The 60,948-nt window shown below is 42.3% G+C and overlaps 4 protein-coding genes across 9 annotated transcripts in view; 1 reads left to right on the top strand and 3 right to left on the bottom strand.

Annotated features, from left to right (window-relative positions):
* Positions 1 to 3,502: 3,502 nt before the first annotated feature.
* Positions 3,503 to 25,965, bottom strand: zbtb7a (zinc finger and BTB domain containing 7a). 5 transcript variants are annotated; one of them, XM_076879938.1, is made up of 5 exons: positions 24,591 to 24,641; positions 24,080 to 24,207; positions 11,247 to 11,810; positions 9,526 to 10,409; positions 3,503 to 7,469 (listed from the first exon to the last, which is right to left on the bottom strand). In XM_076879938.1, the coding sequence occupies exons 3-5, from the start codon at positions 11,730 to 11,732 to the stop codon at positions 7,034 to 7,036; spliced, it is 1,806 nt and encodes a 601-aa protein (XP_076736053.1). In that variant the 5' UTR covers positions 11,733 to 11,810; positions 24,080 to 24,207; positions 24,591 to 24,641; the 3' UTR covers positions 3,503 to 7,033. The 5 variants fall into 5 exon arrangements, with proteins under 5 accessions (XP_076736053.1, XP_076736052.1, XP_076736051.1 ...); XM_076879937.1 differs by lacking the exons at positions 24,080 to 24,207; positions 24,591 to 24,641 and adding an exon at positions 25,880 to 25,965; XM_076879936.1 differs by lacking the exons at positions 24,080 to 24,207; positions 24,591 to 24,641 and adding an exon at positions 21,998 to 22,130.
* Positions 25,966 to 27,314: 1,349 nt separating this feature from the next.
* Positions 27,315 to 39,131, bottom strand: map2k2a (mitogen-activated protein kinase kinase 2a). Of its 2 annotated transcripts, XM_004552743.3 has the most exons (11): positions 38,364 to 39,131; positions 37,962 to 38,172; positions 36,098 to 36,244; positions 35,863 to 35,940; positions 34,823 to 34,874; positions 32,032 to 32,156; positions 31,236 to 31,449; positions 29,907 to 29,971; positions 29,752 to 29,813; positions 29,154 to 29,199; positions 27,315 to 29,038 (listed from the first exon to the last, which is right to left on the bottom strand). In XM_004552743.3, exons 1-11 carry the CDS (start codon positions 38,450 to 38,452, stop codon positions 28,928 to 28,930), a joined length of 1,200 nt encoding a protein of 399 aa, XP_004552800.1. In that variant the 5' UTR covers positions 38,453 to 39,131; the 3' UTR covers positions 27,315 to 28,927. The 2 variants fall into 2 exon arrangements, with proteins under 2 accessions (XP_004552800.1, XP_076736513.1); XM_076880398.1 differs by lacking the exons at positions 37,962 to 38,172; positions 38,364 to 39,131 and adding an exon at positions 37,804 to 37,938.
* Positions 39,132 to 42,117: 2,986 nt separating this feature from the next.
* pias4a (protein inhibitor of activated STAT, 4a) lies at positions 42,118 to 54,995 on the bottom strand. The gene is made up of 11 exons (XM_004552742.3): positions 54,911 to 54,995; positions 52,672 to 53,053; positions 52,468 to 52,552; positions 52,318 to 52,359; positions 52,043 to 52,133; positions 50,137 to 50,265; positions 48,739 to 48,844; positions 48,153 to 48,226; positions 46,897 to 47,057; positions 45,982 to 46,133; positions 42,118 to 45,843 (listed from the first exon to the last, which is right to left on the bottom strand). The coding sequence occupies exons 1-11, from the start codon at positions 54,935 to 54,937 to the stop codon at positions 45,569 to 45,571; spliced, it is 1,524 nt and encodes a 507-aa protein (XP_004552799.1). The 5' UTR covers positions 54,938 to 54,995; the 3' UTR covers positions 42,118 to 45,568.
* A 3,793-nt stretch (positions 54,996 to 58,788) lies between these two features.
* The window catches only part of foxq2 (forkhead box Q2), a 2,176-nt gene continuing 16 nt past the window's right edge, over positions 58,789 to 60,948 (top strand). The window contains exons 1-2 of the mRNA XM_004552958.3: positions 58,789 to 59,700; positions 60,323 to 60,948. The exon at positions 60,323 to 60,948 is cut by the window's right edge and continues 16 nt beyond it. Coding sequence (XP_004553015.3) covers positions 59,191 to 59,700; positions 60,323 to 60,697 — 885 coding nt within the window. The 5' untranslated portion in view covers positions 58,789 to 59,190 and the 3' untranslated portion in view covers positions 60,698 to 60,948. The remainder of the gene's footprint in view (positions 59,701 to 60,322) is intronic.

Below are 60,948 nucleotides of genomic sequence, written 5' to 3'. Positions count from 1 at the left end.
AGATTTTCACTGAAATGTCCAGATTTGAGAACTGGGTCACTTTAAAATGTACATCAGAAAAAACCCAAAAAAACCCCCAACTCTATAAAGAATTATAGTAATCACAGTTAAACTCAATCTATAAATAGTAGCCTATTTGTCTTCTCTCCCACGTTAAACCATTTACTGAACTATAAATTTAATGAATGCTTATTATGATCGATAGTATTCTTTCCGCTCTACTGCAGTAATCTTGATTCGTCGTAGATGTTAAGGCCAAAACGTACGTCTGTACGGATCTGAGAATGGAAATGACGGTTATTTGACCATTTCGTCCTGTTTTTCATAATCATTTACGCTTAATATGGATACCAGATCCAACCTTTACCAACAGACAAAGAGATTCTGCAGTAGATACGACAATGCATGTTTAACATTCAGCACAGCGAGCCTTCTCAGAAAGCTTTGCAACTGTTATACAGGTTTCTGTTTCAATAAAGAGTCTCCAGAAATTAAATCAAATCACCTTTCTCCCCAAAAGATCCCAGACAGCGAACAGAGAGCAGGTGGGGGGGAGGTTTGTCCCGTACCCCCGCCACCATCACCAATGCGTGACTATGCAACAAGCTGCAAAACAGGTACATATAACAGAGATGTGTTTGTTTGTGATGAGGCGACAGCCATCTTCATTGTAGATACCAAATATTCAAGTTTTTCTTGTTTTTTTTTTTCTTATATAGTTTTTGCATTTAAATAATCAGTTGCATTGAGAAAACAAAAAGACAGGGACAAAATAACCAAAACAATATTGATAAGGACGAAATAAAAGCACACAATTTCAGGATGGCCTTTCGCAAAGTGCTTTTGTTACAATCGCAGAAGCTGATAAAAGGCAGCTTGATAGTGCTACACCGGGGCCTTTTAAACTATCTGTCTACATGTCTGTCTGTCACATAGTAGTGGGATAAAGAGGCTAGACAGACGGACAGAAACAGCCATCCGCAGAATGTCTAACACTTCCTTGTCCCTCCTCAGACGCACGACCTTGCTAAAAAGTGGGAATCACAGTATGAAGTTATGGAATGTATCCCAAACTGGTTTACGTTACCAACAAGTGAAAATGTCTCCTCTTCCATACCTCATCCACACCTCCCTCCCTTGCCAATCCCCCTGCTGAGGGTGTGTGATCTTTGATCAAAAGCCAGTCGGCAGCAAAGATGTTGACTACGAGTCCACAGAGAGGGAGAGCGATGGGAGAAGAAAGTGAGAGAACACGCAAACCCCCCTCCCCTGTGCTTTTCCAACCCCATGTCTTTTCAAGCACGCTACAGTCCGACTAATAAGACTGAATCCCAAGTGGCTTCCTTCCCTCCAACTAACAATTCACTGGATCAATATTAGATGGAGAAACAGGTTGGTCGCATCCACTTTACAAAGAGGGAACTGTTCATGCCAGTACCTTTCTGGGAATTATTACGGTAAATATTTGTATGACGAAGAAAGAAAAGACAGAACAAGAACACAGAGTTTGATTAGACATACGATCAACTGAGCAGACACTGAAACCCAATGCATAGCAGTGAATTTTCCACCTGAGTAGTACTTACATAGAGACAAAAGAGATATGCAACATTCTGATGGTTGCAGCTCCCCAATGTGAACTCTGCGGTGACCTCTTTTGTGTTACGTTTCTTAGGCCACGTATTTCCCATCAGCGTAGAGGACCAACACTGAACAGTTACCTGGGCTTCCTGCTCTCATCCCTGAAAACAACATTCAGCCCTCTCCTACCACCTGGATTTGCTCCTCCCTGTATGCCAACCTTTGTATCTCCAGAGACAGAGAAAGACTCCAAGTGCAAACTGTCCCCGCTTGGCTGAGAGCAGCCAACAGACAGCAGCCTGCCTCTCTGAAGGACCCAGGGCTGTCTGTGTAAGTGCCAGAGCCACGCTGTGCATACTGCCATACTGCATATGCTGCGCTCAGCTTGCCCTGCTTCGACAGCCTGATGGAAAACGTGCAAAAAAATAAATCAGGTGTGCAGCAAAATGACGAAGCAAAGCAAACAGCCCCCTTTCTGCTGCCACGAGTCGCCATATCACCATATTAACAGTCACCCCATTCTGCTTTGTTTGATTTTTGCAGTTATCGTGCTTGTTATTGTCTTTGTTTTATGGCCTTCTCAGATAGATTTACAAAAAGTCTTTGATAATAGCACAGAAAAAAAATAACATTTCAAGGTCCATTTGAAAGAAAAGGAAAAAACAAAACAAAACACAGTTGCAATGAACTGTCTTGGTGCAGCCTGTGTCAGAGTAACCTTGGCCTGGGGCTGAGGCTGGGGACACACCAGCTGTGGAGCCACGGAGGCAGAGAGAGACACTAATATATCAGTTCATTCAGTACTAACTATCGTTTTAGTACGAGCCAATCAGCTTTAACAATTTGGTTTCAATGTTACAAGAAAAGTGTTTAAATGGTAAAAAAAATAAAAATAAAAAAAATAGAGTTTTTTAATATTTTTTATTCCTGTCCACATAAGGCACACTGTGGCCCTTGTGTCTGCACAATCCACCTGGTGGGAGTGAGCCTCAGCCCCACGCCGCATGACATTACCGTCTGAAAACACACACACACCACCATGAGCTCAGCACTGCCCAGTCAAGGCCACAAAGTCACCGTCTGTCTCAACCAGAGAACATTTAAACTCAGCTCAAACAGCAGAAGGTAAATGGAAATCATCCAATTCAGCAGTAACAAAAGTATTTAAAAAACACATCAGATTTTAGGATCGATAATCCGTCAGTGGACTCAACATAAGACAAAAATCTCAGAATGACAAAGAACTGGAATGAGTATCTGTGGCATCGTCAAACATTGCATCTGAGCCATCATCAGGAACGAGTAGTTTTTTTTGTTTTTTCAGAGAAGATTTGCTGCTTGCCTAAATTTTCTATATTTAGATTTTCATGTATAAAGAGCATGTATGATTGACTTCTATCAAAAAGACAAAAAAAAAAAAAAATCCCAAATCTCTTTTTAAGAGCCTTCAGATTAAACAGTAAAAGTAATAATCAAACATTACATTGGTAGCTTAAAATGCCCAGTGACTTAAATGAAAGCAGTTTTTTTCTCCTTTGGTGTTTATTGTTGCTGGACGTCTGTATATTTTGAATATACTATACATGATTATTTCTACGGAGGGGTTGGATGGACTCTTAATGAGACCACTGAGTATTAACCACACTGCTCTGTGCTCATGGAAACTCGCAGGCCTTTCTGAGGTCCCCTGTCCTTTTCCCATAAGCAGGACAAGGACATTTAACATTAGTGCAAACTTTTGCTCTTTCAGCTAAAGCACCACTTCCAGTGCTATCAGGCTTTTATCCATAACCCCACCCAAGCACCCATTAGCCCCACCTTCCTGGCACAACATCCCAAAACCATGACCACACACACAACACACGCACGCGCACACTCACACTCACACTCACACCCACGTATAATTATTAGAAAAAAAAAATAGCTGTAGCACAACACGTTATTTTAAGAAAAACGAGTGTAGACAGAAACAAAAGGCTATACATCCTTACACCTCAAATTCTATTTTCCACAAGGATACAAAGAGTGAGAGAAAGCAAACTCAAGTAAGTAGACACACATTTCTGCATATGTATTCCAGAGAAGGGCATCTGTGTGTGGCTTAGTCAGGGAGGCCCAGCCTGGAAAAATTATAGACATACTTTCAATATCTCTTGTTTACAGTAGACTAAGATGGAGGGCAAAAAACTTTGGTTAATCAACAAACAACATAAGACATTTGGGGAAACATTAAGGTCCAATGAAACATTGTGTTTAAGATGACCCACGGGTCTTGACAGGTAAAACTTCTGCCACGTCAAGATAAGTGGGTTTAGGCAGTCCAAGCCAAGTACCACGATACATGAAGATCACAAGACATTAGACTGCCCCGCTTACATCGGTTTGCCTGCAGGAGTCAAACTGTGCAATAATTAACCCCATCTTTATCATAACGAAACAACAAAAATAGAAACTAACTCTCAAGACCTGGCCAAACCCTGACAATGGCCAACAAGGGTAAACAAAGAGTTATGCAAATCTGCAACAAGAGAGCCGTGAAGTAAACAAGCAACTGTCCAATGTGTTGTTCTACAATATGGTATTTTCGCTCCTGTGGTACCGCGGACCTATTATCACTGCAGTTCCTCCGAGAACACATGTAGATTTTAGAGTAGCTGGTGAACAGATGGGGTAGACACCAAGTTTGTTTATCCAGCGTTGTCCTGAGACCCTTCAGCCTGCCAGCCAGCAATGCATGCTTGTGCACATGCATGCAAAAAAAAATAAAACAATAAAAATGCATGTATGCACGCACACAGTGCTCTTTCCACTTGTCTACCTCCTCCTTCTATCCCCTTACTTTACATTAAGACGAAAAAAAAACAAAAGAAAAACAAACAAAAAAACCAATCACTAGATTTTTTACAACTAAATTCAAGTGCATTCAGTTACATGGATTGATTTACTCTTTTTTGTGTGTGTGGACCTGCCTGGCTTCTCTTGTAGAGATCGACACTCGTCTCCTCTTTTCTTTTTTGGCAGCTTGTTGTCAAAACCTGAACGAAACCAGCGAAGGAGCTCGACTTCACCATCACGCACTGAAGGAAAAGGCTGATCTCATTTGCAACTGGTTTGTTTCAAAGTACCCGTTTCGTTGACCAAAGTGCCCTCCTCAGTAACAAAGTGCAATCATGACCTGCCTCTTCCCATCCAACGTGCAAAAGGACTGATAGTTGAAAAAAAAAGCACTACTGCAGAAATTACAGGGTGGGCTGGGGGAGGGGAGGCACTCTACATCACATGCATGTTCTCTTAACGCAAAAGGCTCAATGTGCTCGTATGGAAACTAAAGTTGGATTCTGGAGTTTATTATTGTCTAAGACGAACAAATCCAAACGTATGGAGTCGCTGACAATATTCAAACACATATGTCAGCTCTGGTGTTTTCCCCTTCTCTACAGGATACCTGGACCCAGTGAGCATGTGTGTGTGTTAGCGAGACAAAGTGTATTGGGGCTGGCAGCTCAGGGTGCATGTTTGAACAGGCTGTGGCTGACTCACACACGCTGATGATGTGGCCAGAGGGACCCTGGCTGCCACGCACACACACACACGCACGCAAACACAGTCGCACACTAAACTGCCAGCACCAGGCGTCCTCCCCACAGTAACACCAGGCTCTAATATAATAATATCCCCTCCAGGCTGGTTCGGGGGCATTAGAGGACTACAGAGGGAGAGGGAGCGAGAGAAAAGGCCTGATTTGATCCCCTCCTGCCTGGAAACGTGGCTGAGCTGGGGGAGATTATTTTTTGGAATGCAACAGACATTGCGAGATCCCCCTCCCCTTCCCTCGATCCCCTCCCCCATCAACCAGCTGCAGCTGCGCTCCTATTTGGCCTCCCAACTTGGACAGGTATTTATTGCTCTCTTCATCATACAGGTTGCCTTACGGTTGTGTGGTCCCCAGGGCAAAAAGATTGGAATAAGCATAAACCTCCTCGCACATCAGCCCGCTTCCTTTAAATATTACCTCTCCCTCAGTTGGATATCTTTAGTAAAGCTGTGCAAACATAGAAAAAAAAAAGGTGCTCGTCTATCTCTTCGTACTCTTTGTCACTCTCTCACTCAGGCTCCTTTAACCTGCGGTTGGTTAAGTGCTACCCGCGCCTTGTCACACAAGGACAGAATCCGAAAAACTGCAAAAAGTTAAGCACATTCATTCAATCGACCCCCTCGTCCTTTGGGCAGGAACTTTACATATCAAGTGTTAAGTTTAGGACAAATGGGTGAATCAATGCTTTTTTTTTTTTTTTTCCTCTCTCATCGAACATTCATACAGTTTGTTTTGTTCACCCACAAGCTTCACTCTCTGAGAAATATGACATCAAGCCTACGAGGAAAAAAAAATGTGATTGGTAACTACAACTCAGCATTAAGAGGGGCCAATGTCATATCACCACCTGCTGTATATACATGTATACAATAAAGTGTCAAGTACCCAAAGCAGTCAAAAAAATAAAATGTTGAGAAACAAAAATTAAGACAAAATCAAAAGGGCGAACAAACATATTGACACTGCAGGGCTGTGAGGGATAAGAGGCCACGTAGTAAAGCCAACATGTACATTGACAATGGTAGTGCTTCAGAAACACAAACCCTCTACCCCTCGTATTCCCGAGTCCTGCAATTGGCGAGCCCCCATTAAAGTGGATTTGACTCAAAGTGAATTTGCTTTTCAGTAAGACAAGCCATAGATTCTTAAAATGCATTTTAGAGAGTAAGTAACACTTCAATCAAACCCCTGCCTCATTCTTTCTGGAACATTTAGAGAAGAAAAACTGTTGCATCAAAACTGTGGCGAGTTTTCCTTGCATATGCCATATTGTGGCAATGGTGTTTCTATGGTAACTGTACATTTCAGACCTGCAAAGAATAGAAAAAGAGTTGTTTTCATTGGGAGGATTTGTCCTCGCTTCACCCGTACAGCAGCCAGAAGGTGCTTGACAGACACCTTTCTTAGAGCTTGAAGGCTGTGAGGACAAAACCAATAAAAATCTAAATCAACTGCATAGTTGCTCAGAGTTCCTTTGTATCTATCATACATTTGCCTAAGCACATATGCCACATATGTATAAAAACCCTATTATTACAAAGAAAGAAATGACCCAGAAAGTGGACGTAATGGGTGCATGATTTGAAGCGTTCTTTGCTCTTTAACAAATAAACCAACTTAAGTGCTTGCAATTCTACGCCGTGTCCTAAGTAATAGGAGAAAGAAATATAAAGATTAGATTTTTGTGACACCCTGATTTGGTTTATAGAGGAATAGTTAGTTGTTTGTTGTAGTTTTTTTTTTGTATTTTTTTTAAATTGCCTTTGCATCTTTTACTCCTCTCTGTTCATTGGCCTGTCTCACAGGCGGTGCAGAGTGACTATGGTGTCCAGCAGTGTCCTTGTCTTCCCTGCAGTCTCAGGGCCCTGCCTCCCCTGCTAGCTCCTGCAGCTGAGGACTGTGTGCATGTGCTCCAGCAGCAACCTCCACCTCCGCTGCCGAGGTCGACTCCGATCGCCGCCTTCCCCTGATGGTATGAGACCCGGGGCTGGTGTCGGATCCGGGGCTAAGCAGGCCCACGGGGGCCTCGAGGAGCCCTGGCTCTCTCACGCGAGGTTTCCGGCCTCGACGGGAGGGGATGCCGTTGCAGCCGTCCTTCTTGAGGTGGCGGTGCAGGTGATCCGAGCGCACAAAAGTCTTAAAGCAGCTCGAGCACTGATAGGGGCGCAGGCCGGTGTGTACACGCATGTGGTTCTTCAGGTCGTAGTTGTGAGCAAAGGCAGCTCCACATTGTGTACACAGGTAAGGCTTCTCTCCTGTATGCTTCCGCATATGAACCTTGAGCTTGTCCTGCCTGAGAGGGAGAAAAATAAACACGGTCGAGTAAGAATACAAAGGCAAAAACTCTGCTGCACTAGAAGATCGGTTCACACCCATTTGAATGCACTTAGTGCACACAGCCAACTTCAGGTTCTAATCACTCGTGCAATATCACGTACAAATACATAATTAACTCAAACTATATTATTAATTCTCACACATACAGTGGCCAGCCTAATATGCTTTGGATGGATTTATTTCCCATTTAAGAGCCATCTCCTGGATCTCCTCCAGTTCTGTGAAGGTACCCTGTCTAACTGACGAGAAGCCATAAACTTAACCTTTTAATTTGTGTAAATGCACGCAAGAGCACTATTGCTAAATGATAACAATATCAGTTTTATATCAGCGTTTTACGCCTTTTGTTAACATGTATTTGACGACAATACAACAACAATTGACAGATTGCAAAAATGTTTAATGGACACCTGAATTTCCTCTGCAGCGCAACGGTTGCAGGATAATTTGGAAAGAGCTGACATTTATTGTGAAGTAGTACTGTAGTACTGAGTGCAGCTCAAGTTTGCAGCTTATATTTATCCACAAGAGTCGTACTGGGACCGACTTCTGTAGGTGTCGCACATGAGCGAATAAAACAGCTCATGTGGAAAACTTGCTTTCCAAATTGTGAGGTCTACAACACTGCAGTCAAAACAGCATACAGCATGACTCTATATCAAAACGCATCTCATAACACAAAACTATTTGACTTTCCAATGACACCACCTACTAAACTTTATCAGACTTCTTTGGCCTTCATCTGACTCTTGTCCTTCCCTCCCCCCTTTAGCCCTTACTATCTCTCCAGCTCCGAGCTCTTAAATCGCCTAACCCTTCTGTACCGAGGGCAGAGGGCTTCTAAACAAACAAGCGTAGTTAAGACAACTGCATCTGAACACATACACACCCACCCACAGGTGTGTGTATGCAAGTGCCAGGTAAGTGGATTAGCTGTCATACAAGGAAACAAATAAACCCACTGCAACGCTCAGAGGTCTGTATACCTGTGCCCTAAATAGAAATGTTAACCACGAAACGCATGTGTGTGCACACATACACAAACACACGATGCAGACGCATAGTTAGGGTGAAGCATTGGAACAAAGTGGCACACTAACAGAGGTGAATTATTTAAAGGACAGGGGTGATTTATTGCTGTGCGATGCACACTCTTAACCTTGTTCAAACAGGATTAAGATTACAGTGCCCCCTTCCCACTGCCAATCTGAATTTACGTAAATTTAGATTGGTCTTCCCTACCTGCCAGCAGAGGTTTTGGCTATTTCTAGCCAACTGTATCTATTTCCAGCACAAGTCCACTGATTAATTAATTAAAGGAACGATTTCATGGAAAAGTTAAGAATTAAATAAGAGGAAAACATGTGCACTCGAGTACCCTTCTGTAGCCTAGTCACATTTATTTGAGCAGGACATGGCAGATTTCATTAGAGAGGTAAGGGAGTGACAGAAAGAGAGAGGAGGGGGTGGTGTAACTACTCTGCTGTGGGCAATAATCAACATAACCAGAGATCAAAAGTTCACATTACTGCATTGGAGCACATAGAGCACCATCCAGCGCCTGTAATCCCCCTCTGTATCAGAGCACAGCACTTTATAGCAGCCTTCCACTAGATAACACTACCATGGCACTGCCTTCTTTTATAGGACCCCTACGTTAAAATTCCAGGACTTTGCTATGAAGGCTGTCACAATAAAACAGACCTTTACAACCCTCCAGCCCCCTCTCTCTGACCTGAAAGATTCTACGTGGCATTGTTATTAACATTCAGCTTCAATGTTATGTCGGGAAAAATCCTGGTTAGGGCCTAATCACTCCATCTTCACGTAAATACACACGCACACACACAGCTTCACAAGCTGCACTGTCTACTTAATACAAAGCTAAGTTGGTTAGCGCTAATACTCCTGCTCTTGGCTTTGTGTTTCCCTGCTGCTGGCCATTTTGTCAACAGTGTCCAAGACTATTAGCACATGTGACTTGAGGAAGTCTCTTCATTAATTGGGCTTACCTGGTAAAGCGCACTTTGCAGATGGCACATTCGTAGGGTTTCTCTCCCGTGTGCGTTCTGATGTGACGCGGGAGCTTGCCTGCCCCTTGAATGACCTTGGAGCATATGGGGCACTTCTGGAAGGCCTTGGAGCGCATCTTCCGTTCTCCTCCACCCCCGCTGGCTCTCTCTCCGACCCCCCTCTCTGCTCCTACTCTGTCTTGGGCTGTACTGCCTCTTGATAACCAGAGTGATGGCACTCCCTGCGTTACAGCGGATGACGCTGTATCTTCGTGCTGTGTACTGCTAAAATAATTCAAGTAAAATTCCATGTCAGGGTCATCGCCATCTCCCTGGTCCTCACCGGTCGTAGCACGCTCCTTCTGCCTCTCGATGGAGTCCATCATCTGCTGCAGGAGGGCACTTGCTGAACCCCTCTCCGTTATCATCGCCTCCCTACAAGTGTCCTCCGTTTCGGGCTCCTGCCCCAGCCTAGAATTGTGAGGGAGGTAGAAGTGTCCGTTTTGGGACGGAGGGTAGTATGAGGACCCCAGGGTTCCTCCATTACCCTGCACCGCGTCCCCATCCTCATCTTCATCCTCATCGTCGTCTTCTTCCTCTGGTTCCTGTTTAGGGACCTGGGACAAGGCGAGGGCCAAGGGGGAGTAGTACTCGCTGGGGCCAACAGGGGCCCCGTTGCTGGGGGTGCCCCCATTACCGTGATTAAAGTGCAGGTGTGCGGTGGGCAGGTCCCTGAGCTCCGGCGTGCTGCAGCTGCTGCTCCAATGCGCCCCTCTCTGGAAGTACTCCAGATACTCCTGGGCCCGCACCCGGTTCCCCTGCTCCCTTCCTCCTTTGCCTTTCCCATCCTCATCTTCACCCTCACCTTTTTGCTCACTGCCCGCCTAAAAATAAGAACAAACGAAGTGTTACAAGCCTGTGAAAAAAAACACAAATAAAAACATAAAGAGAAGACGGACTAAAGGTAGAGGAGGAAATGCATGTTTAAAATAAAATGTTTTAAAATGTTTATCAGATACAAAAGGATGATGCGTGCAGACCTGTAGGGTCTGATGCTTTTCAGCACTGACTCGGTATCCTGGATGCAAACCGAGGCGCTCAGTACGCTCATGGGTATTAGTATGCGCAATGAGAAAATGAAAACTAATTGGCAAAGAACATTCATGCCCGGTGTATGTATAAAACGAACAATAACGCAGCACACGATCCTGTGTATGTCTTCGCTGCCGTACTCTGTAACTCTTAAAAACACCAGTCTTGAAAAAGGTTGTCAAGAGGCTTCAACTTTTGATAAAATGTAACAACAGATGCTAGAAAGCTTCCGATAATGATTTGACATCACATCATCTTATCTCATGATGTAAAGCATTATCCATGCAGTGCAGCATGTCACAGCTACACTTGATCACATTGAAATGTAGTTGCAATGTGCTGTGTCTGTACTCTGTTAAAGAGCATGCTGTCGCTCCATGAATGCTGTTGGCTCAGAATGAGTAAGCGCTGAACTAACCCCACGGCTGTGGGAGTGTGTTTGGCATAGTGAGAGAAACTGATAAAGGCCGTGATATAAGCTTCACTATGCTGAGCATTAATTGAAGTTGATGGCTTAATGACAGGGTGGCCCTTTGACCATGTGAATGAATCAGTTACTTGGATAAAGTACAGTTCATGCCTAAATTTGAATTGTGACACAAGTTACTTTAGCATTAAAAGTCTCATACCGGCGGGGAGAGCACTTTGGTGTCCAGCAGGTGTGTACAGACATCCTGGACAGGTGGGATTTCCAGGAGACGTGCAGCAGCAAGGATCTCAGCCACACTGCTGTGACTGACTGTCAGCGTGGCCGTGTAGGCAAAGTCCAGCAAAGCTCCCAGAGCCTCCGCTGTCACAAAGTCGATGTTGTAGATGTTCTGTTGGTCGGCGGCTACCCCTGACGTGAAGAGCTTATGGAAGTAGGTGCTGCAGGACGCCAGGACGGAGCGGTGAGCTGGGAACTCCCGATCTTGGGAAACCAGGAGCACGTCACACAGCAGCCCGCTGAGCCGCTGCTTGTTCAGGCTGCCCAGTATGTCTGCGCTGTGTTCAGGGAAAGGGATCCCCACAGGACCTTCCTCCGCCTCTCCCGCTCCACCTCTCCCTCCTCCACCCCCACTGCTTGCTATCCCCCTGAGCCGCCTTCCGCCCCTCCCGCCGGCTCCTAACGACATCTTCCACCAGCCTGCCGCCGAGCCGCCTAGCACAGCCCCCACCCGTGTATCCGTCCTGCCGTCTGTCCGTCTGCCTATCTGAAGGAGAGTAGAAACAGGTGGAAAAGAAAAAGAGGAAATTAGCAGACAGGTATTACATGGACGCAGAAAGAGAAACAAACATGTATTATCTGAATCAAAAGTTTGCGGAGGCCTTATTTGAAAATTATTTAAATATCAAGCACAAGAACGGAGAGCTCTCAGTTCACAGTACGCAGCTGGTAAAAATACACGCATAAAGATTTTTAAATATCTTTGGAAAAACTGCAAAAACATCTACGAACTTGGGCCATATCTGGTAGCCCAAAAATTGACAATATTGTCAAATATAAAACTGAATGTACAATTAGGGTGCCTCCATTTGAGCTTTGAAGCAACATGTGAATACAGTCAAAAGAATTTCATTTCTTAAAAATTGTCATAACCAGTCTGTAGCCTAATATGATACCATTTGAATACAGACTTTTTTCTAGGCTATGATCTTCAACCAAATAAACTGTACTGACTTTTCCAGCCGGTCAATAAAAATTTCTAATGACTCACTCATCTTTATTCATTAATTTCTTGGCAGTTCAAAAACTTCTCTGCTGCTTTTTCACACCAACATGTCGACAGTTTCTGTGAAAATACATCAAACCTTCCCAGAACCACATACATCAAAATCTTCATGACATGCTGCTCAAAATAAAAAGAGCCTGCTATAAACCTGACTGAAACCAAACTTCACCATGAGCATTTCACACTTGCCAAATTTGCTGAACGCTGTAAACAATTTACTTTGTTCAAGCAGATTGGTTACAAACTCTGTGCAAAACAGGTCTGTTACATATATTTGGTGCAAAGAATTAGATTCTAATGGTGCTGAATAAACAGTAGCCTGCAACAATTTACATTTGGGTCAACAATTGGGTGAAGATGTTTGGACTGCATCCATGCAGGTGGCTAGGAGCCCATTTCCTTGTATATACGCCCACATCTATGGGAGTGTGCATGCACTTGTGCAAGGAATCAAGTAAGAGGTCGTGGAGGACAGATAGGCAGAGGGCTGTGGGGATCAGAGTGCATGCTGGGAGCTGGGCTGTGCAGGCTATGCTCTCTGTGTCGGTGGAGAGCCAGAGAGGGAAGTGAGAGAGGTGGAGGAAAAGAGGTGGAGGGGAGGGGGGGGGGGGGAGGGGGGCTGCCAGAGCAGACCCTGTGGAAAAAACTCCACAGGAGGAGGAAGAGGACACGCGACAAGCTGCGAGGGAACGGTATTAAAAAGGGAGGTTGTCAATCCGGTCTGAGCTGGTTACCCCACCCTGTACTGTGTGCCAAGTTTCAGAAAAGGCCTGTCCCCTCGCTCACATGTGGGGGGAGATTAAAATGATCGACTGAAGCCTGCGCAGTGGGAGGGGGGTTTCGGCAGAACAAGCCATCCTTGATTTCTCTATGAACGCACGGGCACACAAAATACTGTAACATCAATAACATATCAAACACACACATACAGACTCCAACCCTTTCCCCCCTTCTCCATCTGCCAGGGAGACCCAGCAGGGGGCAGCGGGTGGTGGTGGGAAGCAGGGATGTGTTGCATGTGCTGCTCTCTACGAGAGCAAGGCATTGAAATGACATTCCTTCAGATCAGACCTTCTGGTGTGTTTGTACACTACACCCCACTAACAAACCTGCCAAACCTGGCTGCCTCTCCTCTTTTGTCCCAGTTCACCCATGCTAACCTCTCCTTCTCTCTCCTCTGGAAAAATCTGATGACACACCTGAGATTTGGCAACATGTCACCTTTGTACAAATAAGCAGATGCATGTTTAAGCTTATTATGAGCAACTAAATAGGTCAATGATTTTTTTTTTTTTTTTGCATTAATTACCCAAAAATCTAAAAGCTTCTACATCCAGAGATCACACACAAGACTGATTTACGTGTTTACATCGTTGTGCTGTGTTTGATTAGTGTTAAATATGTAATGGCTCCACCATTTTTTTTTTATTATTTGCTGTAATTCTCTCTTAACTCAATTCAGTTTTGATAGGCAGCTGACCAGAAAGCCTCTGCAAACCATCCGGCCATACAAACTCCGTCCCAAACTCCACCAACTGGGACTTAACTCCTCTCTGTGCAACTGGATTGTGGACTTCCTCACTAACCGTAGACAGAGTGTCAGAGTGGGTAAGAACACCTCTTCCACCCTTGTGGTCAACACCGGTGCCCCTCAGGGGTGTGTTCTGAGCCCTCTGCTATACACTCTCTTCACCCATGACTGTATTTCCTCCTGCGCGTCCAATCTCATTGTTAAGTTTGCAGATGACACTACAGTGCTCGGACTTATATCCAACAATGATGAGACAAACTATAGGACAGAGGTGCAACAACTAGAGTCATGGTGCCACGACAATAACTTGGTCTTAAACACCAAAAAGACCAAGGAGATCATTGTAGATTTCCGGAAGAGGGGTCATAACAACCATCTGCCTCTCTTCATTGGCAGTGAGGCGGTGGAGAGGGTGAGCAGTTTTAAATTCTTGGGGGTAACTGTGACCGAGGACCTGTCCTGGGGCAACCATATCACCTCAGTTGTACGGAAGGCCCAACAGCGCCTCTACTACCTGAGGAGACTGCGGAGCGCACACATTCCCAGATCTCTGATGTTGAACTTCTACAACTGTACCATCAGCAGCGTTCTGACGTATGGATTTCTAGTGTGGTTCCCCAGCTGCACCAAGGCCGATCAGCAAGCACTCCAGCGGGTGGTGAAAGAAGCTGGCAGAATTATTGGAACAAGTCTGCCAGAGATCAGTAATATCTTCCCCACTCGCTGTCTGAGGAGGGTGCACAGTATCCTGCGGGACCAACATCACCCTGCGCGCCACCTTTTCCATCTGCTGCCCTCAGGGAGAAAGTACAGGTCTATACAGGCCAGAACATCCAGACTGGCCAACAGCCTGTATCCACAGGCTGTGAGGCTCCTGAACTCTCTGCCCCCCTCTCACGGACAATAACCATATCCAACTTCTTAATAGCAATGAACTGGTCTGCATTGGTGCATCATATCTTTATTCTCTTCCCCCTCCTGCCCCCCCCCCCTCTTTCTTAAATAGATAACTATCATATCTGATATCATATCTCACAGTACAATAATATTGAATGGGTTGCATTGTTGTATTTTGTCATGTTTCTCAGGTCTTTGTCTGAATTTCTACGAACATTATTGCTAAGGATTGTCTTATTGCATTGGAGTCACACTGGGTTAAATATGTACACTTGGGTTTTAAGGGGTATTTATTATTTTCTTCTTTTTTTTTGGGTTGTATGGAAGCCCCAAACGCAATTTCATTGTTCTTGACAATGACAATAAATAAAATAAATACTAAACACTGCCAACGTCTTTCGCAAAGCTCTGATAGAAGCGGACTGTCAGACATGGCAAGAGCAAATTTTATTATCCAACCCCTCATCTGAATATGTTGAGGGAGGGGAGGGAGATGAGAGCAAAGACAAAGAGAGATGACACGGGAGGGAGAGAGCGAGCACGAGCGGTATGAGGTGGAAGAAAGAGCAAGAGAAAGGGCAACCACATGGCTACCGGTCACGTCCTTCGCAGGTGGAAATAGATCTCTGTGAGCCCATCCAGACCCGAGCCAACCTGCTTTTCTCTAATACAGATCTACAGCACCTGCACTAGACCAGACAAGCTTGTATAGCACGCTATCCCCCGCACATACAAAGCTGACCCTAGGTCACGGCTTTTTGGGGTAAAGACGTTGAGCTGAGAGGAGATAAAGAAAAAAAACAAAACACACACGCATACATGCGCAAACTTGATCCAGCGCCAATGAAGCGCGGAGGCACAACTCCGCATGCAAAAGCCACCTGTCCTCAAATAAACCTACAAAGAGCACTACGAAAGAGGAAACACAGTGCAACAAACCTGATCCTGACACCTCCTCATGGCTTGAAACATTCCTTATCACTAATTCATGCCTGTGGGTGACAAGGCCCACAGCCCGGCACAAAGCAGCGCAGCAGCTGTCTGTGTCCCTGGTGCTCCCCGTCCAGGGTAGGGCCTCCTCTCAAAGCTCAGTCCATGAGCACCCAGGCCTGCTTTGCAAGTCAAACAAGTCCTTTAAAATAGGACCTACCCATCCCTTCCCCGCCCTCATCACCTTCATTTCATCTGTAATCTGCCCCTTCCCATATATCTGCACACAACGGTCGTTTTTGACTTTCTGTTTTGCTGTTGTTTCGATTGACTGTGCAGTGACCTATGCATTAAATATCTTTGCCAAGACAGTTGTACCCGATTTTAGTCTCACTCGCAGACAAACACGTTATGACGGGAAGCGCGGGTATTTAGTAAAAGCAGTAGTATTTTGGCCGAAACACATCATCTGTGAAACATACCACTCATTCCAAAATACAAAGAAACAGTCTGCGCAACCTCAGGTGGTTTTTAGATGAGAAAATATATTGCCTAATGCACACAACAACAAAAAAGCAACCGAAAAACAACCGTCAACCAAATTTCACAGCGAATACCACATCAGTATCTGTCTGTTATTCAAAACTTTCAGTTACCTCTTTCTTAAACTTGAAAAACATGAAAATTTGTAATTGGCTCATAAAAATATTACACAACTCAAAAGTGCTGAGAAATCTGCCTTTAAAAGAGAACAAGCAGAACAAACATGAGTGAATTAAAGAGCCCTTAAACTATAAATGCTAATGGAGCATGTAGCAGCCATGTTTTAAAAGTGAAATGCAGGAAAATTATTAATTTTATCTGTTTGTAGTCCTAGACTTTTTACAAGAGAACAATTATTTCTCAATTTTACTCGGGTGAAGACTTTATGCATTCACCATCTCATTCGCTATCCAAGTAACTCATTTATTAGGACCTCAAGTGTTTGTATAAAGACTCGAGGAAACTGCGGCTCCAGAAATGAAAACGTGAAAAATCTTTGCATCTGGTTGGCCCTATGGCCCCGTCTATTCTTCCATAACACTTAAAAAAAAAAAAAAAATCATATCTCTTTCTCCCTTGCCCTTATTTCACAAACTAACTCAACTGTTTTTGCCTCTATGGCAACAACCAAGGGAATCACTTTACTCAGGTCAATAAAGTTCAAGGTGGGACAAAGAGGACATCGCAAGATAACTGGAATGAGGAGGGGGGTGGCAGTTCCTAGGAAAAGTGGATTTTGATCAAGTGCCACAGCTAAGTGACTCATTGCTGCCAGCAGTGGAAGGAAACCTGATTGGTCATATTGGGAGCGAAGCAGGAAGAGAGTAAGCAACTGATAAAACTGAAGCTGCGAGGGCTGGCCTAGGCCTGGCAGCTTTCACTAGAAACTAACCATGGAAGCACTGCCAAAACATAGACACAAAGCCAGTGAAAAGGTGGTGGGTGAGGCAGGGCGTTAAACTTACAAGCTCGCTCATAACTCATGAGCACATGGAGGCCCAGGAATCCGGCTCAGATGTCAATGATAAACTCAAGAGATCTCATTCGGTTACCTGGTATAACCTGTTACAATAAGTGGAAAGGTAACCACCCACAAGTGGGGCAAAGTTTAATTTGAGGAAGCCAGCAGGGGGATTTATGATTTCCTTAAAGAGTGTTCGTGCTGCCATACAGCTCCAGAAGAGAGACATGTAGCTGCTGTCAATGAAGTGCAGAAGCCCTCAAACTGTTCTGAATTTGCATGGTTTTATTTTCCTGACCGTTTGCACTGTAGTACTCAGACCCACAGCCTACTAAACACACAAACAAATAAAAACAAAACTGTGATTCACTTTAGCATGACACATCGAAATGACTGCTCTCGCAATGCACACAATAACAGAAGTATCTTTCTTTTTGCACCTGGACATCTTCTCTTATTAGACAGCATTTTACTTAAAGCATATGTAAATGATGTTCTGATGTAGTTTAAACTCCTGAAGTAGCAGTCTAAATAAAAAGGGACCTTCTTAAATAAAACACTGTTGCAAGCACTACAAATCTTGTTTTGTGGTCACTAAATGTAGAAAAGAAAATACCACGCTGGTAGATAATCAAATCTTTCAGATTTTGTTTTTTACAAGTAAAGCTTTAACTTCAACAATTCTTTAAAGCCAGTTACAGTTTTGTGGTTTTGATGACAATTTTGTGCCGCTGATCAGAATTATAAAACATGGTAGGGAGACTAACTTCTCTCAGGCTGCAGCATAATAAAACCACATCCACAGTCTGAGTTCCTTTTAGTGTGAGTAACATAGTTTGACACTGCCATGCTGCCAACCAGGAAGTGTATGAAAATCTAAGACGTGCCTTCAGAAACCGCACTACACCCCTACACTGCGTCGTCCGGCACAACTTGAGCTGGCCAATCGGTCGGTCCGCAGGCCCAACATGCCCCGGCTGCATCGCTCTGTGCATGCGCAGTCCAACGGGGAAAGAGGACTTCCTGTGAGTCTGTTGCAGGCGTGTAACAGAACCCGCTCTGTTATCAGATGACCAGCTCTCTGCTTGCTCGATCTCTCTGTCCCTACTGTCTGACCCCCCCTCCACGCACACACCACCGCCTCCCCCTTCCTCTCATCTGTCGCTCTCATCTCATCATTGCTCCATCTCTGTCTCAGAGTCTGCACTGCATGTATCCACCACATCACCCACTTCCCCTTTCCACTGCTGAGGAGGCAAAGCAGCGCAGACCAACCCACCCTCCCGAGTCTCACCATCCCCTAATGCATCCCACCCATCGTCTCTCTTGTTTCATTGCAAACCGATTCTCTAAATCAACGTGCGGACAGCGTCAGTTTGGTCTCATATCCTCCTTCCTGATCACTTGGCCTTTCTGCTTAATTAAAAATGAGCCTTTGGACTCTGTCCTACAGTTCTTAATATCAACTTCACAATAAATTAAAGTGTTGACAGAAGCCTGCCGCCTTCGACTATTCCATGGTTTTTACTTGATATTGAAAAACCCTCGCTTAACAAAACATTTAACTCCCCAAGTGTGGAAATTCAAGTCTAGCTTCACCCCCCCCCCCCACTCTGAAAAACATCTCAGCCTTTTACTCTCCCACTCTAATTTGATCAGGTTGTGTTGGCCTCTCCATAATAAATGTCCCAGAAGAGAACAGAAGAAGCCCCTTTACTCCCCCTAGACTTCAGCACAACAACAGAAAAACAACAGAGAGGGGTCTGTCTGTCTAGCCAGGCTGGAAGCTGTGGTATACTAAGCAGCTGACCAGGGGAACCAAACATTAGGGGGAAGTGAAGCTGCATTCACCATGGAGGAGGCTAACCAAACAATATGAACTGGAGATAAATGTGCAAACGCATATAAAAGAGCATGTATAGAGACGGGGCAGAGAAACAGTTTAGCACACAGCACGACAAGAAAATATCAACACGAGTGACACTAGATACTAGAGATTATGTGCCCACATGAAGAAAAAAAAAGTAAAACTCAACAAACACAATGACTGTTACATGCGATGTACAGTACACAGCCAACATTTCACTCCGAAACGAACCCTCAAACTGCCACGGCGACATCACGCAACCTGTCTTCTCAGTCTGTCTGAACCTGCTAGTTTTGGGCCATAGTGGTGTAGGCACAAACATACAGGAATATCAAACTGTATTCAGCCTCACCGCCAAATTGATGGGTGGTGTCTTGGACCTGCCCACAGCCACTGAAGTCCCCTGCAATTCCCCTGGAGTCTATTGTTGGTAACACAGACGCACACGCATGCGTGCACACACCCATACAAACACATATGGCGTCCTAGTTTAACCTCTTGCTGGAATTCTCTTGAAATAACTATACTTTTCTGACACAGTAGTACCTAAGAAATAACACAGCACAACATCAACACAACATTTACTGTAACTAATACATACATGCATTTGTTTGTAACACTGGGCTAAATAGAAAATATCGCCTGTCACCTTCGGAGAAACATTCCAAACACTTTCCCAGCACTTGGGCGTCTTCGTGTACTGCGCTCTGCTTGTACCCTCTCCGTGCCCACACACTTAAAAAACGAGTTCAGCAAGTATGCAAAGCCAAAAAATATGCATCTGGTTATCGGGCAAAGCAGCCGAGGGTTGCTATGAAGTCTTTAAACCACGAGCCGCAAGAAAGCATTACACGGCAGACAAGATTAGAATCTGCTTTTAACAAGATACTGGTGATGAAGTGGGTGAATGGACTGCGCAGAAAACATGTCATGAGATTGACCGTGGTGCAGCTGGCTGAGAAAACCTGAAATCAAGCCACAAGAACATAAGTTCTCCAGGAGAAGGTTTTCAGAGATTATGTGCTATTTTAATATTGCATGGACTTCGCTGTGACAGCTTCCCCTACAAGCGAAAATCAGCTGTCACGAGATGTGTCACATATTCTCTTTGTCAGCAAGAAGAGATGCCACTTACTGATGATTCTCAAATAAGCTGTTGCTCAACTGCTCACCTGTACCCTGTCAGCGATCAGCGTGGTCGCGCTGCTACAGTCTAGAAAACATCTGATATGGTGGTTTTTGTGGAGTTGGTTTAACAGCCCTAAAGAAGCAGCAGTACAGGATGTGCGACTGTCTTCATCTTTTCACTCTACTAATAATAGCAGCAGAGCAATTTAATCACAGCAGTAGGTAAAAAAACATTCAAAGAAAAGTGCATCTTAACAGCATAAAAATAACCCCCGTGCACAATGAGCTTAAATGGCCAGAGTTTAAAAAGTTAGCGTGGTGGAAAGGAAAAACTTTGTTTAAACAAGCAGCTATTTCTCTGTGCACAAACTTGCACTCAACAGTGACCTATTTGCCATTCTCTCCTTTATCTGCAAGTGGGTCAAGAACTCTGAACTCTGTCAAGCCCCTTTGCTCTCACCCACAACATGCTATGGCATTTATTTCCTCTGCTTGCCTCTCGTCTCCTTTCAGTGACAGCCTAAAGACCCAGTTTGTGTACGCGCGCGGGTGTGTGTGTGTGTGTGTGTGTGTGGATGCCTTTGTGGTGCTTACCAAATAGGCTGAAAATGTTTCCCGAGCCCTATCTGCCTCCCCTGCCTGCCGGCCAGCACTGCTGCCTCCGTCTCTGGGCAGGGCTAGAACTCCACCAGACAGGAAACTTACGAGTGGCCCTAGTCATACAGGCAAGCCCTTGCCTGATCCCACACAAACAGACACCTACCCCCCACCCCCCAACCACCAACACCACCCCCCCTCTATTTTCAGCCCACAACTCAGCTTTGCATCCCCCACCCTCATTGGCTTGACAGCAGCTCACTCACCACACCTCCTTGTTGGGATAGGCTGGCGGCTGTTCCCTTTCCTGGATGGCCGAGGGCAAGGCACTCTGGGATATAGAGTTCTGCAACTCCATCTGACCTGGTTTACGGTCCCTGCTGTACACTACGAGTCCCAGCTCCCTCTGCCCTCACCACCCCCACTATCTCCAAGCCTCCTCTAACGTAAGCACTCGGAGCTGAATTATACACTACAGTATGTTGCTAGCAGGCTGCCAGGTATTAAAGTACAGAGCAGCCATGTAGCAGGGCAGAGCTTCGCAGGGGGAAAAAAAAGCAACAACATTTCAGCCTCAACTGTCAGAGCAGTACTGAAGTCTTTCATCAGCTCACGCTACAGTGACATGGCAGACCCCTGAAACTCCTGCCCTAATTTGTGACTTATTCATATGGTGAGCAGTGTACCAGTGCCACTCCAACATGCCCTCCACACACAACTCACACCACACGGAGCCTTTCAATCGCTGCCATCCCCAAAAGTTGTTGCCATTGCTTTTATCATGTCCGATTGAATTATTTTTGGTTCCTCCTCCTTGTTCACTGCCCCCCCCCCCCCATCTCTTTCTCTCGCTCTCTATCTCGAGAACCCCCCCTCCCCTACTCTCCCTCCTCCACCACCTCCACCTCCTCTAAGTGCTTCCACCTGCCTGAAAAGTTAATGCCTTGAACACATCCTATAAACTTTATCTCAAGATTCCCCAGAGGTAAAGAGCAGCACAGAGGAAGTACTTTAGAAGGATTAAAACAAAAAGAGGAACCTTAACTGGAGACTACTGCTGCGACCCACCTCTCCTCTCCTCTCTGGCCAACCCCCCCACCCTGCTCTCCTCTCTGGCCCCCTCCCTCATTCCTCTCCTCTTCTGCCCTGCTCTCCTCTGTTCGACAGGCCCAGGGCAGACAGAAGGGGGGGATGACAGGGTGTCTTTAGCTCACCTGCGATGGCCGTGGTGGTGCTTGTTGTGGGTTAGCTCAGCCCTCTCCTCTCCTCCTCTCCGGAGCTCTCTCTCCCTCTCACTGTTGTGCAGCTTAAAGCCCCGTATGCGCTAACCAAGCAGCAGCAGATCAACTCAATTCCCTTCCTGGTTTCTGGAGGGCAAAGAGGTCCCTCCCTTTCTCTCTCTCCCTCTCTCTCTCTCTTAAAGAAACAGCATCCCCCCCCTCGCTCTCTTCTCCCTCCTCCCTCCGTGGAATAAAAGTAAAGTGAAAATCATTTTGCGCTAAAACAGTTGACAGTTATCAAAGTAATAAGGTCACTCACATGTAACACCAATCATTAACCCACAGCTTCCCACTCAGCAGTTTCACAGTGAATGTCTTCCAGTGTTCCCCTCCACAGACAATCGTGTTTTCTTTCTTTCTTTCTCTTTCTTTCTTTTTTTTGGGGGGGGGAATGCTAAACAGTGTTGTAGTCCGTGTCTGTTCTCACCCGCCTCATCTCTTGCTGCTCCTTTCCTTTTCTCTGTCAGTTGAGTCGCACCCACCCATCCTATTGCCTGAGGTCATGGTGTCCCACCCCAAAAGCAAGTCTTGGCACATTCCAGCACATACACTGGGGGCTGCCAGCAACCCCCCTCTATACACATACACTCTGGCTCTGCACAGTGTTTGTGCATAATACCTGCCAGGCTCCAACAGGTGAGGTATTAGAGAAGACATTTCTAAGTGAAAACGTGTCTTACCCACTGTGGAGAACAGCGAGTTCCCGTGTGTAAATTTACAGTCCGTGTATCTGATGTTGCGCCACTTCCAACCACCCACTGGCACACCCCCTCAGTGAGAGCAAGCCAGCCATTGTACCACTGAGTGGGATGGAGCATAAGATGTATTTGATAATCGTGTTGCACCATGAACCAACCCAGCACACCTCTGAATGCACTTTTAAGCAAGATGTTTTAAGCACGCACATACAAGACACACTTTACACAATGTTGCTGTTTGTGAACAGTCTTTGAGCCACACAGGAGTCCCACAGTGTAGCAGAGCCTGACACTGACTTGGCACTGCACACATGCAGGGGAATTAAGGGCTATTTGGCAGGGTGAGGCAGTGACACACTGTCTGTCTAGAGGGCACTGTTCAGCCAATCTCCACATTAGCACGTGGGAGTTATAGCTCACAAAGTTCAGAAAAACATGTGAATTGCAGTATGTGAACCTTTGATGCTACCACTTGCTATAATTTCCAAAGCTAAGACAAGAGAATGCAGGTTGACCGGCTGTGGCCAAAGCGAAATGAAAAAACAAACAAACAAACAAACAAAAACCAAACCAGGATATACACATTCACATAAATACATAAAATTTTCACAAGATGCCTTCTATTCAGTTTTGCCCTAATTACCCACAATGAAAATGAGTTGTTCTCAGTCCACAGCAGTCTGAGATGATGTCAGACATTTTTATAGCAATGTCGCTTTTCGGTCCAATATAAACTGGTCCTCCCCAGTGCCAGACACCCCACATCAGATCTGGATTTGTCATTACTGTCTGAATGATGGTTTTGATTATATCTCAGCAAAAAAAGAAGGCAGTTAACAAGAATTCCTGTCCACAGACTGCCATGACCTTCTTACAAAAGGTCGATATATATTTGGTAAAAGATTTCTGTGACCACAGGCATAGACTTTTTTGTATAATCTCCAGTTTAGTCTTTAGCACATTTCACATGTAGGTAATAATGCTTAGTTTAATGAAACTGGCACAGGCTATTGTGTCTGTAAACATTTTTTCTTCCTGTATATGCAGGCCCCAAAGTACACTATCAGTGTAACTTGTAACTGTGAGTTGCATGTTATTATAGCTATCGTTCAAAAGGATTTCTAATGTACTAATGAGTGGAGAGAGTGTGTTGAGAGGATGGAAGGAGCACTTTGAGGAGTGCATGAATAAAGAAAATGAGAGAGGGTGGACAACAGATGGAGGAAAGTTAGTGAATCAGGAAGTGCAGAGGATTAGTAAGGAAGTGAGGGCAGCTAAGGCATGAAGAGTGGAAAGGCACTTGGTTCAGATGACATACCTGTGGATGTCTAGAAGAGGGCAGTGGACCTTTTGACACTGTTTAACTCAATCTTAGAGAGTTTGAGCCTGAGGACTGGAGAAGAAGTGCACTGGACTGATTTTCAAGAACAAGACTGATGTGCAGAGCTGTAGTAAATACACAGGGATAAAGCTGATGAGACAAACCGTAAAGCTGTAGGAAAGATTTGTTGAATCTAGGTTAAGATGAGAGGTGACGATCAGTGATCAGCAGTATGGCTTCATGCTGAGAAAGAGCCCTACAGATGTGATCTTTATTTTGAGAGTCTCAATGGAGAAGTACAGAGAAAGTCAGATGGAGCTACACTGTGTCTTTGCGGATCAGAAAAAGCAGATAATTGGCTGCTGAGAGAGGAACTGTGGCACTGCACGAGGAAGTCAGGAATGGCAGAGCAGTATGTGAGGGTAGTGCAGGACATGTATGAGGACAGAGGCAGCGGTGAGGCGTGAGGTAAGAGTGACAGATGGCGTTAAGGTGGGGGTGGGATTACATTGGGATCTGCTCTGAGCCTCTTCTTGTTTGCAGTGTGGACAGGTTGAGAGATGAGGTCAGACAGGACTCTTCAAATGAGACTGTGATCTGTAGTGAGAGTAGGTAGCATGTGGACGAGAGCCTTCAGAGGTGGAGGTATGCTCTTAGAGAAGAGGAATGACAGTCAGGAAAAGGAAGACAGAATACCTGAATGACAGGGAGACAGATGTAACAGTCAAGCTGCAAGGAGCAGATGAGTTTAAATACCTGGGGTCAGCCAACACAAGAGAGGTAAAGCAGAGAGTGCTCCATCGCAAATATAGCAAAGAATATACAACTGGATTAATGTCAGGGGATCTGTCCAGTTAATAGCATTCACTTCTGTCTTTAAAAGAATGGTTACTTAGTTACGGACCAAACACTTCTCTACCAACATTCACCGGGCATGTGTTCATGATCTTTGGTAAAATTTAATAAGGTCTCTAACTCGTTTATTCTGTTCCAGCCCAGTACGGCCACACTGCATTAGAAACACGCAGCGGGTGTTACCAAAATTTTTTCCAATGTGGGTGACCCAGAGGAAATCAGAATATTAGATCAGAAACAAACACAGTACAGAAAACCAGGACAGAAATCATTGTTTGTGTTTTTTTAGGCTCATGTGCGGCTATGTGCCTATAACGTGAAAATTGGCAGAGCCAGAAAAGTGCTTCATATAAAATAACTGTTTAATCATACACATGTAGTAAATATCTATAGTAAAATATCTAAAGTAAATTTACTCATTACGGGGAATGGGCCTTTTCAAAATTATGCATGTTCATTAACAATGTGGACACCTTTTTAAAAAAATTTTATTACTCATGTAATACTGAGTATGTTTATCTAATAAAAAACGCATAATACATTAAAATCTCTAAAATAAGTAAATAAAGCTTTAAATTCAATAATATAGAATAAAATGCACATTATTTGCATACCAAATACAGTGGAACAGAAGTAATAGAGTCTGGAGCCTGGATCTGCCGAAGATTCTTCCTGTTAAAAGAGTGTTTTTCCTTCCCACTGACGCCAAGTGCTTGCTCACAGGGGGTAGTCTAATGGTTATATAATGGTTATATAAATAGAAACTGAACTGAACAGAACTAGAGCAGCCAAGCGGCGGTGCTCGGCCTCTAAGTTACTTCTGCCTCCGTTTGTTTTATTTATTTTTTTTAGCGTAGTTTCGATCTGCCTCTCAATGCTAAAGTAACACTGCCCCAAAAGTTTTTAAAAATTACATTAAAAAATATAAAGAATAAAACTTACCGCGCTGAAGTCAGCATTCAGCAGCCTGGATTCCAGTCGCCATTTAGGTGTTAACCATCAAAGTTAGCTAACTAGGCTATCCCTACTCAGGGCACTGTTGCTAGGGTTACCAGCACTGATGTACGGAATTCTGTCAGCCAATCAGAACAGCTCCACAGGCAATAATTAAGAAATACTAAAGCCATCAAGCTAATCCCACTTACTACCTGCCACTCAAAATTCAGACTATGCACTAAAAGTAAGATTTTGTAAACATGTAGCCAAATTGTATTTTTATTTCATCTTTTTTTAATCCTTAGTTACTAATTTCTTTAAAATTAATGATTAAAAGCTGAAGAAAAAGCTAGCTGCAGTTTGCATATCTTAACTATTCAAATTAAAGGGGCTACACTCTCAGGCAGTTTTATTAGACACACCTGTTAATTTCCTCTTTATCTAAACAGCCAATCACATGGCAGCAGCTCAGTGCATTTAGAAAAGAAGTCATAGTTAGGACAACCTGCTGAAGCTCAAACCGAGCACCAGGTTGGAGAAGAAAGACGATTTAACTGACTGAATGTGGCAAGGTGATTTTTCCAGACAGCCTGGTCTGAGTTCTGTAGAAATTGTTGATTTACTGCGTTTTCCCACACAACCACCATTTGCAGAGAACTGTCTGAAAAAGAGAAAATATCCAGTGAGCAGTGGTTATCTGGGTGAAAACACCTTTTTTGACGTCAGAGGAGATAGGCCTGACTACTTAAGCTTATAAGAAAATAAAAGTAACTAATTTCCAAGGTGTGCAGAAGAGCAATCTGTGAACACAAAACTTAGCAGTGCTAGAGCAGCAGAAGACCACACTGGGTGCCACTCTTGTCAGCTGAGAACAGGAAACTGAGGATACAACTGACAAAAATTAGGCAACAAAAGAGTGGAAAATATTGCCTGTTGTGATAAGTGTGGATTTCTGCTGCAACATTTGGATGGTAAAGTCAGAATCCTGCCGTTTACAGTTTAGGCTGCTGCTGCTGGTGTAAATGTGTGTGTGGGGGAGGCGGGGGTCATGACCTGGCACACTTTGAGCCACGCTGAAACGCTACAGCCTGACTGACTGTTGTTGCCATCCATGTTCAGTATATTCATCTTGGCTGCTTCCAGCAGGATAACACACCATGTTAAAAATCCCAACACAGTTGGGTCACAAGGTACCAAGTCATTAAAGCACTTTTGGGAATCAGTAGAACACGACTACAGGAACTGAATGACACCATCATGTAAATATATCCCATAATCTAACCCATGATGAGAATTTGTCATTTCTTTATTTAAGGCATGTGTGAAATTTAAAAAAGGTCCAACTCAGGATTAGCAATGTGTACCTAAAAAAGTGGCCAGCTAGTGTGGATGCATAATGCGGACTTTAATGTCTGCTATAAATGACAAGGAAATGTTGCAGTACATTCACAAATAGGTTTTATTTTAAACTTTTTTTTTAATACATTATATCCATACCCAACACATTTTATATTATAATAAAATGACTCTTGTCATTTACATAAATCAAGGATTTGTGTATTAAGACTGCAAAATAGTACTGTAATTTTTGTATATAGCTTTGTACACATACAGGTGACAATGCATCCATTTTGCTCTTTACAAATGCACATTTTTTTGGGGGGTGGGGGAGGGGATAAGAAAGGGCAGCCATAAGCAGAGGATACAAGAGCTCTAGCAAGACAGCAGGATAGTAAGTAAAACCACCACCAATACTGACCTGGGTTACAATGCTCGGTCAGACCCTTTGTACGACTTGAGAAGTCTGATGTCCCACTTGAAGTCAGGTTGTACTTTTAACAAAATTAACTGGGTTTAATCACAAGGAAAAGCATTTTAGCAATAATTCAACCGAAATCTTTCAAGAGCGAGCCTCCGGGTTGGCTGCATCCAAGGAGAAAGCTCAGAGCGCCACATGTAGCGGTACGGTGAAAATATATACACCTCAGGGGGAAAGTACAGACAGACAACATAGAAAGAAAATGTCAAATAAAGCCAACATGATTGAAATCTCTTAAACATTGCAGATTCAGGATTCTGATAAAAACACCACCTAATCATCCCCATCATGAGTTGGGAAACCAAATACACAAACAGTATTAGAAGATAATAAACCATGCTATATTGTCCCATGAATACATTTTTGTTTCCTCAATGTCAAACACATTTTGGCATATAACGGCATGTGTGTCCTCCCATGTGAGACCGAGTGTGGGATGCAAATTGAAATAAATGCTGAAGAAATGATGTCAATCAACACTTAGATCACTGACTAAGAAAATGAGAACATTCAAATTACAGTTTCATACTGTTCATGAATCTGCACACAAGAAAAAGATCAGCCATCAGGAAAAAAAAAGTAGTAGTTGTGAGTACCCTCTTTGGTTTGTGACATTGTTCATTTGCCAAAAAAGTGAAAATGACTCCTTACACGCTCATTTGCCCTGGATTCTACTCTCAAACTCGATTATTATATTGCAGGTAATTGCAACAGAACCTTTTAGCATTTATGATTCTAATTAAAGTAGCTGCATTTACCTTCAATAAAAGCAATCGCGAGTTTGCAAGTAGATAATATGCTTTGATTTCCCTACGATTTCCACCAAATCTCTACAGCAGGTTATTTAATAAAATACAGTCCCATGTGCCATCACCCATTGCCATAGAAAAGGTTAATACAGAATATCTGACAATACAAAATAAGTTTGTCAAAGCAAATTTAGCTGACACACTGGCAGCCCTTCAGTGCTTTACATCCTCTGTAGCAGTGTGGAAAAATGAGCTGTGGCTGCTCTCGACACTGTCAAGGTGAAGCTGTGGTCTTACAGTACAATGACTCAATGGGCCCTGCTGCTGGTGAAGAAATAACTGGGGAGGGGGAACAAAAACTGTATGAAGCTATAGCAACAAGAAAAAAGTGCCAATATTTGTGAGAGCTTCTGTGTGTACACGTACAGGATATGCACGTGTACGCACAGAGGTCCCGAGACGTGGCAGGGCAGCGTGGGAGCCCGGTCACTCGGCGCCGCGGGTGGGAGTGCTGGGCTGGTTGAGGCCCATGGTTTTGCACAACCAGCCGGCAAAGTCCACTTCCTCCACTTCTGATCGCTTGATGAATGTGTGACTCTAAGGAAAAATGAAACTTCAGTTTTTATTGTTATCAGAAAAACTAAACAAAAAACAGATGGGTTAAGTATCAAATTAAAAATAATAAAATTATAATAAATATTAGGGTGCCCACCATGAGCATCTTCAGATCCGCTCTCTCGGCTGGGTTTTTAATCAAACTGCAGACAAAAATGAGATAAATATGTTAAACATAAGTAAAATATCCTTTGCATGCATGTCGTTCACCATGTATATGCAGAGGGTTAGATGCTAGAAGGCCTTGTTCTGTTTCAGAGTTCACCTTAAAACACGAGTTTACCATGTATGCACGCATGTTCTTTAGTAGTTTTGACATCAGCCGCAGTGCAGTATAGACTTTAGACAAGACTGATGTAGAAACATGTGCAACAATTATCTGAAACAATATCTCTGTATTCATAGATTTTTTAAAAAGGTAAAGAACAGTAGATACTATTCTGAACTATTATGGCAAAAACTTTATTTTTATCACTAGTCCAGACGGGATCTTTATCAGAGTGTGGTGCTGACTTGTTTCCTAACCACCTCAAACCTGCACAAGCACAAAAACTACATGCATGCATTTAATTACAAACAACTCTTGCAACAGGTGTGTGAAGCAATTTGGAAATGTCAAAGTTTTCTGAATAGCTTCCTTTCATAATTCTTCATGAGCTGAGAAAAGAAAGACAAACGTCACATTCGGTGCTCACCATTTTGTCACAAAGTCCTGGAAGTCACTGGTGAAGACACCAAGCGGCAGTTTGGGGGGTGGCTGAGGAGGAAGCAAGAGTTAAAGATTATACACTGACTGAGGAAAGATGTGAGTGTTTGTTCATACTGTGGAAAAAACAGACATTGCTCAGACCTCATTGACAATGTAGTCCAAAAGTTCAAAGATGGCCATGGCAGGTCTGCTGTCCATCCCAGATCCTGTGGGAAAAGAAACAGACACAATCTCTGGTTAGTCTTCTTTAGAATACATTTAAATGCTTTAGTTTTCATTTTACTGTGCATTTTCTCAAACTGTACAACAACACAGCAGCTCTCGTGCTGCCAAAAGCTCTGTATGAGCTCTTGTCTCTTTAAGGCAGCCATTATAGTCTGTTGCAGACACCAACAGCTGACACCAGGGCTGAGTAATCATTCCTGAAGTCTGCATGTGTATTTGGGGAATTGTGATGTAAAGTTCAAGTTTGCACATAACCATTTCTCTTTTATTTTTTTAAAAATTAAATTTAGGTACTGTGAGCCCAGTCATCTCTACTGGACGACTCAACTGTCATGTAAAGCTCTTCAGCAAGGCTAGAGACTAGTTAAGTGCAGAGATTATGTTTCCCCATGAGGATCAATAAAGATTTTTTTGGCTTTATTCAAAATTACAAAGTTGGACCACACAACCAGAATGTGATTGCTCTATTCTCCTGTGGATGCCAGACAGGTTAATGCATGAAAACGATTTCATGCATTACTGTTACTGAATTATGAATGTACCGTGGGGGTTTTGTTAAAAACATGTATACCATTGGAAGTGTGAACATAGACAGCCCAGTTGCACAAAAGGCTAACCCTCACCCTGTCAAAAGTCACCATCTTCAAATTTCCACATTTTCTGATTGTCCATTGCATTATGATTTTGACATAGCTGTGACCTGTGAGTCAGCTCTGAGCATACAGTCAAAGTAGAGTCAAAGTTGGCATGTTAATTGGCAGCCAAAACTGCCAATTAACATGCCAACTTTTCCACTGCTGTGAGGACAGGATTGTCAAACAACAACAACAAAAAACAAACAAACCCTTACCCGCTAGGCTTCCAGTTCCTCAGATGCTAGGAGTGCATAAAGACTAATGTTTGTTCTTAAAGCCAACAACAGAAAATTTGGTTGAGATATTTCAGAGTTCGCTGTGAGGCATCCACTCATACACTGCACGAGGCCACGCCAGAGTAGCTGCTAGTCAAGCATTATGGAAACGTGTTACACACTGGCCTCGGTAAGGTTAGGAGCAATGTTTGCTTTTGGGAGAGTATAACTCCCTTCGTTGCAGACTTCACAAATCTTTTGCATACACAAAACCGTAAACAAGACACTAAAGGGAGGAGAAAACCCACAAAGCATAATATGAGCACAAATCTAATCTAATGTCAAGTAATCTGCATAAGTTTATAGGCACGTGTGTGTGCTATTGCCCTTCATACCACTTATAGGCCTTCCGGGTGGTCTAGGCCTCTGCATGTTGACGTGAGGCTCTCCCTCAGCCCCATCCACAACAGCCCGTCCAAAGATGGCCTCCAGTTCTCTGGTGTCTGGTGGGGGGATGGGGTAGCGGCCAATCGCCAGCTCTACCAGAGACAGACCCATGCTCCACACGTCAGACTGAACCGAGTAATGAGTGCCCTGCAGTCTCTCCGGCTGTTGAGAAACACATAACTACGTCACAGAGCCGGTGAAGCCAAGATGCCAAGCAGGAGAGAGGGCTGGGCGGCGAAGGCACAGGAAGTGGAGGAGAGAAGTGGGAAGAGAAGAGGAGGGGGGTGTTATGGCAAGCAGAGGTGGGGTGTGGTTAGGGCAAGAGGACAGAGAAGAGGGTTTGGCAGGAAGTGGACAGCAACTTTGGACTGTTTTAGGGGTGAGCAAGGACAGGTGTGTGCGTGTTTTAGGAATTGCAATCAAAGGGCAAGCTTCTCTGCACCAGAGGTGCTTTTTTGGGAGTAGGATTAGACACACAAGCAGCTTTTGGCACTGCACCCACCAGGTATCTAAGAGTGAGGGGAAAGGACGAGAAAGCTCAAGCACAGTTGCCTCCCTCATTGCCAAAGAGCCCTTCCTGGGTACAGCCCGTGGTTCTTGGCAGGGGAGTGAGGGAGGGCCAGAGGAAAGGAAGGCAGAGGGTGGAACCAGAGAACAAGAGCCATGTGAGAAGAGTGGAGAAGGAAAGTGGGGATAGGGCCAGAGGAAAAGGGGTGGGGGCGCAGGCGCGCAGAGCTGACTCACCGACATGTAGGAGCGCGTTCCAACAAAGGAGTTGGCCATGGAATCTATGAGCTGGCCGCTAACACCGAAGTCGCACAGCTTGATCTCCCCACGAGAGTTGACCAGTATGTTGGAGGGCTTGACGTCTACATGGCAGAGGGGACATGGACAAAAACAAATGCGCATTACATTTAAAAGAAGAGGCTCTTCTTCATACTGTGTTTCATCTGTCATTCCTTTGGCTTACAAGTTTCTGTATGCAAGAGAAAGCACAGATTTATTACTAAATTATACCTAAAGAAACAGCAGACACTGCTATACTGGTGTTCTGATTTGCACGCTTCTGTGCAAAACATTTAGGAATTGTCATTTTCAGAAATAATACCATTAACATTTTTTTCTTCAAATACAAAGTACAGAGAACAAGGAAAACAAATGAATACTTGGTGTGACCACCTTGTACCTTTAAAAATAGAATAATTACTCCTTGACACACACGCACAGTTTTTCAGTGTTTGTTGCAGGCTGTTGCAGACATGGTGATAACATGTTTTTCCTGTGCATTTCTGTGTCTCTAAGATGTGGCGGCTACAGCAGCTGCTGCACATTTAAACATCTTAATTTCCTAAAACTTTTTGCACTGAACTCTATAGAGCTTTGCGAACGTGTTTGTAAACCCCCCTTGCTTGATGTCTGAATGGGCCCCAGGTCACCTTTCTCTGCTTTGCTCTCGTGAAAACTGCACATGCCCAAAAAGGCACATCTATCATGTCTGCTTTTATTTTGTTTTGCCTGTTTCTTTCTCTCCATCATGGGGAGAATTGAAGCTGTAAGGAACATAAATCTGACCCAAGTTTGACTGACAGAATGACATGACTTTTAATGTCGCTGAAACTAGCATTATGTGCTTATACATGTGTGAAGTGAGAGCACAGCATTTCGATATTTTGCGTGATAATTAAAAGAGGGACACCAAATATCAATAGTTTATGATGTAATCTCTAAATAGAAATTTAATCTTTTAGTGGTAGAATGGGACAAAGAAGAAAAAAAAAAGTTTCCTACGAACGTTAAAAATAATCTGAGAAAACTACAAACACAAATGCTCATCTCACGTTCGGCCATCCTGAGATAACGTTAGCTGACCACGGCAAAGTTAAATCGGTTCAACCAAAGAAGCCAACCAACACTTGACATACTTAGGTTGGCATCCTGGTATCTTCCAATTCAGAATGAGCCAAGAAAGCAACACAATCCATCCCCCTACTTGCGACCACAATCTTGTGGATTTCTCTTACATGCTCGAGCTTCTGGAACTCAGAAGCATGACGGCATCACATTTTACCCCATCACAACCTTTCCTGGATTCTGATTTTCAGATTCATATGAGTCTATAACAGCTCGTTATCTCACAGAAGACTGGTGACTCAGGTCTCTCATTCAAAATGTGTGCAATAGCACTGTAGTCCATACATGCTCGTCCATACAAGTTGACCTAGGCTGTCCGATCAGCCTGTCCGCTTCACAATTTCACTTTGCAGCAATAAAAACAACTAAAGCGATTCTCTGGCGAGTCCCTCCTACAAGAATACTGTGATATATGTAGGGAAAACATTTACGTTCATCTATTGTTTGTATCCCAGTTTTTATGTGAGACAATACCATGAACCTATGCTTTCCACGATGGATAGAAAACGCTTTCTCACAAATACAGATCGTTCATGCTTCATAGAAATATTGAAAACAGGACTACAGTCTTCCGTGCAGGCCACGGGTGGCATGTACAGAGCTCCCAGCTCTTGCTGAGTCCCTGTTGTAAACAAGCCCAGTCCTCCACATATCCAATTCATAGCTGAAAAACATCCTGCAAAATAATGGTGTAGGACTGAGCCCTGCAATCTGTCCTCTGCGGTGTATGACCCCCTCCCACCGACCAAGGACACGTGAGGAGAAGCTGAGAAAGAAATGGCATGAAAGAGCGGGAGAAAGATGGAGGGAGACGTGGAGGGAGGGGTCAACAGGGTGCGGTTGCTCTATAATCACATCTGAGAGGCTGTAATTACCGCCTGAGCTCACAGACAACTCTGTCCTGGAGTACCACCGACCCTGTAGCACTGAAACTTCACTGCACGATGCACTTCTTGCTGCTCCCTTTCTCAGTAATTTTCACAACAGCACACCCATGTGTCCTCACTTGTGTGCAGAGAAAAACCTGCCTGAGATGCTGTGACCTGTCATTTCAATGAATACAAATAATGTTTTCATGAGGACAATGTTTATTCTACAAATTCCCTTGATGAGAAACTTGTTATTTCCCCCCCCCCAAAAAATAGCTGGTCCCGTATGTGCATACGTGTGCTAAAGCTCTTAAGATGCTGATGCATGTGAAGGGAGAGCAATGAAGACAATTAATACAAATTCAAATGAAGAAGTACAGATACTACTGGCGCCCGTTGACTGGATGTGGTGCATTTCAAGTGGTTACACTAACCGAAGTTCAGACGTCTGGAAATACCGATCAGACCTAATGTCCAAAAAGCTTTATCTTATAGTTTAAGAAACTATAATCCATGATCTGAATCTCAACCGGATGTCTCTAAGAAGTGTCTACAAAAACACTGATAACCTATTATCAAATGAGGCTGACGTGCCACATATTTTATATTTTATCCAAACCCAAATAACTCTATGAAATCACTGTGTTACAAACAAACTCCATATTTGGGCTTTAATATACTGCAGAGATTTGAAAGTGTTCCAAATGAGATTTTGAGCACAACTGTAATTTATCAGGACTCAAGAACAGCATTACCTCTGTGCATGATCTGGTGCTTCTCTCGCAGATATGCCAATCCCCTCAACACCTGTAAAGGAGAAAAAAACCCCCCAAAACATTCAGTTTACAGACATACAATCTAGGAGTCCACACACACGGGACTGTACTGTGCATGCAACTTATGCATTATTGGACAACACACAGCTAGTTGAGCAACATCACAACCACAAGCAAAACCACAAAGAACAGCACACATGCAAAAATAGGCACAACCCTTTTGTTTATATTGCTGCCAAATTCGAACAGCAACTATATTTCAAAAGAAAAAGGTGTTGGATTAAGTCGCTCTGTGGTCAAAATTTAAGCATCCAGCATACATCCATATGCTGTCCACAATTACAGGTGGACACAGGATTCATTTAGCTCAATATGTGACTACGGTCAATATCTCTTAACCTTAAGTGCTGTGCAGAGCATCTCACATCACAGTTCAGTGTTAACTGTAAAAGTTTTCCTTTGACCTTCTGGATATAAAATATTTGAATTTCTTCATTTTACCCTAGTGGACATGTTTAAAATTGTGTAATAAATAGGATATGACCTTCTCAGAAAATCTGCTTTGTGGTCAGAAACGCCTTAAAATCCTCGAGTCCAGAATTATTTTCACACATCACCTCCAGCCGTAAACCTTTCTAAACATTACCTGATGGGATGTGAGAACGTGAATGACCGACAAAGTCGACATTAAGTACACTTTAACCACCAGCTGCCAAAGAGTCTGACTGCTCTGATTTTTGGAGATTAAGAAAAGAAAGCAGAAATTATTCTGCAGAGCCTCCTGCCTCAAAACATCAGGAAGCGAACTCGTCTAAACCAGAGTGAAAATGTGTCTGATGTTGACCTGCTGTGTCACGTTATCAATTTCAGAAACTTATCAGGCCCGACTCTCCTGACATCGTCCACAGTTCATGTGAGAAGACTTGTGAAGCGAATCATATTTTACAGCCTGTAAATAAACACCTAAAGCCACAAAACAAAAACAAACAAACAAAGTAAAACATCAACGGTGTACGCACAGCTATGCTAACTTTTCCAAGGATTTCTTCTGGGATTCTTCTGGCTTCTTTAAGAACCTGGTCCAAGGATCCGCCATCCTGCAGAGACCAAAACAGCCCATGTTAAGACAGACAAAACTGCCTGTAGCTGTGGGAACGTGTGTGTTGCACAACATAAGAATTCTCAGGTGATGCGATTCGCAAAATCGATTCCAGTCTCACAAAGAAATTGCAGCTAACAATCTTTGTCTCTCACCATGTGCTCCATACAGATGCTGATCTCTCCATCGCTGTAGAAGGCGCCATAGAAGCCCACAATATAGGGTGAGTTGCATTCATGCAGGACCTGCAGCTCTCTGATAATCTGGTTTCTGATGGCAGGTTTGATTTCCAGGTGGATCAACTGACGAGAAAAAAAACAAAAAACAAAACAAAAACAAAACACAGAAACGAAATACTGTTTTAATTTAAGTTGCATGCAGACGATGCAGTTACACCGCCTGAAGTCCCCTTTTTACACTTGTGGCACTTTGTTAGGCACACCTGCTCGACTGCTCATTAAAACACAAATAGCTAATCAGCAACAAACGGCAGCAACTCTGTGCATTTAGGCATGTACTTGTGGTCAAAACGAGCTGCTGAAGTTCAGATGATAAGAATGGGGATGAAAGGTGATTAAAGTGACTGAACATGGTTGTTGGTGCCAGGCAGGCTGGTCTGAGTATTTTAGAAACTGCTGATCTAATGGGATTCTCCCACACAACCATCTCCAGGGTCCAAAAAAAGAGAAAATATCCAGTGAGCAGCAGCAGTTCTGAGCAAAAATACTTGCTGATGCAATGGCCGTAGAGCTTTGAGTCAATGGGAAGGCAACAGTAACTCAAATAGTCACTCATTGCAACCAAGGTATGCAGAAGAACATCTCTGACTGCACATTGCTTTGAACCTTCAAGCAGATTGGCTACAGCAACAAAAACCCACAGCGGGTACCATTCCTGTCAGCAAAGAACAGGAAACTGAGGCTACAACTTGCACATCTCACTAAATGTGAACAGTAGAAGGCTTGATCTGATAAGTCTTGATTTCTGCATTTGGTGTAAACAACATGAAAGCACGGATCCATCCTGCCTTGTATCAATGGTCCAGGCTGCTGGTGTGGGGGACAGTTTCCTCACACACTTTGAGTCCCTTGGTACCAAATAAACATTGTTCAAACACCACAGCCTACATGACTATAACTGCTGACCTTGTCTATCCTTTTATGGCCACAGTGTACCATCCTCTGATGGCTGCTTCTAGCAGGATAATGCAATGTCACAACGATCACATCAAACTATTTTTTTGAACACAACAGTAAGTTCACTGCAGTCAAATGGCCTCCACAGCCACCAGATGTCAAGAACCTTTGAAATGTTGTGAAACCAGAGATTCACATCATGGATCTGCAGCAGCTTCATAATACCATTATGTCCGCATGGACCATAATCTCTGAGAAATGTCTCCAGTTTAGAAGAACTTTCAACAAAGGTTCAACTGACATCCACAGGCCTCAAGCCTGAGCTCGCTTAGACTGCTGCTGCCACATCTGTATAAAGTCTAGATAACTTACTACATTCATTCTTATATACCCACAAAGAGATAGATACTAAGAGATAAGTATTTAGTGTATGAAACTACACTTTGATAGTGTGAAAGGAAATTTAAAAAAGTGTAACATAATGGCAAATATCTTTCGTAAAAGCACACAAGATAAGATAATACTTGTGATAAGGATGCCATTAGGGTTTGTCGTTAAAAAAAAAAAGTGAAGGTAATATAAACAAAACATTTCACAATGGAAAAAAATGTGTTGGCGCTCTTTGATAAGCTGAGCTATGCAGCTCAGGCGCTGCCAATAAAATACCTCAGGCATATCTTTGACATTTACCTGAAACATTTTTGTTTCTGAACTTCAAAACTAACCGTTTTGTTGTAACCGTTTTATTATTTTCAGTTCCCTTGTCTTTCTCCAGAAAGAGGCGTTTCCAGACATGGTGCACTGATAACATCTTAGACTTGAAGTGGAATGCAGTTTTTTTTACTTTCACTTGGAGAACAGCTGTTAAACAATCATTCTTCACCTTCCGAGCCATGACCAAGCCCGAGGGTTTGTGGCGGACTTTGTTGACCACCCCTCCGTTTCCTGCACCCAGCTCACATATGGGTTCGAAATCTTCATCCTTCAGCTCCCCAACCTGGGCTTTCTGGGTGAGAAAGGCTTCCAGCCGTTTCCTCTGCTGTTCATCCAGGTCCAGCTCCCCCAGCTTCTTCTGTAAGGCCTCGAGGTTGGCTCTGTAAGGAGGTGGCATTTGGTTTAGCAGAGTTCCTTAAAAGGAGTGAGAATTAACATATGCACCTCCTTGTACGGTGGTGCAGAACGAAATCTTGTGCAACTCCAGTAACAGCCAATTACCTCGGTATAAGGACAAAGCAATTCACGATTCAGTGGTTTAACACAATTAATCATAAGGCACAGCACTTACTCAGATGCAGCATCAATGGTGTTGGAGGTGGCCTGTCCCTCTCCAATGGGCGTAATATTAAGGGGACCGGGTTTTCTTTTGGGGCCCATTTCAATAACAACCCGAATCGACTTTGTCCAAAATTTAAAATAAAATTAACGAAAAAGGCAAAAAATTAAAAAAGAAGCACAAAACTGCAGTGAAGTGGGCTGCTGCTAGCCTAACCTTTCCCTCGTGTGAAAGTCAGTATTAAAAAGCAACAGGATCAGCTCTAGTATAACTTGGCTAGCTAACGTTAGGCTAAGTTAGTGCACTTTCGGAAGCATGTCACTTAGTTAATCTGGTAAAACCTATCACCACGATGTGCTCTTTAAAAGTCAGACAGCTTCTTCGGTTTAACTGACTTATAGAATTCGAGGTTTAGACATTTCTGTCACTCAGCTTCTTCTTGGTTTTCTACCTGCTGCTGCTAGCCATTAGCCACCTAGCTGCTCCTGCTAACTAGCGCTACCTCCTGCAAACTCGTGCCTTGCGCCTCTCAGTCCGAACCTGCAGCCGCCTCTCACAGCACACGGGGCCGCCTGCCACACTTTTACCGGCAGCTACACCGGGACACCGACTCGGCTTGTTTCCCTAAGCGAGAGGGCGGGGTACGAAAAGTAAATCCGTCCGCGATACAGTCCGGGGTGTGGGGTTATCAAGCAGCGAAAAGGACTGTGGCTAATACAGGAAGCAAGCAGCTGCCTGCAGCATCAGACCTGACACCAACAGGGAGAGCCCGTGATAAATAGCGCGAGATTGGCTTTGGCAAGTTGATACGAGATATGCAAAAAGAAAAAAAAAATCTCATGGGTGGGTGGATGACATATGCAGTTTGTGGTAACACCTCCAGTACATTGTTTTTAACGAGGAACAAGCTCATTTTAACCATATGTCATCTGCCCTGTGCAGCTTTTTGTATTTATTATTAACAAGTAAACACACAAGAACAGAAGAGGGGGGCAGTGTTTGCTGCCATCTGCTGGCGGTGGTTGGCAATAACAGGCTCAAGTGACGATAGTTTCACTTAATCTTAAATCAGAAACGATCGTGATATGAAACTAAAAATATAAAAGACCCCACCTGGGAGCGATTTTCTTCTTCTTAATTGTACATCGTAAAAAACTGTATTTTTTTAGGGGGGGCGGAGTGTTGTACAGTTTAAAAAAATGATTTCTTTTTAGAAAAATGTCCATATATACACTAATATTTTATGGGGTCTTTTTTGTCCATGCTCTACCGGTAAAATTCGATTGAGTGGCTTTAGAGTCATCTTGTCAAAAAATCAAAAAGATTTCTATTTTGGCATGAGCTTTCTATTAAAATAATTATGTTTCATATAACATGTACCTGTGTGGAAAAACAAACCACGGTCATCTATGGCCTAATGTTAATATATCAAATGAATGAATCATTCTCTGTTATTGTCTTTTACAAACAGTAAATACCACAAGTTTCCCCAGATTTCCTGTGCAAAAAAGGTTTTCGATGCCAGTGAGATGTATTCATGTACTCGTACTCATTAATAAAATATATGGTATAACAACCAAGCAGATACCATTTTTAGATGGCTCAGTTTTCAGTAACATCCTGAACTGTGAGACAGAACACTGTATATAATAAGTATCACACTATCATCTGGTTATGGACAGGAAATGAGTACATTAGAGGTACAGCTCAGGTCGATCGCTTTGCAGATAAAGTTAGAGAGATGATCTGGACATGTACAGAGATAATGATACACTGGACAAAAGGTGCTAAATATGGAGTCAGTAGAAGAAGAGGAGGAGGTTCATGGATGAAGTGAAGGAGGACACACAGAGGACTGGGGTGACAGAGGAGGATGCTGGGTTAGGGTAGGAATAGAGATGATCTACTGTAGTGACCTCTAAAGACAGCAGAAGAAAGAAGAGGCGCACTTATCATGTGCTTCTTTTGTGGGGAAAAAATCCTGACAGTCTTGTGATCTGCTGTGACTCTTTAATATATCTTAGTCAAGTTCAACATCACTATGATAAAAAGAAACTCATCAATGAAATTTGTAATATTAAAATATTTACAAAATATTGTTGTAGTTGGATGGATCTTCCTTCCAGTGTGAACAAGCAGACATGTTCGTATTATTAAAGGTCACTTGATCAGATAAATAAAACATAAAACAGATGGTTTGTTAAGCAACCTGAAAAAACAGACACATCCATTACACTAAATAAGTGCTGCCCAGCAATTAACAAATAGATTTCAGAGTTCCACATGAATCACCAAACCTGCCAAACTCTAAAGATGTCTAAAGGTGTGGATGACTGTGTTTGATTCAGGTTTTTAAAAGTTTTTTCAGTTGACCAATAATGTGTCCAGAACTGGCTGGTCCATCAGAGTAGAGGCCCAGAGCACCAGAATTTCATCACAGCATCTTTAAATAACTCTTCCAGCAGTTTGCCTTAAAACCCACTATAATAAAGAGATTTTTAGATTATTAAACTAGTGTTTGACATTAAAAACATGAGGCGAGCCCAGGTCTTTTGGGGTAATGTTCTCCCCACAGAGGAATCAGCGCACTGGTTGGCAACGGAAACATGAGGGCAGACACGTGACCTCAGGAGAAGAAGCTTGCAGCTGTTATAAAGCACAGTGCTGGGTTGGTTTAGAGCATTGTTGCTGCCTTAGGGAATGAATTCCTTTCATGAATTCTTTCAGCTGTGATTTCCTCAACATTTCAAAATATGGTTCAAGTACATGTGAGGCCAGTAGACCCAAAACTGAAGTTGGATTGGAAGTGGAGCTTTCAGAGTAATGATCCCCTGCGTACAGACAAATCCAGGGAATGGCTCAAATGGAAGGGGGGGAAAAAAAAGAATGGCCTGCTATGCAGTTTTGAAGATCACGGTGATATAATGGAGGGATTTGAAATGGGAAGGAAAAGCAATAAAACCTTCAATAATCCTGCAACTGAAAGAGGCGTCAAAGCTTTAGTCAGAATGGGGACAAATGCAATGCTGGCATAATTTCTGCTAAAGGGGGTGCAAGTTTCTAAGAATAAAGGTGCGCTCACTTAAAAAACCCCATATATTATATCAAAGCTTTTGTAGCAGAAATGACTAAATGAGGCTGTTTTCATGTTGAAGTTTCTGTCTCTAATCTGTGGACGCCATACAGAAAGAGGACCAAGTATTTGTGTAGTCTTTTCTTCAGATGTGAAAAATGAATGTTGTTTTTTTCTACATTAAAACAAACAAACAAACAAAAAAAAACTCTGACAACTCCGGGAACTGTTTTTGTGACAGAATGGGAAACAACTACAGATAAATACGTGTTGCTTTTGTCTGTGATGAATATAAAGGTTTCAGTTGTGCTAAACCTGAATCCCCACTTAGACTGCAGTGTGACATTGTTCCAGTACGCTACTGATCGCTATCGTTCTCATTTCCTGTCAGCACTCAACGGCCTAATAATGGCAAAAATAGTTTACAAAATATTTCATGTAACTATGACATCCCAGTGATGTTACCAGTGGTAATCTTTTATTTTTAAAACAGTAAAACCCCCACAATCCTCCCTGATACTCAGGCGGGATGGATTTTATTCAAAACACATTTTCTTCTTCTGGAGTTGAAGCGTACCTTTTTTAAGAAAATGAGGCACGCCGAACAGTTCAAAGTTTGCAATCCATCACAAGGCTGCCCAGCTCAATAAATTCAGAAAATCTAAGATAAAAAAAAAAAAATGCAGACTGCTGTTTTTAAGAACTGATTTTTAATTAATTCCACACGTCAATAACAGCTGTTAGAATACGATCATTTTTTTTCCTTTTTTAAATTTTACAGTTTTATCCTCAACAGGCATCAAATGAGTCCCCAGATCTGAGCTTTTGGTACAGAACATGACAATCCACATGTTAACCAGTCCTCCCAGTAGTGAGTGGCATCAGCTTCCAGTGCTGCTGCCCTCTACAACTTCTTATTTTCCACTTGCCTATAGGAACTGGAGGCAATTCAAGGCTTAATAAAATATTATTTAAATTTTATTGTCTTTAATATGAACATATATAAAAAAAACAAAAAACAAAACAAAAACAAAACATTTACATCATGGATTGTAAGCCTCTGCCCATGCTACCTTATGCATTATTACAAGAAGAGATGCCACTACAAAAACACCAGACCCTCAGCTCGCTCTCTAGCTCTCAATCTGCAAAATTACCTGGCTCAGTTCCACAGCAACTACCTGCACCATCTCTCATCTTTAACCACAAGGCAATGAGAAGTTTAGGAGAGCCAAACAAATAATGACCTTCTCTAACATAGCAACAAATGAAAAACGTGATTTTCATATGTATAGCAGTTAATTACAAATGCAGAATGCCTTAAAGGCGGCTATTAGAGTTCTTTACAATATTTTGCTTCAAAGCACCTTAAATATCTTTTCAGGGACACACTGATGCGATAGAGGCCAAATGCCATCAATCAGTCTTGTGCGGATTCCCAAAATATTTTTCTCTGTATATTGATTTTGTGAGCCGTCAAAAGAAGAAAAATGGAAGACCACATTTGACTCCATCTACTTTTTCAATCATCAACGACGTCAGAGGATGCACTTGGAACAGTGAGGCCTCAGATTGATGTGTATATGTCATTTCTGTGCACTTGAGCAAGTCAAAAGAAATCCTGTGCTGACAGTAAAGGGAAGCAAAACATGCAGAACGCCTTTCCAACCCTGTCACGGTGGAATAGGACCGCGTCCACTTTCACATTTTCTGATTCGTATGGACAAGACGAATGATGACAAATGTTCACAATGGGCGGGGGTCCCTTAATACGCACTACATGGGAGCTTTTAAAATAAATAAAGCATTATTAAGTCGATGAATGCATCACATGAAAGTGCAAACAGCTCTAGCAAGTTTTTTTCTTCTTCTTCTGAAACCAACACTGATGATCCCCCTGCAGATAAACCCAAATGCATGCCCAGAGTCTCTCTTACTGCTTCCCCAGTGGGGGTGGCACAGAGCGGAGCAGACAGGTGAAGTAAATACAACAACTCTAATGTTACTCCAAGAAGCCACTCCTTCTGCCGATAATGTTACAGCACTGACCAAGAACAGGAGGATAGGATCCGAGCCAGTGTTCCTCTGGGCCTACAAGACGGGTATCTGCAAGATTAGCTACAAGCTTCAATAAAAATGCTTAACAACACAGAATTGGGTAAAAATCTACAATCAAAATCTAGAATAAGAAAATGGGGGGAAAAAAAAATCGAAGTTGTAGCTGTGGTTAACACTGCCACCAATCCCAAGCAGTAAATGCAGAGAAAACACTGATCCCTGTGTGAGGAGCAGCCATCACATATAGACAATATTAGTGCAGGTGCAGAGGAAGTTGTAAGCCTACAGCATGTAGCAATTAAAGTCCAATTCTATTGCATCAAATAGATATGACCTTATCTACATTGAAAGTAGGCAGAGAAGGGCTGCTGGTCGAAGCGCGCTACTTGTTCCAGACACGACCATCTGTAACCTAATCAATGACTTTCAACTTGTTGGGGTTGCACTCGATGACACTTCATTAAGTTTTGTTGTGTCAGACATGTTGAACCCACTGCAGCAAAATACTCCGAATGGCACTTTGACCCAGGTCGGATTCATTCAGTGGCAAAGAAAGCAGCGTTCAACAGCAGAGCAGTGAGCACAGATCAATGTACATCTCCACACCAAATACCAGCAATGAAGAGCTCCAGTCTATACAGAACTATGCCAAGTATTATGTAGATTTACCACAAACTATTAAGAGAATGTCATGGTCTTAAATAAATATGATAGTTTCAAAGCAGGTCACAACTGTGGGATAAAATGATGACTCTGAAATCCTGTTCTGTCCACTTGACTGGAAAATATTGATTTAAACATGCGGTCGTGGACTGGGGTTCTCATCTAATGGCTAGCTCAGCTGCGCTTAAAACCATAGGCTTCACTCTTTACTACTTCAACAAAAAAGGCACCTCATAACCATTTCCCCTCAGTGAACTCTTAAAAGATGTCTGCTTTGGCATAGCTGCCACGCAGTAATTTTGATGAGCTAGATCCATGTGGAATTCTGAGATACCAATCCTAAGAAATCCTGTTACAGACACAACTGCAGAAATGTTTTACAGAGTGAAACAGTTGCTGACCAGTTTTTGAATGTCTCTCACTCCTACAGTTAGCCTGGTTATTCATACTCGAACTCTCCTTCAACCAAGATTTTTTTTTTGTTACAGAGGGATCAGAGCTGAATGAAACAATGGAATAAAAAAAAAAAAAACAACCCAAAACAAACAACAACAAAATGCAGGAAAACACTATATCCAGTGTAAAATTGGATTCAGAAAAACTCGTCAATTCTTCCGTCTTCTTTCAAAGCTACTCTCTGGTCAGTCTGCCAAGTTTTTATGACTGAGGTAGGTTCTTTTTATCTAAGGACAAAATAAAAATGGAAATCACACACTGAAGCCAGTATTGTGTCCTGCCATTTCATAATAAAAATGATAAATTCCTGAAAAAACCCTTTCAAGCTTTGAATTCATTCTGTCAACAAAGAACAAAATAGGAAAGGTTTAAATTTGCATCACACTTCAGATATCTCTGCTGTGTCCTCCCACAAATGTTTTCACTTGTTTTCCACCTTCTACCAAAAACTACTGAGGAGCTTCCATTTTCAACTTGCCTGTGCATCACAACTGTGACAAAAATCAGAGACGCAAACATTGAACGCCCATGGCTAAAAGAGCCAGGAATTCCAAGTCATATACAAAGAGAGACGAGGTCGGAGTGGGAATAGTCTGGAAAGAGAGAAGCAAGGGTTGTGACTGTGGTGGGGTGCTCAATCCATTCAGTCTCTTCAGCAGAGGCAGGACAGTACAGATGTTCACTGTAGGGTGACAATTGATCAAGAAGTGTAAGAGTAGCTTCCAGTGGTGTACAGTACAAAGAGGAATCCTTATCACTGTAGACTGAAGAACCATGGACAGTGCATGTTTGAGTACGTGTTTGTCTGCCTGCCTGGATATAAACCAGAGCTGCTAAAAGGCTCTGACGCTGGGGCAAAAGGGCGGGTTGTTGCATCTAGTGGATTACTGTGTTCCTGTCCTCACGTTTTAAGGCCCCTGCCTCTCTGTCTCTGTGTGTCAGTCTAAGAGGGGACAGAGTGGTGGGGTCAGTAGGCAGTGACCAGGTCCTTGTCGTAGTTGTATCGGCCCCTCTTTGGGGCAGGACTGTCGGCGCTGTCCTCAGTGTCCTCGCTGTCTCCTCCAGCCCCACCCCCCTCCTCCTCAGAGGAAGAGTCAAGAGTCAGATCTACCACCGCACCTCCACCCGGTGCCACAGCAGGTGCTCCCGTGACTCCTGGCATCCCCACAGAACTGCTTCCAGACTTGGCCGTCAGACTAGTGCTGCTGTGGGCTGGTGAATGGCCATTTGCTTCGGGAATGCCTACAGAGAGGAATACAATTTTAAGGTAAGGAAGAAGATTTTACTCTCATTACCTTCAGCACACACAAACACACACACAGTGCAAAACCCCCCCAAAACAACTACAGACAAGGGGATGTGACAGGGCTGAAAACTTACATATATCAACAACTGGGTAGTCAGGTGTGTTACTGCGTTCTCTTTCCCGCTCCCTCTCCTTCTCATCTCTGATGGGTCGCCAGGAGCCGTCTGTTAAGTACTCTATCTCCTCAATGTCCTCACTCGTTTCTTTTAGAATCTCAGATAACAGCCTGAAATGCACACCGGCCATTAGAGAGACGTCACAAAATAAGTTTATACACGGGAAAATCAAACTAATAGCTCAGTTCTCACTCAAACGCACAATTAGAAATGAAATAATAATACCATTATTATATTATACCATTAATGCCATTACAACATATATATGTCAAGATACTGAAGTTCCGATGAAGAAAAACACAACATATACTTTAATCTCTTTCATGAATGAAAGGCCATTTAGGAAAACAATACTTCATGATTACACTTTCAAATATCAAACCTGGGTCAGGTAAAAAAGGGTCTTTCAAGCAAACTTAGTTTAAGGAATGTAAATATATGTTGCACAAAGCTTTCAGTCTTTGCTACAATAAGATGTGTTTGTGAGAGCTGCTGACAACTTCCAAAAACAAAACTGTAAATTGCTTTTTTTTTTAACATACTTTTCGTATTAAGAATTATCTGTTGTGCTGGTAAATGAAACGCACAAGTGTCGCTTCTGTAACATAAATGAACAGCAGGTGGAGAATGACAAATTTTGAAACACAATGAGTTTTCATACCAGACCAAATAAAAAGAAAAAAAAGAAAGCAGTACATGTTGGTGCATGGTTGAGCTTGTATCAAGAATCCCTAAAACATCTCTGCAGCTTCAATGATGTTCCTCAAACTGGCATCACATACAGGTACTCAAAATTACACAATACAAACTTTAAGAATTTACTGACAAAGCTGCAGGGGCGGGACAAGTCAAAGCATGCTCTCATCTCCTTACCCATCAATAGTGAGGAGCTCAAATGGAGCGGGCTTGTCACAGACTGGGCAAGTCCATGTGGGCTTCTTTTCATTCATCTGAAGGAAAAAGACTGCATCGAAACACTGAAGGTGGGCACAAGTTAACACTCGACATGGTACCCCAAGCCGCATCTTCACCAGCTGGAAGCGAGAAAAAAGGAACAGATGTGATATCGGTTGATATCATGCTTTTTAAAACATTTTGGGAGTTTTCTAATAGCTAAATAAATTGAGGGGCTTTTAGACACAGCATGACAACAGAGCCACGGGACTGTGAAACAATATTTTCCGACAGCACGCACTGCACTAAAACAACATTTCTCTCTGTATTTGCCAATCGATGTCCTGGAAACAAGTTTCCTTCCAAATGGTCACAGAGTTTCCCCACCCACAGACATTAGTGGGCGAGCTGGCCCCATCTATTACACACTCCCACAGGTATATCTGGTGAATAACTTTGGCAGTGTTTTATGAGTTTAAGGAGCAATCTGAAATCACTTTACTATTTGACAAAGACCTTGCTCTTATAGTCAAAGTTTGTCGCTGATATCCAGCTTGGCCTTGTTCTTCCTGTAGTGTTTTCAGGCTGGCCAGGTCATCAGTGTGACATTACTTATTATGAGTCAGCTGCTTCCTCAGAGAGGATCTTGTCTCACAGACAGGATTCCCACTACACTGTGCTGGACTGCAGCTGGTAATGGCAATCCTATCCTGGAGGTGTGCTGCAAGTTTCTGGACTGCGAACAGACACTATAACAACTGGAAAACTGGTTCATGTGCTGCTCTGTCAAGCTCACAGAAGCTGCTGAGCAGCACAAAGGCTGCCGTTGAGAGCTGCAATCCAAGATGGTGGAGTCAGAGTATGGCCACAGGATGAGACTCGCTAGAGAGTCAGCCTATTACACTGCTCAATTATTTGTCACAAAGCCATTTACACCCCAAAACCTTATTATTGAATAATGTATTAAATAAATGTGCATGGACACAATGAGCTTTCTACAAACAAATATTCACTGTAGAACAGCAGTATAAACATAGCTTTGATTTCACTCCAAGGTTGAATGGATGTAATGGAGGTAAACTGTTTAAACGGAATATTTGATTAATGTAGTGAAGATATTCCCTCCACGCTGTAGATTGTCCTGCTTTTCTGCTCTGACTGAGCAGAAATCATAATGCATATTTGAGTTGCTTTGTGTTTTAAAGCCCCCCCATTTGTGTTCAGGATGTACTCACTGGACAGATGAGAGACACTCTGAGTCCTGTGGTCGCAATCTCGCTCTCTGGGTCGAAGCGTAGTTTGTCTTGTACTGTAGATAAATGTAAGTACACGGTTATTACATTCTGTACCAGACATTATTCTACATTATTTAAAATTAACTACACAGCGAGAATGGATATAAACAGTTTTTACTGATAACGATTCCACTTACAGATTACAGTTTCTACTGAATCCTGATCAATGTTCCAAAAACTTAGACCTACACAGGTTTTAGCCATCAACAATTATTTTATTATGTTAAAACTCAAAATTTAGTGTTGAAACTCCAAGTGCTTGCTATTAGTCTGATGTCATTACTTTACAATGTGCAAATATCAAAGACATGTGGCAGGACTAAAAAAGAAAATGTGTACACTGGAAGAACAACCTCGAACTGATCCTTGACACACATCTGTGCAAAATCCAGTCATACCAGAAACAAAATGTTCAGTTATTGACTCCTACATTCTGCACTGAAGTGACTTCGTGTACCTTTCATCTTACTCTGAATGTGAAAGCTGCAAGCAAAAATATTTTGGTGAGTGTAAAAGCATCACTTACTGCGCTCACGGCAGCGTTCTGCACTCTCAACTGAGCAGAGTTTAAGCTGGCTGAAGAGGTCTGCTGCGGTGAAGACCCTCACTAAATACACCGCCACAGAGTAACGCTGCAAACACAGATCAACAGATTTTTAATAAAATGTAACAAGAATTTATCCACAGAGAATCGGGAACTGACAGTGGAATTTAAACACGATGTTATTGTAAGAATTCACTCAAAATTTTGAAACAGAACCATCAAACTAGTACAAGGTAACCTCTCTAACGATTATGAGACATCAGTGAATCTGCAACTTGGACAAGCAGCACATAAAATTATTTTGTATAAAGAATGTTCCCCATGTTTGATTGTGGTTACAATTCACAGGCGAGTGATGAAATATTCACCATTTAATCCACGTAAAAATATATATATATGAGACTCGCTAGAGAGAGAAAATAATAACAATCCATTATTATTTTCGGTTTTATTATGTGACAATACTGGGCAGCACTGACGAGTTATATAGTTAATTATTACAGTTATTGTTAAATTAAAGTGTGAAGCTTTTTTCAAATATAGTGTTTACATTTTTAAATAGGGGATTAGAGAAAACAGTCCCTACGCTATTCTTGCGCTTACATTTGACTAATGTTATATCACTGTATCAAACTTTAATTAGAAGAAGTGTCATCAGTGACAAAAGTTCACTACAAAAGCAGGATGGGAAATGCCATTTTTGTACTTACACTTAGAAATGTTCCGGCCAATAAAACTGTGTGTGTGTGTGTGTGTGTGTGTGTGTGTGTGTGTGTGTGTGTGTGTAATGCCACTAATATCATTATTAGTTTTCTTTAAATACAGTGATATTTTGAGGCTATATCGCCTACCAGTTATGGATTATATCACACAGACCTCTTCTGAAACTTGTTAGGCCAAGCAAATTTTAGACTTTTACAGACTCTACATGCTGAGCAGTGAATTTATTATTTATACATGGCAACTGCAGACAAAATGTGTGGAATGTGCATTACCTCAAGTACACGACACTTTTAAATTGAGCCGTTTCATCACGTGTGATCAAGCTGTGACTAAAATGAAGTTGCTCAAGATTTGCACAAACCTTCTTGTTTGTACAAAATGTGATAACAAACCTAACCAAAAGTCCTTCTGTCTACACACATACTCTCTCAAAATACTCAGTGTGGTGGCAACCGTGATTACAAAGGTGTATTACACATGCAGTCGAGTGAGGCCAAACACTCAAAGATCTACAAGTATCAGCATGCCTCGATGAATTACAGAACCTTCCAAGAGGAGCTGGACAGATTATCAGAATAAAAAAAAACATAAATAAAAAATATCTGTGCTAATGACAACCCTGAGAGCTACGGCTGCAAAAGACAGGATTCAACTGACCTTTCCAAAGTTTCCCCAGGTGATGGTGACTCTGTTGGTGACATTGGAGAGGTGCAACCACGGAGTGATGTTTATAGGACGACAAGGACGACGAGGTTCAACACCAGGCTTATTGGAAGGATAATATCCCTGTAAAACACACACAATTTGAAAATAAATAAGACTGCAACAGTTAATTATGTAATACTTCATCTCAAATATCTTTTCATAATTTCAAAACAGACACCTTGTTCTCGCTACTTTTAGCACAAATGAGGATTGTTTCCTTTACCATGCACAGCCAACCTGCAAATATGAGCTGAAGGTCATATTTTTAATTGTTGATTTACCTTCAATCAAAATATTCAGTTTACAATAGGGCTGTGACATATATCATTTGAGATAATACCAGTACAAATAAAAAACAAAACAAACAAGTTAAATCATGATATCAAAGCCACGTGTTCACTTCTACTGCTAGCACAACAAGACAAGCCCCGACATGCCTTGAGTGAGAGCCACATGACAGCCTGTGATTACAATTCAATAAAAAGGGAGTAACTTAAACAATCTTTATGCATACTTTTTCTCTTCTGTACTTACTTTCATTATTATTATTATTATATTATTATTACTGTACATCCAACATTATTATTGCACTACAATGATGCTGGCATCTTGTAGCAATCAATCATGTATTAGGTGCTTTCATGAATGACCGCAGATCTTTGGAAAAGGATGGAATTTTCCCTTTATTTTGTTTGCACTGGGTGTCTGTGGCTCAGGAGGTAGAGCAGGTCATCTACTAAGTGGAAGGTTGGTGGTTTGATCTCTGCAAATGCCAAAATATTGTTGGGCAAGATACCGAACCCCAAAGTGCTCAAATGCATCCACCCAAATGTGAGCATGTATGAATACAAAGTGCTTTTCATTCAGGCCTATAATAGGGTAATATATATATTATAAATTATGCATATACGTATAGACATGTGTGTGGATGGTTGAAAGAGGCATGTTATATAAAGCACTTTGAGTGCTCCAGTAGAGTAGAAAAGCCCATTTAAATAAATGCTGCTGCTTGCAAGGTACGATCATAAAACATCATTCACTATAGTTTTCTACATCGATCATAAATATCATTATTGGAAATGGCAATGAAATACTGTGTTAAATTTTTCAGACTTTAACCCAACGCTAATTTACAATATCAAAAATGAAATCTGATATTTAAGAGACTGAAATTTGTAACAGATGTCAATTCCGCTTGAAAATGACTTAATTATCAGAATTATCAGGCTAGCAGCTTAAAAAAAGAAAAAAAAAGAAGGTTCAAATTAAAGGTTAAAAGTGTGATTACGAGGCAAGGGAATTTAAACGTCTTAAAATTTCTTGAGACATTTAGAACTCACGTTATCTAAAGCACAATGGAGCTTTTCAACAATTCACAGTATGTACAAACAGTCAGAGATTAAAATATCTGTGTACTAGACAGAATGGCAGGATTAGGCCAGGAGACCTCGGGAGGTCATAGTCACACCCTCCTAACCTGTCATCTAGGTGCTACCCTGCCAGTTTGATTTCTTGTGGCACACCTTAAGCCACATAGTATCAGCCAGCTGGAGAGCTTCCTCCTAAAGTTTTGTTTCCTGAGGTCTTCAGATAAGCCAACATCATCTTTACCCAAATCTTATTTTTCCCCTTTATGTTGTTCAAGACACACTTACATTAGGTTATATTATCCATCATTGTCATATTATGACATTTTATCACTGACCTGGTAAAACATCTGTGACTGACACCCTGAGTGTATCTGAAAACGATGCTATGAGCTATAATTGAGAACACACTTCAAAACAGGAAAACAAGCCCAGCTTTAGTCATGTCTGTATTATGAAGGTGTGGGACATTTCAGAGTTAATCAACTCACCGGCACATGACAGTAGGACTGATTAACTTTGACAGCTATGTTGGGAGGATACTGGTCCTCCTGAACACCAATGGAGTCTGTGTAACAGATTCTGCAACAGAGAGCAGTAACAGAGAAATAAATGAGTGAGGTCTTCTATTGTAAGAGACTAAACACAAACACTGTATATACAAAGAAGCAATTTGTCCTCGTTGGTTTGAATTATGATATTTTTATGACACAGTCACTACCAAAAAATCAACCCCCCCCCCCGAATGTTTTTACTGGGAACTTACCTAAGAACCACTTGGATTGATCGGATTCCTGGACGAAGTTCACTAAGAAAATAATAGGTCACGAATTAAAATGAGCTTCACAGAGATATTTTTATATTAACCTGGGGTTAACCTAAAGTGCAGTTTTAACAGACAGCGTGACTTTTTTACCTTGCATTTCGAATCTGGTCTGCTTGGCTGGGTGTTAACTCAAAGATGCACTGACTGTCCTGGAGTTTCTCACTGTTCTGGGCAACTGTAAGCAGATGGAGACAAAATCCATTGTAAAAAGAGAACAGTGCAAATTCTCAACGTCGAGTAAAAATGCAACAATTTCCAAAAACACAAAAAGCCTAACAAATAGTCCACACTCACTTAGCTCTGTTGGTAGTAGCAGTGTCTCTAAAGTTTGGTAGAAGGGCAGTGGCACTAGCTTCACCTCTGCTGCAGGTGTGGTGATCGGTTTGGAAATGCCGTTGAGGTAGTCTGCGCCCTGAGAGGTGGCAGTAGGGGAAGAGCTGAGGGATGAGTAGTTAACTGGGACACTTTCCGGACGTCGTGCAGCCAGCCATCCAGATGTTTTAGGGAAACGTGACTCGTAGAGCTGCCGGACGTTCTTCAGCAGCTCTGGGCTGTATTCGGTCTGCACTAGCCTCAACGCACGCCCCACCAGGTCTTGCTTCAGCCCACTTTTACTGCGACCCATTGAGGCCAGCAGCGTCTGCAGGTCTGAGACCCGGAAACTTTTGACCATATTCTAGTGAGAAAACAAGACCAAAAAAATAAAAAAATATAACAGGATCACAAAAACAATTAGATTTCTGGAAAGGCTGAAGTGACAAAGTTAATTTCCAAGTTCAGACTTTTTTTCAAGAGCCACATCTCAAATGAAGGAGTTTATACAATGCCAATTACCATTTTCACATTTGTCCAAGAGAGGAAGATACATGTTGTTTATATTCTTTCATTTTACTCAAGTAAATCTATTAAGTAAATGAATGAAATAATTTAATATCGTGTCCAAAGTCCTGCGTAAACACACCTACACACTTCTTTTTAACACTTGGAAGATGCACAGAGTTAATTACAGGTAACTTATATGCAGAACAGAGTTGTTCACCAAACTGCTTGGTACTTGCTAAAATTAGCATCTGTCCTTGGTCACTTTAATCCTATAGAGGATTTAAAGTGTGTTGTAATTAGCTGGCTATATTAAGAAGTTCACTTCCAACTCTAAGAACAATGGCTTGGCCATGATTCAAGTGATCACACTAATTGTGGTAGTGTTAATTAGGCTTTAGAACCATAAACTTCCAAAGGTGGCTTAAAAGTATGAATAGAACTTGGAAACGCACTAATTCCATCCACACTATCTGTCATTTAACACACAGAAAGCTAAAGGAATAGTCTGGCAGGTTCAGTTACAATGAAATAGGTGCCTAAAAACCACTATTTCTTGTTAGTGGCCTAGAAATGTGAAAATAGTGCAATAGTTCTTACCTACATGAAACATATACATACAATCTGTTTACAGTCCACAACAAATGTAAGACAAATAGAGCTTTGCAAATTCTGCATGTTTATGGCTCCATTAACTGTTTAATATAATTTTAATTTGTTGTTTATGGCTTAACAACCTCATTTGTACACCAATCCGAAAAATGTAAGCTGAAGACACACCGTAGCAGGCGAGGATGTTTATTTAGTAAAAACATAAGAGGTGCAGACGCACATTGAACTGCAAAGTAAACGCAAAATCTCTCATTCTCGACATAATATGCGCCAATTTTCTGCAGCCTATATACAATACTTGCATAGCATATGGAATCGATTATATGAATACCGTATGTGGTCGTATCATCCTATGTGAGGTCGTTTTTTTTTTAAAAGAAAATTATTATTTACTTATGATGAAGCAGAGAGCACACGAACTGGGCTCTAGGGGCAAAACACGGGATGTTGTTGTTTAGCCGCCAGACAAGCCTCAGCTTTGTCTGACATGGCCGAAATAGACATAAGTGGAGAACTAATTCATGTCTATATTTAAAAACAAAACAAAACAGGACTTTATAGATGGATCCGACTGAACCGCTGAGCTTCAAATACAGCTGCGTTACAGACTGCTCAACCTCACTTGAACGTTGCTAGTGTAGCCTGCGCTATCGCCGGGCTAGCTTCTCACACTCGGCATTCGATCACGACTGCTAGATATTTTGACAGGTGCACAGTTCAATAAACTAACCGGTGAACTACAAACAGATATTCCTGTAAGCCAAATAACGTCAAACGGTAACATGCCAGAAAGCAGGCTAGACCAAAAACAACCACACGCTTATATGGTCTCATCATTCATTTTCGGTGTCTTCCTCCAGAGCCAGCGTGATGCTAGGTGAACCAACGCACTTGCCTGGTTAACATTTCCAGGCAGGCTAGCTACCTTAGCACCATAGGCTAGTTCGTTTCGTCGTGCTTGAAATACACCACATTTGTAAGAGTAAATACCCTTTAATAATATTCGCACAAAACCCACAGTTTCCCCACAACTGGGGTGACTTTCAGCCCACAATCCCGCGCACGTCTCCTATCAAATCAAAGCCAACCAAGCTCTACTTGCCATCGCTTCCACCAGTTCGGCCGCCATCTTCGTGCAGCAGTACCGCGAGAGTCAGAGACGACGGCCAGTCTTGCACCAATGGAACAATGACCCTGCTTCGATAGACAGTCATCTCCAGCCAATCACAGCGCGACTTTTGCCAGCATCCGAAGCGATTCACTGAAAATAGGCGGGACCACGTTGTTTTAAAGTTACAGCACAACTTTTAAAAAACACTAAGAGGCAGGTCTCCCTTCCAAAATAGGCCTCTGTGTCGATTAATAACACCACGTGTCAAAGTATTTTAATATTGAGGCTGTTTCAATTTTATAGTTTTGCGATATTCTGAACTCGTGTCTTAAAGATAGTTTAAATTCAGCGTGACGGGAAAGCATGGGCTGTCAAACGGATTGGGTCGCATGGTCCCTTCAATTCCCGTCCGAGCAAAAAATTCCATTTCAGGTTAGTCGACCAGCCGTGAGATGTGGCGTTAATGCTTTGTCTGAGGCATGTTCATAATTAAATTAAAACGACTTATTAATAAAAACACACTTAGACTGTAGGTATAGTCCTGCAATACCTACTCTGAATCACAAATGCCAGGTTGTGTTGAGACATCAGCAAAATGGAAATATGTTTGCTGAGGGAAATATCTGCTCCGATTGATGATCCAGCCCTGCTTTTCCAAAACTCTTCACATGTGGGCAAAGAATAGCCTCATGGAAAAACCAAAATCAATTGAGGGAATTGCAGTATCATGTAATAACATGGCGTGTTTTGTTGTGGCTCCGTTTTGGATGGGAAACGTCAATAAGGCAGTGCTGTATTTCAAAAAGAACAGATTGCTCTGCTTCTGTGCTGACTTACAAAAAAAAGATTATATTAATTTAAATTACAAATAAAACCTAAATGGGAAATCTGAGATTCCCTTACTTCAGTCATTCATGCATTCATTCTCTGTTTAGTGCACCTCCCCCTCAAAACAAAACCCATAATCTCAGCTTCATGTTTTACACAGTAAAGGCTGTTATTTTTAGAATTCTAACTCTTCACGTTTTTGTAGTCACTGCAGTGACTACAAAAACGTAGTATGAGGCTGAAAATAATTTAATAAAACTAATTACAATGATAGCTTGAAAGGTTGCATAGAGTGGTGTTTTAATGTTGTGCATGCGTGTCTTGTTCCATTACTTAAACAGAAGAGGGCAATATGGTCCATGATTTGACCTGACTGTGATTAAGTGCATCCCCTCTGTTAAACTGAAAGAACAAAGCAGATCACCATACTGCTGATGCCTACAGGCTAAAGCTGTAAATGCTACGAGAACAGGGTGGGTTAATTATACTTAATGTTAAAACAGTTACATCGTTATCCATTCTCTGCTGAAAATACACTTTTATTTGTGTAAGATCCCAGAGATATTCAGAATAAAAAAACATTTAGGTTGAATAACTGTCACACACTGATTCAAATAAACTTTTTTAGGTACTCTTGTTCAAATGCCTGTTAATGCAAATATCACATAGACGTGGTAAAGATGAGCTGTTGAAATTCTGAGCACCAGAATGGTGTAGAAAGGTAATTTAGATGACTATCTCCACGATATGGGTTTCAGTATCTGATGTGTTGGATTGAGTATTTCAGAAACTGTTGATCTACTGTTATTTTCCTTGAAAAGGAGAAAATATCCAGTGAGAAGGGGTTCTGGCCAGACTGTTTGGAACTTACAAGCAAGCTAAAGAAACTCAGTTAACCACTCGTTACAACCGAGGCAGAAGAGCATCTCTGAACACACATGTTGACCCTTCTGTCAGCTAAGAAAATGAGACTAAAGTTTGAGCGATCTCAGAAAAACTGGACAAAATGACAGTCTCAATTTCTGCTACGTTTGGATGCAAGTGTCAGAACTGGGGTGAACAATGAAAGCATGGATCCACCCTGCTTTGTATCATTGGTTCAGACTGCTGTTATTGGTGTCATGGTATGGGGGCTATTTACTTGGCACATTTTGGGGTCCTTAGTAGCAACTGAGTATTGTTTAAACACCACAGGTTTTATGAGTGTTTCTTGCTGACCACGTCCATCCTTTTTATGACCACAGTGTACTGCAATGTCTTCCAGCAGGACAATGCATGACATCACAAAGTTCAAATGATCTCAGATGACTTTGTTGAACACGGGAGTATTCAAACAGCGCCCACAGTCACCAGATCTCAGTCCAGCAGAGCATTTTTGGGATATGGTAAAATGAAGATTCACATAATGGATGTGCAGCTGAAAATCGGTAACACTTTATAATACTATCTGCAACTAAAGGTGTAACTCCCCTGTAATTAAAAGGAATTTCAATGTGTTTTATTTAAAATGACAACATTTTATTTAAATTTATCAACAAGTAAAAGAATTAGGGGTACTGCATTTTAAGTAGGGTGGAATTTCATGTTAATTTTGTGGAAAAACGAAAAATGTTTCTCCATCCAAACCCCCTTATTCTAGTGCACCTACCTTTAAGTATTTGTATGTAAATATAATTATATTGTAATTTAAAATAAACTATGTTGAAATATATGTTTATTAGAGGGGAAATACACCCATAAAGTTTTACTGGCAAATCTGTAGCACTGTGTCATGCAATCATGTCACATTACTGGTGTGCCTAACAGAGTGGCTGGTGACTGTATAGCCTACCATAGACTGTAAGTCTGATACAGTTTCAGTTAAGCACTAGAAGAAGCAGGCAGAGAGTATGCACATAATGTGGTGTTGCTTGAAGAAATTTTCCACTGATCAAAAACACACAAACAATACCTTTCTGTACCTATGAAATCAATTAACATTGCCAAAAATGTTAATTTCAGCAGTTTGAAGCATGATGTACATTGTAACATAAATAAATCTGATATTTATTTGGCTGAATCTGATTCAGCCAAATCTCCTTTTTGTTGACATTACAACATACTTACAGAGAAAGGTTTAGAAATGTTCAAACAACATGTCAAAATTGATTTAAAGGAGATTTTTATTCCATAAGGATCTGAAACAAAACCTTCATTAAAAGATAAATCTTAATCAAATGTAGAAATGAACGACTTAATGAAATAACAAATTTTCAAGTCAAAGGAAATAATTATTTGCATACAGAAAAAATAAACTATATTAGCCAGTAAAATATCCTGCACAGTTACAGAACACAATATAATACGGTTTAATAGTAACCACAGACAGTTTTTATCTTTAAGACAGATTTTAAACAAAATATATAATTATGTTAGCTGAACTAAAAATAATCATGTATATATGCAGTAATTTATTGTTACATGTTAAAAAATAATTTTTCCACTATCTAATAATTGAAGTAATAAAAGGTATTTGGTAACAAATTAAATAAAGATGTTGAACGATCCAATATTAAAAGAGTTTATATCAAGAACGGGAAGTGAACCTTTCTAATTTGTCATTCATACGCTCACTTTTCTGTAACCTCGTCGCCGTCGATGGCTGCAAGAGACATTAATGGTCTTTGCAAATAAAGACGTGACTTATCTCCAACGTGCTGAAGTTGACCCATTAATTACTCCTCGATGGTAATTGAAGTAATTCTTTGGACAGTATCCTGGACAAAACGACTTTAACAGGATAACTCTGGCATCTAAAAGGCCTTTGATTCTACATCCACCTAACATCCATCCTTTGCACACCATGTCTTACTAAATCTTGAGTGTTTAATCTCCCGTAATTACAAAGATTTGCTTAGGTTAATAAAAATAATCCGCCTCAATTGAGACCCCCCACTTGGACCTCCCCTGTGCCTCCTTTGCCCCTTTCTGTGAGGGATAAAATCACAGTCATATAAATAGAGTCACCTTCACATCTTTGAAGCACAACTCTTTGATTCGGGAGCAAAAGGCTGACGGATACCAAGTGATAGGTTTGGATTGACAGGGTTATCAAAGAATCGAAAAGATTTACCGAATATTTCTTGGCAAACGAAGCGTCCGCATTTAGTCTTGGCGACTGACGTCATTTCCACAGGTTGAGACTGGGTCACTCGTGAGCGCATCAAGGTTAACAACAGTTGAGAGGCTCATCTTTATCTGTGATCTTGTCAACAGTAAGTCTTCGGTGAAAGAATTTAGTGGCAGCGAGACGCTGGCTTTATGAAGGCTCCTAATTTTAAAGAACAATAGACATGCTGTGCAACTTAGATACACAGTTTTGAGAAGACGTTTGGGAGCGATATTTTTTATTCATGACCTGACACCTGTTCAATAGTCAGCTTGAAATCAATAAAACCTCTGCCATGAGCTTGAGATATTTTAATTCAGAAATGACAATGGCGGAAAGAAGCAGCCGCAACGGAAGCAGAGACAGACTGGGACTGAGCTTCACAATTGACTACCTGCTCTTTAATAAAGGAGCCAAAGCTTCTAAAGACGATGCAACAGCAAGTCGTGCTGCAGAGCAGATAACGAACGACATGCCAGGTCGTCAGAATCCTAAACTCGAAGAGGTGGGGATTCGCTGTGAGATCCAAGACAAGGGTCTACAGAGGTCAGAGGTAGATGCTGAAAAAAGGAAAGCCAAAGAAGATGAGGGGGATGAAGACCAAAAAGAGGAGGGGGAGGAGGAAGTGACCACCACCACTACCACCACGTCTGCGAGCTGCGGTACAGAGAAGTCTGCGGACAAACCCAACCAGTCATACATTGCACTCATCTCCAAAGCGATCCTGGCGTCTGAGCAGAAGAAACTGCTTCTGTGTGACATCTACCAGTGGATCATGGACCATTACCCATACTTCAAGAGTAAGGTATGTTCATGTCTAGTGGTTTTCTATGTATGTAGCACATAGCGATAGATATACCGTACAGGAACTCAAAGTGAAACTGGGCGATAATTCGAAGCAGAATTTCCAAGCAGATGTTTGCTGATGTTGTTAAAACAGGAAAACAGAAAAACATCGTTCCCCAAATGTGTTTAATTCAGTCTCTGAAAACTAAAGTGGCTGCCATTTTCGCAAATAAAGCGACCTACTTGGCGCTGGTAATCTGTCTGAGTGGTTAGGCAATTAGGTGCTCACAGGGACACTAGATGATCTTGTTGTTGGCGAAATCACAAATAAAGTAATCCTGTTGCTAGGTTGCAAACTGCCTCTGCCTTTACCAGGTGCTACAACAGATTGGGTGAAGCCTAGTGGATTAAAGTTGATCACTGGTTTGACGTGCTAAAAAGGTAACTCAGGGTGTTGTGACTTACTCAGATCATATACGGTCTTGACACGCCACAGCTCATGCTGCCAACAACAGGACAAGGTGACATCCTGAAGCGGATCAGTGATACTTAGCAGCCCCTTATGTTAATTTTCCAATGGGGACACATTGTTTGACCCCTGCTTTAATTTTGACCTGACATATTTGTTTTCTTGTTCGCAGGACAAAAACTGGAGGAACAGCGTGCGTCACAATTTGTCCCTAAACGACTGTTTCATCAAAGCGGGCCGGAGCGACAACGGTAAAGGCCACTTCTGGGCGATCCACCCATCGAACTATCAGGACTTTTCCAATGGAGACTACCACTGCCGAAGGGCAAGACGGAGGGTACGCAGGGTGCCAGGACAGCTCCCACTTTCCTCCCTGAGCTCGCCCTACCACCCCGCCATTGTCCGTCCCCACAGAACAACCTGCTGGTGCTGTCCTCAGGCCTCTGCACTTCCTCTTCAATGCTTGGCACCCAGACTCTACTGGCCTTGGTCCAGCATGCAGCCACAAATTGGGCTCCACCTGGGCCTAAATGCCTCTGTACCCTGAGATTGAATTGTTTGTACTGTTGAGGTATACTATACTAACAGTTTGGCCCTGAAACACTATTACTTAAAAGAGAAATTTTTTAATCTAATGATTATATCATTAGGTGATGTTAAAACTGAAATGCCCTCTGGCAATATTACATTATGTTTATATGCTTGTTAATGAGTAAGAACAAAGTGATTTTAGGGCATTTGATGATTCAATAAAATGAATGTCTTAAAGCTGTGGCCCTTCTTGAGTTTATATTCAGA

This window comes from Maylandia zebra, linkage group LG23, assembly GCF_041146795.1.
Source record: "Maylandia zebra isolate NMK-2024a linkage group LG23, Mzebra_GT3a, whole genome shotgun sequence".
Classification (NCBI taxonomy): Eukaryota; Metazoa; Chordata; class Actinopteri; order Cichliformes; family Cichlidae; genus Maylandia; species Maylandia zebra.
This window is presented reverse-complemented; position numbering and strand designations above follow the sequence as displayed.

Coding starts and splice junctions, on each gene's coding strand:
- zbtb7a (XM_076879937.1), bottom strand. CDS start 11,732: ATGTCGTTAGGAGCCGGCGGGAGGGGCGGAAGGCGGCTCAGGGGGATA. Junction 10,410..11,246: donor CCAAAGTGCTCTCCCCGCCG/GTATGAGACTTT, acceptor TCTTATTTTTAG/GCGGGCAGTGAGCAAAAAGG. Junction 7,470..9,525: donor TGCAAAGTGCGCTTTACCAG/GTAAGCCCAATT, acceptor TCTCCCTCTCAG/GCAGGACAAGCTCAAGGTTC.
- map2k2a (XM_004552743.3), bottom strand. CDS start 38,452: ATGGGCCCCAAAAGAAAACCCGGTCCCCTTAATATTACGCCCATTGGA. Junction 38,173..38,363: donor ACCATTGATGCTGCATCTGA/GTAAGTGCTGTG, acceptor ACCTCCTTACAG/AGCCAACCTCGAGGCCTTAC. Junction 29,200..29,751: donor CAGGACTTTGTGACAAAATG/GTGAGCACCGAA, acceptor TTTTGTCTGCAG/TTTGATTAAAAACCCAGCCG.
- pias4a (XM_004552742.3), bottom strand. CDS start 54,937: ATGGCGGCCGAACTGGTGGAAGCGATG. Junction 52,360..52,467: donor GACCAGATTCGAAATGCAAG/GTAAAAAAGTCA, acceptor TTATTTTCTTAG/TGAACTTCGTCCAGGAATCC. Junction 47,058..48,152: donor GAGTGTCTCTCATCTGTCCA/GTGAGTACATCC, acceptor TCTCGCTTCCAG/CTGGTGAAGATGCGGCTTGG.